The following is a 72089-nucleotide window of genomic DNA, read 5'->3' as shown; positions in this document are numbered from 1 at the left end:
GCCTGATCTACCGTCTGAGCCTACTACTTAAAATGTCTTATAGAAAACAAGGGTGATAGGGCACCATTAGGTTTAGAGGGACACTTTTTCTTTCATGAATGTTTTTGGTTGGAGGCCCTTTGAGGGTGATGACCATGGCAACTGAGACGGGTGTTAATGAATATGTGCTTCTGGAAGCTTTTTCTTTCCGCATGGCCAATTTCTGTGAGTGTTTGAGCAGACTGTGTTTTAGGGCCAACTGTGCGGCTATGGAGACCTTTTCCAACTCGCTGACGAGCACTGACAGATCTGCACTTGTTAGGTATGATCTACATACTGTACATTGTAGTGTTTTGGCAGAGCTGGGGGAATGTAGTTTTAGTCTAAGGCTAATTTATACTTCAGTAATTGACTGTGCCAATGTGCCATATGACTATGTACTCTCAACTGCATGAAAAACAAATTGCTTTCAACATTAACAACATTTTTCTGTTGAAAACATTAGTGTTGTGTGAACAGGTCAGCCGATGAGGTACAAATTAGCCTTTAGTCTTTTGAAAAAAATTGCATGTGAGTTTCATGGCAGGGAAACTAATACCCTGTCATTAGACATGCAGTTGCAGACAGGCTTGCCGTTTTCTCCACAACTAAATCTAACCATGCCGGCACCTGGCTGTTTATCGAGAATACCAGTAGGCCTACTCTCTTGTAGCCAGAGATCTCCGCTCACTGATACATCTGGTGCCATCTACTTTCAATGTATGTGCTGGAATGGCAGAGAAAACCAGAATGAACAACCCTACACCCGCTGCTTTGAAAACCGATCCTGATACCGTTCCATTATGAAGGACCGCCATAAAGTCTCTACCTTGGTTCTGCGATACTGTTATTTTTAAAATATCTGAACAATTTCCACCAATCTTTAGCTCATTCATTGAATTTATTTACCAGGAACAAGAGTCGGAAAACACATTATTATTTTGAACAACCATACACCACCCATTGGAGACCACTCATAACAGGCGTAGGATGTAAAATACATACAGTATCTATACAGTATTTATTTATTCATTTCTAACTTTCCCTTGGGGTTTAGCACCAGCTTGGTTCTCCACAGGGATGTGCTGTTTTCTCCAAGTTCCCATAGCTTTGCCCAGTAGTTCATCTCCGACATGCTGTGTCTTTGTGACTCAACACCCTGGTACTCTTTGGCCCGGCCCTGGGAAGATATCGCATGATTATTGTCTACATTAAAGTGCTCCTGCAGGGTTGTTCATTGTGGTGGCTGTCATGCTGTCGGATAGCTGGGCAGGCTGTGTGTGTGTGTGTGTGTGTGTGTGTGTGTGTGTGTGTGTGTGTGTGTGTGTGTGTGTGTGTGTGTGTGTGTGTGTGTGCGTGCGTGCGTGCGTGCGTGCGTGCGTGCGTGCGTGCGTGCGTGCGTGCGTGCGTGCGTGCGTGCGTGCGTGCGTGCGTGCGTGCGTGTGTGTTTGTCAATGAGAAGGAGAGGGAAAACATGTTCCTGGGTGTCCCAATTTATGCCCCAACGTATGACTGGGTCGTTGCCTAAAATAGCCAATCTACAAGCTCACAACATGTTGTGGATGCGACGTGAGCTTGTAGATTGGCTATTTTTGGCATGCGGCACCATCGTACGGTAGTCGTATAAACCATGCTTCACTGTGGGCATGTAGAACTGTCTCACCACCCCTTGGCCTTGGCTCCACAAGTTCCATGGTTCTCACTAACTTGTAATTGGATTATGAATAGATGTCATCGAGCAGCCAAACAGATTAGCCTGAGTCAACACAAGGCTTGGCCAAGTCACTGGTTCACATTCACATCGAAGATAAAGAGACAGACTGTACTCAAAATGTGTATATTTCCAAACAAACTTAATTTGTGTATTTCTGAAGGGGAAACTATAGGTTGAAATGTATGCTATTGGCAAAATATCTTTCAAACACACTCCCTTTAACCTATTAAAACCAGGAAAGCATCTGTCATAGATTTTAGCTACCGGTATAAATATAGCAACATACGTTTTTCAGAAAGGTCTTAAGATTAGAACAGTGGTTTAGAACAATGCATGCTTCTCAAAAATAGCAGATATACAAACTCACAGCGCGTCATTTTGTGACGCGCTGCGAGCTTGTACATCTGCTATTATTGAAAGAATTTTCAATATCTTGAAAGTGAAAAAAACATTTAAATGCTAATTTTCTCCCTGTCACAAAACATTTTCAGATGGGGGTCCACGGCCAAATATTTATCAATTTGGGGGTCCTTGGCACGAAAGAGTTAGAAGGCATTTGTAGAATCGGCCTCAGGGGTTCAACTGTTAGCAATGGGTTAACTGGAACAAACATCACAGTGACTCACACCCTTGTTTTGAAAACCACAATTTGATGTGTGGCAACTGATCTAATGGAAAACACTTGCAGAGTCATTGCTGAGACATTGAGCCTGGCAAAAACATTTTGTCTCGTCCTTATCTATTTTCAATTAGCTGCGTGTGATGATGAATGGAGTGCTGGGAGTTATGGATGGGTTAATTAGCATGGAGAGCTCATCTCATTAGACAGAGAATGGCATCAGAACTTGGTGTACAACGTACCATCAGAGCTCTGATGGTACATTCCTCTGTACGCCTGCTTCACTACATCATTGTGTTTGTTACTCTGTTCATTGTTCGCTGACCTGCATCGCTGTCACATGACCATAGTGTGTGTTTTTCAGCACACACTCATGCATGCACAGATCCACAGACACGTGTATGCAACGTCATACAAAGGGAAACCGAAATACTTGCACACATGTGCTGTTGTATGCACAAACACACAAGCATGTGCAACAACAATGAAAACGATAGATGTCTTTACCAATTTAATTTTATCTCAATATGTGGTTGTTGGTTTCTTATATTACATGTAATAGAATGAAATGCCAGATATAAAAGAAACGACCTTGCCAAAGTATTGTTTTACATTCTAATAATTTATAATCTAAGGGTGTACAAAATGTTGAATTTATGCACAGGTCAGCAGGCTTCTAGAAAGTGCAGGGGAGCAGAGTTGTTGAAATGACCCTCATAGATCAAGAAGAGGATGAAATATTGTTCAAATGCCAATGCCAAAATTAAAACTGTGCTGGAACAAGTCCTGCATTTTTCATCAAAAGCAGCTTTATGTTCTTTCTGTCTTTCCGTTTTTTCTTGTGTGTGGTATTTTCTTCCAAATGATACTTCCATGCCTGTCTGGCTTGATATCAGATTTAAAGATCCTGCAATCTGGACTGTAATTAAGCCGGATCTAATTGAGTCATGGAACAGGTGTGAATCCCTCGCCTTCTACGCTATCTGTCTACTCAACTCAGACAGGAAAAACAAGTCTTCACAATATCACATGCATTCTCACAGCGCCTCATTAAGCATGTGTTATTGGTGAATTTCTCAGTAATTGACTTATTATGGCAATTGGATATTACATTTCATTATTTCCTAATCAGAAGCCCCATGTGGGGGGTTTCTCCCATGTTGGTGAATGACAGATGATTTGACAAATCACCCCCCATCCCCTGGAAAGCTTAATGTGTTGTGCATATTCATAGCTTTTTTTTTTCTCCTCCAGATTTCCAATCAAAGTGGCTGGCAGGTCCCCGGCGTGAGCTGTGCCTCTCACTCCTCTATAAATGATTCATGCTGTTTAGCTCACAGTTGTTTGGGTGCATCTGGCTCAGGGAGGTATGGGGCCGGCCAAATGGAGGCGCCACATGGCAGCTCCAGATGTTCTGCTTTTGTGTATGCACAGCTCATCAAAAACAACAAGCGATGCCACCCCAGAGTCTCTGCCATCTGGGGGAGAGCAGACAACAGCTTCCAGTCCTCACTGGTGCATTATGGGAGAGCTCTTTTGAAAAGGCTGAGTGGCATCAGTTAGTGATATTAGTCTCGGGCACCTTCCACCACCATGTTCAACACTACAGTCAACATGTCACAGATGCAAAGGTACACATAAGGTCAATATTAGAATTGTAAAAGTGTTCCAGCCATTACCAAAATCTTTGTCAAAACTGACAGGTTTTTTTCTCACTGCATTGCATCAATATGGAAATGTGTAGAAAACCCACTGTCTTGCAGTATTTATTTTGGAGTGCCGCTTTTTTCCACTTAGGTGGTTTTTGATTTGTGTAGAAGAAAAAGAAAAAGGAGGGGGAAAAAAAGTCCGCTTTTGGTACAAAGTTTCGTGAATTCCAGTCAGGTCAGATTCTTCTGAATGAGCTGCACAGTGTTCTGTAGCCTACAAGGCTCTTTGTGGCCATCCCTCGGCATGCATCACATCTACCCCAAGATCCCCGCCACGCTCTCTGTAAAATCATTATTTAGTCCTTTTGTAAGCAAGCAGTGTCCCTGATCACAAATTAATCTTTCATATGTTTCCAAGATCTAGCCTTCTGTAATCCCATCTGTATGAGACACAACAAAGCACAGCAAAAGAGAGCTCCTATGAATTATTCATTCATTTCTCATGAAAGGCTTTCGTTATGTCTGTCATGTTTCACTCTTGCAGGGGAAAATCCATTGATCCTTGCCTTTTACTCTGACGAGAACAAACAAGCAACATCTCATGGCAGTGCATTATCTCACACCCCAACGAACAGATCTGAGAAAATGCACAGGGAAATCAGCGGGTGTACAATATGCATGTGTGCATAATGAGCACACACACATTATAAATGTTCACTCAAACGTACTGTACTGTATGCACACACCACATTAAACATATAGTACATGCTCTCGTCTAATAGCCGCGAGTGCAACCTCAGGGAAAAATGCATGAAACGGAACACGGTGAGGCACAGTGGATTAAGTTGCATGCTCCTCGCCCGTAATCATTTATCTCCAGCGGTATTGTAATCTAATGGGCACCCGTCTTCTTTTAGACAAGTCGCCCCCATAATTCAGCGCAACGGAATGGAGAAAACAGCATTGTTAACAAGAAAAGGCTTTAAATCACAAGCGCGGAGTACATTTCCAGTGAAATATTAATGTGGAAAGTGTGTTTGTGTACAGGGAACAAAGGCCAGAGTGTTGTACATCAATGGGCTGACAGTGCTGCAGGCTCCACAGACCAGGCTCTGCTTACTCCAACCAAAGGGAGCGTGTGTGTGTGTGTATGTATATGTGTGTGTGTGTGTGTGTGTGTGTGTGTGTGTGTGTGTGTGTGTGTGTGTGTGTGTGTGTGTGTGTGTGTGTGTGTGTGTGTGTGTGTGTGTGTGTGTGTGTGTGTGTGTGTGTGTGTGTGTGTGTGTGTGTGTGTGTGTGTGTGTGTGTGTGTGTGTGAGAGAGGGTGAGTGGTGGCTGGGGTGGTCATTTATAATGTATGGGCCTACTGGAGCGTGAGGTGTTGGGTCTGTTCGGGCCTCTGTGCATACCTCACTGTGTGTGGCTGGGTTTCACCTAGCTCTGAACACTTGCTTTATTTACTTTAAAAGCTTCCCTCTGGAGGAGCCTTGTTTGGAAACTTGGGGCCTGATGGCCAAGACAGATCCAATTCACTAATACTCCCACCCCCCCTTGCTTTCCCAATCATGAGCCTATCGCCTTACAGGATTGGGAGCAGGCACAACTCTCCCTTTGAAAGTCAGAGAGGCTTGTAAGGCCACATTAGTGTCTTGTTACCTGGAATGTAATGAGGTTAGTCAGGGGTTTGTCTGAAGGGGTGCACTGGTAATACTCTTGGCTCCAAGGTCAGTGGAATCTAACTGGATCCTATTATGAGCCACAAAGAGGCTTCATCTCCATTCACAATTATGAAAGGCCAGGCTAGAGCTAAACATGAGTTTGATCAATGAAAATTCAACAGCAGAAAGTATTACACACATAAAAATTGTTTCAATTGTTTACATGGGTATTTGCCGATATGGTTCTGCTCCTGTGATGCTCCTCAACAAATGTACATGAGTATTGTGTCTGGGTAGCGGCAAGTCGTGCAAGTACTGGGAGCTGATGGTAGGTGTTGCGCTCTACCTCAGCAATCCATCTCCCAGCGGTCTAGAGCGGTTTCGGCTGATACCGACAAAAAGCCTCTTCGACCTACTTACTTACTTAAGCATGACACAGACTTTGTCATGCTTAATCATAAGCATCAAGCTTAAAACATATCGAGGGTGGTTTACTCAACCAATCCCCAAAAGAATTTCCACTTTGACCCATAGGGTGCGCCACAAATGCGCAAAACGTAACCGTTTGATGCAAAAACAAGATTTTTGGGGGGATCAATCCTCTCAAAATGAAATAACAGGGCAACCAGACTATAGTAATAGTCCCACTTTATTATTCTAGATAAACTTATTTTGGCGCGCTACTCCTCCCAAAGTTTATTTTTCCCAATTTTGTGCCGTATGTCAAAATGACCGGCTTCACCGGGAATCGTGTGCATCCATTTTGCTAAGAGATTGGTTACATAGTTTAATTGATATTGATTTATTAGTGCATTAAATTTCCCCATCCACTTTAATGGGAAAAAGAAAAAACTCCCATTCAAGTATTTTTAGCGGCGCAGAGCGGATCCTGCTCTATAACTGACTTTGTCCGTGTTCACTGTCAACGTTCTGATTGGTCAGACCCGTCAACGTTCTGATTGGTCAGACCCGTCAACGTTCTGATTGGTCAGACCCGTCAACAAAGTGATTGGTCAAGCTTCACGTGACACATGGCTATAAACACATTATAAACACATATCGATGACATAATGTATCAAGGCGCCGCTACCTTCACACAGGGTGTGATTTTTTTCTCATAAACCGTAAGGGCTAGAGTTACAAGACTTGGAGGGGAGGTTTATGATTTAGTCCGAAATTCTTAAAACAATAATTACACCAGTCGGCCTCATGGTGGCGCTATAACAGCCCACTTTACATTTTGGCCTATAACTCTTGAACCGTAGGTCGTAAAATAAAAATCCTTTTTTTCCCTAGATTCCTTGGGTCATAACGCAACTCTCCATATTGACCACGCCCATTTGCGTCAGGACACATTTTCCGCCATTTTGAATTTTCTTCAAAACACACTTTTAGCTCCTCCTCCCACATACTTTGTCCAAATTTCAGAAAAATCGGTACACATGATCTCTGGACCCATGCGATGAACATCTCCAAGCGGAATTTTGATAGTCCGTAAATGGCTTCCAAAGTTAACGGAAGTTAGCGAAAGTTACAAAAAGGGCCACAAATCACGAACGAAACGTTCAGTCAATCACAAATTTGAATCAAATGTCAAGAGTGGTTTACTCAACAACTCCCCAAAAGCATTTCCACTTTGATCCATAGGCGGCGCCAAAGATGCTCAACATGTAACCTATGCTGGGGGGAATCAATCCTCTCAAAATGAAACGCAAGTGATCTCAGGAGTTACGTGACAATGTAATTGGCGCAGCCTCCGACGGTATTCCTTGAGTCCTGGCGGCAGCGACCCGCGACTTGCGTCGGCGCAACCACACTCTGCAATTGCCCTGAATTGCGACGCTTCTAGTTATTGTGCGCTTAAAGTTAAATATCTCCAAAACTACAAATGATTTCAAAGAAAAAATCTCAAGCATGCATGTCCACAGTAAGGTGGAATTTTTGAACTGTGAATGGAGTTTCTAGGTGAAAGTGTTTTTTTGAGGTCCCAAAATCGTCCATCGACCTCCATTATAAATCTCTGAACTTTTAAAGGAGTACTATTCTAAAACGATGAAACATTTCAAATATCCCTTTTCAGGCAAAAATGTCCATATTAGGATGAACATTTTAAAGTTTGAATGGGGTTTGTAGAAAATCCTCTCACTCTCTTGCTGGGAGTGGGTGGAGTTGGACCCTGTGGTTCTAATCATTTCATTTAGTGGTGGGCGGAGTCTGGTTTTAGCCTAATTTGTCACACCTGAGGTAGGTCTATATAGGCCCAGGTAGTGTCAGACCAAACATTTGTCACCAGGGGAAGAGGTGCTGCTGGCTAGTGCTCCTATGTTGTATGTCCACTTGATGCATTATAAGTAAGTTCTGTTTGTTTCCTGTTTATTAGTACATATATTCCTTTTGATTATTAGTATGTTTTCTCCCTGTTTATTAGTACATATGTTCCTTTTGATTATTTGTTTGCTTGTTTCCTGTTTATTAGTACATATGTTCCTTTTGATTATTTGTTTGCTTGTTTCCTGTTTATTAGTATATAATGTTCCTTTTGATTATTTGTTTATTTGACATTTATGCCTAGTTTTTATCACTTGTTAAGTTACCTTGCCTAAGTTTATTGTTGTGTACTTTGTTTGATTGGTTCCCCTTGTTTGTTCTATTATAGTTTAAAATCATCATCAATCATCACCATATCATCATCATCATCAGCATTTGTGTTGTACACAGAACTGGCAATAAACCCATTTTCAACTCTCAATCCTGGTCTGGTCCAACTGCTCTTGCCGGCATACTGGTGTCGGGGTATATAATTTAGCCAGGCAGTGAACTCTCTACCAAGACATTTTACATGGTCCTTCGAAGCGGATACTCTGCCACCAGATATGGGCCAGATTTGACAGCCACCACCAGTGTTGGAAGCCCAAGTACACCGTGCCATGCAGCCATGGCCCCTGCACCACCTCAGATGCAGCCATGGCCCCAGCCTTTCTCCAGGCGCCCCCTGCGCCTCCCCTCCAAGTGGTGCCACCAGAGAGTCCTCTCCGGCACCAGCTCCCCTCCAAGCGCCCCCCCTCCAAGTGGTGCCGCCAGAGTCCTCTCCGGCACCAGCTCCTCTCCAAGCGCCCCCCCTCCAAATGGTGCCGCCAGAGTCCTCTCCTGCACCAGCTCCTCTCCAAGCGCCCCCCCCTCCAAGTGGTGCCGCCAGAGTCCTCTCCGGCACCAGCTCCTCTCCAAGCGCCCCCCCTCCAAGTGGTGCTGCCAGAGTCCTCTCCGGCACCAGCTCCTCTCCAAGCGCACCCCGCGCCTTCCCTCCTAGTGGTGCCGCCAGAGCCCTCTCCGGCACCAGCTCCTCTCCAAGCGCACCCCGCGCCTTCCCTCCTAGTGGTTCCTCCAGAGCCAGAGTCCTCTCCGGCACCAGCTCCTCTCCAAGCGCACCCTGCGCCTTCCCTCCAAGTGGTGCCTCCAGAGCCAGAGTCCTCTCCGGCACCAGCTCCTCTCCAAGCGCACCCCGCGCCTTCCCTCCAAGTGGTGCCGCCAGAGCCCTCTCCGGCACCAGCTCCTCTCCAAGCGCACCCCGCGCCTTCCCTCCTAGTGGTGCCTCCAGAGCCAGAGTCCTCTCCGGCACCAGCTCCTCTCCAAGCCCCCGCCCAAGTGGTGCCGCCAGAGCCCTCTCCGGCACAGCTCCTCTCCAAGCGCACCCCGCTCTTCTTCCATTGGCGTCTCCAGGCCGAGCACACCTTGCACCACCTTCATCGCTGCAGCATGTCCAGGTGCACCCAGCATCACCTTCATTGCTGAAGCACGCCCAGGCGCACCCTGCACCCCCTCTGCTTCAGCCGTGGTCCCCAGCTCTCACCCAGGTGACGACTGGGCCACCTCCTCCGGTCCAGTCCTCTCCGGCACCAGCTCCCCCCTCTGCTCCAGTCCAGGAGTGTCCAGCGCCTTCCCCTGATCCTCATCCAGAGGGGTCCTGCCCCCGTTCCAGCCCCCCAGACCCTCTTCCAAGGTGGCTCCACCCCCTTGGTCGGCCCCAGACTTTCACCCCAAGTGGCGTTGCCATTCTCTCGAGTGGCTGGTTCACCAGACCCCTCCCACCCTTCCGCCCTGCCTGGGGTTGTCTGCCCTTATGGGGCGGCTGAAGACGTGGTGCCCTTCCTGTTTATAGCCAGCCCCGAACCGACACTAAGGACAATGGCATTTTCTTTTTATAATCAAATAGATGATATTTGATGGGGCGGCTGTAGAAAATCCTCTCACTCTCTTGCTGGGAGTGGGTGGAGTTGGACCCTGTGGTTCTAATCATTTCATTAGTGGTGGGCGGAGTCTGGTTTTAGCCTAATTTGTCACACCTGAGGTAGGTCTATATAGGCCCAGGTAGTGTCAGACCAAACATTTGTCACCAGGGGAAGAGGTGCTGCTGACTAGTGCTCCTATGTTGTATGTCCACTTGATGCATTATATGTAAGTTCTGTTTGTTTCCTGTTTATTAGTACATATATTCCTTTTGATTATTAGTATGTTTTCTCCCTGTTTATTAGTACATATGTTCCTTTTGATTATTTGTTTGCTTGTTTCCTGTTTATTAGTACATATGTTCCTTTTGATTATTTGTTTGCTTGTTTCCTGTTTATTAGTACATAATGTTCCTTTTGATTATTTGTTTATTTGACATTTATGCCTAGTTTTTATCACTTGTTAAGTTACCTTGCCTAAGTTTATTGTTGTGTACTTTGTTTGATTGGTTCCCCTTGTTTGTTCTATTATAGTTTAAAATCATCATCAATCATCGCCATATCATCATCATCAGCATTTGTGTTGTACACAGAACTGGCAATAAACCCATTTTCAACTCTCAATCCTGGTCTGGTCCAACTGCTCTTGCCGGCATACTGGTGTCGGGGTATATAATTTAGCCAGGCAGTGAACTCTCTACCAAGACATTTTACAGGGTTTCTATTCTATATATGACATTTTGAATCATTACAGTCAGTTCACCTTCTTTTGGGTCTTGAGTCGAAGCAATTACTCCCGCGGAGACATCAAATTTCTCTTTTGGGCCTTGAGTTCCAAGACTCAAGGCCCAAAAGAGAAATTTGATGTCTCCGCGGGAGTAATTGGTTCGACTCAAATCCTGGAAATGGCAAATCAGCATGTGTGGGATTTGAAGGTGCAAGAGTTAGGTAAAAGTTGGAAAAATGTCCAAGTTGGATTTGAACTGGGAACCTTCCGGTTGTAAGTCCTGTATCTTAACCACTGCACCACAGTGATTCTTACTGACTTTGTTCACTTGCGTGTTCTTCAAGAAAAGATTAGATAAAGGTGCAGGAGTCAGGTAAAAGTTCAAAAAATGTCCTTGTGGGAATTGAACCAGCAACCTTCTGGTTATAAGCCCTGTAACTCAATCACTGCACCACTGTAATTCATCCTGATTATGTTCACTTGCATGTTCTTCATTGAAAGGTTAGATGAAGGTGAAAAAGCCACGTAAAAGTTGGAAAATATTCCTTGTTGGTTTTGAACTCAGAACCTTCTGTGTGCAAGCTGTATCCTATCCACTGCTCCACCATGGTTCATAGTTTCTCTGGTCTCTTGCAGGCTGTTCACTGAAAGATTAGATACAGACCACAAGAGTCAGATAAAAGTTGGGAAGTGTGGAGGCCAAAATCCCCCCCCCAAAAACCTGTTAGGAGTACGTTTCAGGCAATTTAGAGTTGATTGGTAGTACTTTGTAGTGGAGTAATTTTTTTTCTCACCATTGTGTCACTACCGAAACGTTTTTGTGTCCCTACCGAAACGAAAGTTAAATCCGAAAAAATCACTAAGTGTAGAGGTCAAAATCGTTCCCCCAAAACTTTGTAGTGGAGTACATTTTTTTCTTCACCATTGTGTCACTACCGAAACGTTTTTGTGTCACTACCGAAACGAAAGTTAAATCCGAAAAAATCACTAAGTGTGGAGTTCAAAATCGTCCCCCCAAAAACCTGTTAGGAGTACGTTTCAGGCAATTTAGAGTTGATTGGTAGTACTTTGTAGTGGAGCAATTTTTTTTCACCATTGTGTCACTACCGAAACGTTTTTGTGTCGCTACCGAAACGAAAGTTAAATCGGAAAAAATCACTAAGTGTGGAGTTCAAAATCGTCCCCCCAAAAACCTGTTAGGAGTACGTTTCAGGCAATTTAGAGTTGATTGGTAGTACTTTGTAGTGGAGCAATTTTTTTTCACCATTGTGTCACTACCGAAACGTTTTTGTGTCACTACCGAAACGAAAGTTAAATCCGAAAAAATCACTGAGTGTGGAGGCCAAAATCGTCCCCCCAAAAACCTGTTAGGAGTACGTTTCAGGCAATTTAGAGTTGATTGGTAATTTCGAAACGAAAGTTAAATCAGAAAAAATCACTAAGTGTGGAGGCCAAAATCGTCCCCCCAAAAACCTGTAAGGAGTACGTTTCAGGCAATTTAGAGTTGATTGGTAGTACTTTGTAGTGACTTTTTTTTTTTCACCATTGTGTCACTACCGAAACGAAAGTTTGTCAATACCGAAACGAAAGTTAAATCCGAAAAAATCACTAAGTGTGGAGGCCAAAATTGTCCCCCCAAAAACCTGTTAGGAGTACGTTTCAGGCAATTTAGAGTTGATTGGTAGTACTTTGTAGTGACTTTTTTTGGTCCCTAACATTCATCGAGCTCTGGACTTAGTAAATGTATTTTTTCACCATTGTGTCACTACCGAAACGAAAGTTTGTCACTACCGAAACGAAAGTTAAAACCGAAAAAATCACTAAGTGTGGAGGCCAAAATCGTCCCCCCAAAAACCTGTTAGGAGTACGTTTCAGGCAATTTAGAGTTGATTGGTAATTTTCGTTTCGGTAACATTTATTTTACCGAAACGAAAGTTAAATCCGAAAAAATCACTAAGTGTGGAGGCCAAAATCGTCCCCCCAAAAACATGTTAGGAGTACGTTTCAGGCAATTTAGAGTTGATTGGTAGTACTTTTTAGTGACTTTTTTTTTTTCACCATTGTGTCACTACCGAAACGAAAGTTTGTCACTACCGAAACGAAAGTTAAATCCGAAAAAAGTGTGGAGGCCAAAATCCCCCCCAAAAAAACCTGTTAGGAGTACGTTTCAGGCAATTTAGAGTTGATTGGTAATTTTCGTTTCGGTAACATTTATTTTACCGAAACGAAAGTTAAATCCGAAAAAATCACTAAGTGTGGAGGCCAAAATCGTCCCCCCAAAAACATGTTAGGAGTACGTTTCAGGCAATTTAGAGTTGATTGGTAGTACTTTTTAGTGACTTTTTTTTTTTCACCATTGTGTCACTACCGAAACGAAAGTTTGTCACTACCGAAACGAAAGTTAAATCCGAAAAAATCATTAAGTGTGGAGGCCAAAATCGTCCCCCAAAAAACCTGTTAGGAGTACGTTTCAGGCAATTTAGAGTTGATTGGTAATTTTCGTTTCGGTAAAATGTATTTTACCGAAACGAAAGTTAAATCCAAAAAAATCACTAAGTGTGGAGGCCAAAATCGTCCCCACAAAAACCTGTTAGGAGTAAGTTTCAGGCAATTTAGAGTTGATTGGTAATTTTCGTTTCGGTAAAATTTATTTTACCGAAACGAAAGTTAAATCCGAAAAAATCACTAAGTGTGGAGGCCAAAATCGTCCCCCCAAAAACATGTTAGGAGTACGTTTCAGGCAATTCAGAGTTGATTGGTAGTACTTTTTAGTGACTTTTTTTTTCACCATTGTGTCACTACCGAAACGAAAGTTTGTCACTACCGAAACGAAAGTTAAATCCGAAAAAATCATTAAGTGTGGAGGCCAAAATCGTCCCCCCAAAAACCTGTTAGGAGTACGTTTCAGGCAATTTAGAGTTGATTGGTCATTTTCGTTTCGGTAAAATGTATTTTACCGAAACGAAAGTTAAATCCGAAAAAATCACTAAGTGTGAAGGCCAAAATAGTCCCCACCAAAACCTGTTAGGAGTACGTTTCAGGCAATTTAGAGTTGATTGGTAATTTTCGTTTCGGTAAAATTTATTTTACCGAAACGAAAGTTAAATCCGAAAAAATCACTAAGTGTGGAGGCCAAAATCGTCCCTCCAAAAACATGTTAGGAGTACGTTTCAGGCAATTTGGAGTTGATTGGTAGTACTTTGTAGTGACTTTTTTTTTTCCACCATTGTGTCACTACCGAAACGAAAGTTTGTCACTACCGAAACGAAAGTTAAATCCGAAAAAATCACTAAGTGTGGAGGCCAAAATCGTCCCCCCAAAAACCTGTTAGGAGTACGTTTCAGGCAATTTAGAGTTGATTGGTAATTTTCGTTTCGGTAAAATGTATTTTACCAAAACGAAAGTTCAATCCGAAAAAATCACTAAGTGTGGAGGCCAAAATCGTCCCCACCAAAACCTGTTAGGAGTACGTTTCAGGCAATTTAGAGTTGATTGGTAATTTTCGTTTCGGTAAAATTTATTTTACCGAAACGAAAGTTAAATCCGAAAAAATCACTATGTGGAGGCCAAAATCGTCCCTCCAAAAATATGTTAGGAGTACCTTTCAGGCAATTTAGAGTTGATTGGTAGTACTTTGTAGTGACTTTTTTTTTTTCACCATTGTGTCACTACCGAAACGAAAGTTTCTCACTACCGAAACGAAAGTTAAATCCGAAAAAATCACAAAGTGTGGAGGCCAAAATCGTCCCCCCAAAAACCTGTTAGGAGTACGTTTCAGGCAATTTAGAGTTGATTGGTAGTACTTTGTAGTGACTTTTTTTGGTCCCTAACATTCATCGAGCTCTGGACTTAGTAAATGTATTTTTTCACCATTGTGTCACTACCGAAACGAAAGTTTGTCACTACCGAAACGAAAGTTAAATCCGAAAAAATCACTAAGTGTGGAGGCCAAAATCGTCCCCCCAAAAACCTGTTAGGAGTACGTTTCAGGCAATTTAGAGTTGATTGGTAATTTTCGTTTCGGTAAAATTTATTTTACCGAAACGAAAGTTAAATCCGAAAAAATCACTAAGTGTGGAGGCCAAAATCGTCCCCACAAAAACCTGTTAGGAGTACGTTTCAGGCAATTTAGAGTTGATTGGTAATTTTCGTTTCGGTAAAATTTATTTTACCGAAACGAAAGTTAAATCCGAAAAAATCACTAAGTGTGGAGGCCAAAATCGTCCCCCCAAAAACATGTTAGGAGTACGTTTCAGGCAATTCAGAGTTGATTGGTAGTACTTTTTAGTGACTTTTTTTTTTCACCATTGTGTCACTACCGAAACGAAAGTTTGTCACTACCGAAACGAAAGTTAAATCCGAAAAAATCATTAAGTGTGGAGGCCAAAATCGTCCCCCCAAAAACCTGTTAGGAGTACGTTTCAGGCAATTTAGAGTTGATTGGTATGATTGGATTGGTATTTTACCGAAACGAAAGTTAAATCCGAAAAAATCACTAAGTGTGGAGGCCAAAATCGTCCACCAAAAAAACCTGTAAGGAGTACGTTTCAGGCAATTTAGAGTTGATTGGTAGTACTTTGTAGTGACTTTTTTTTTTTCACCATTGTGTCACTACCGAAACGAAAGTTTGTCACTACCGAAACGAAAGTTAAATCCGAAAAAATCACAAAGTGTGGAGGCCAAAATCGTCCCCCCAAAAACCTGTTAAGAGTACGTTTCAGGCAATTTAGAGTTGATTGGTAGTACTTTGTAGTGACTTTTTTTGGTCCCTAACATTCATCGAGCTCTGGACTTAGTAAATCTATTTTTTCACCATTGTGTCACTACCGAAACGAAAGTTTGTCACTACCGAAACGAAAGTTAAATCCGAAAAAATCACTAAGTGTGGAGGCCAAAATCGTCCCCCCAAAAACCTGTTAGGAGTACGTTTCAGGCAATTTAGAGTTGATTGGTAATTTTCGTTTCGGTAAAATTTATTTTACCGAAACGAAAGTTAAATCCGAAAAAATCACTAAGTGTGGAGGCCAAAATCGTCCCCACAAAAACCTGTTAGGAGTACGTTTCAGGCAATTTAGAGTTGATTGGTAATTTTCGTTTCGGTAAAATTTATTTTACCGAAACGAAAGTTAAATCCGAAAAAATCACTAAGTGTGGAGGCCAAAATCGTCCCCCAAAAAAACCTGTAAGGAGTACGTTTCAGGCAATTTAGAGTTGATTGGTAGTACTTTGTAGTGACTTCTTTTGGTCCCTAACATTCATCGAGCTCTGGACTTAGTAAATCTATTTTTCCACCATTGTGTCACTACCGAAACGAAAGTTTGTCACTACCGAAACGAAAGTTAAATCCGAAAAAATCACTAAGTGTGGAGGCCAAAATCGTCCCCCAAAAAACCTGTTAGGAGTACGTTTCAGGCAATTTAGAGTTGATTGGTAATTTTCGTTTCGGTAAAATGTATTTTACCGAAACGAAAGTTAAATCCGAAAAAATCACTAAGTGTGGAGGCCAAAATCGTCCCTCCAAAAACATGTTAGGAGTACGTTTCAGGCAATTTAGAGTTGATTGGTAGTACTTTGTAGTGACTTTTTTTTTCCACCATTGTGTCACTACCGAAACGAAAGTTTGTCACTACCGAAACGAAAGTTAAATCCGAAAAAATCACTAAGTGTGGAGGCCAAAATCGTCCCCCCAAAAACCTGTTAGGAGTACGTTTCAGGCAATTTAGAGTTGATTGGTAATTTTCGTTTCGGTAAAATGTATTTTACCGAAACGAAAGTTAAATCAGAAAAAATCACTAAGTGTGGAGGCCAAAATCGTCCCCCATAAAAACCTGTAAGGAGTACGTTTCAGGCAATTTAGAGTTGATTGGTAGTACTTTGTAGTGACTTTTTTTTTTTCACCATCGTGTCACTACCGAAACGAAAATTTGTCACTACCGAAACGAAAGTTAAATCCGAAAAAAATCACTAAGTGTGGAGGCCAAAATCGTCCCCCCAAAAACCTGTTAGGAGTACGTTTCAGGCAATTTAGAGTTGATTGGTAGTACTTTGTAGTGACTTTTTTTGGTCCCTAACATTCATCGAGCTCTGGACTTATTAAATTTATTTTTTCACCATTGTGTCACTACGGAAACGAAAGTTAAATCCGAAAAAATCACTAAGTGTGGAGGCCAAAATCGTCCCCCCAAAAACCTGTTAGGAGTACGTTTCAGGCAATTTAGAGTTGATTGGTAATTTTCGTTTCGGTAAAATGTATTTTACCGAAACAAAAGTTAAATCCGAAAAAATCACTAAGTGTGGAGGCCAAAATCGTCCCCCCAAAAACCTGTTAGGAGTACGTTTCAGGCAATTTAGAGTTGATTGGTAGTACTTTGTAGTGACTTTTTTTTGGTCCCTAACATTCATCGAGCTCTGGACTTAGCAAATTTATTTTTTCACCATTGTGTCACTACGGAAACGAAAGTTTGTCACTACCGAAACGAAAGTCAAATCCGAAAAAATCACTAATTGTGGAGGCCAAAATCGTCCCCCCAAAAACCTGTTAGGAGTATGTTTCAGGCAATTTAGAGTTGATTGGTAATTTTCGTTTCGGTAAAATTTATTTTACCGAAACGAAAGATAAATACGAAAAAAATCACAAATTGTGGAGGCCAAAATTGTCCCCCCAAAAACCTGTTAGGAGTACGTTTCAGGCAATTTAGAGTTGATTGGTAAATTTATTTTACCGAAACGAAAGTTAAATCCGAAAAAATCACTAAGTGTGGAGGCCAAAATCGTCCCCCCAAAAACCTGTTAGGAGTACGTTTCAGGCAATTTAGAGTTGATTGGTAATTTAACTTTCGTTTCGGTAGTGACAAACTTTCGTTTTGGTAGTGACACAATGGTGAAAAAATAAATGTATTTGTCTTGTTTGTTGTTCAAGTCAAAGCACCATGAAGGCTGTATTTTTTGGCCAACAGTTAGCTCAATGGGTTGAGACGCAATATTCATGATCCAGAGGCCATGAGTTCAAATCCCACTGGTCTCTTTACTGTGATGCTTCCCTTTGCAGACTAACTTCTAGAAAAACAAGTTAAAACCACCAGGAAACCTGTAACTCTCAGCCAACAGCTTAGCTCAACTGGTAGAGCGTCTGTCCAATAACATGACTTGACTTGAGTGGTTTTGATTCCCACTCGAGTCAAGTGTCCCCGGTAACTTGGGGCAACGGATAAATTGACTGATATCCTTAGTGATGCTTCCCTTTGCAGACTAACTTCTAGAAAAACAAGTTAAAACTACCAGGAAACCTTTAACTCTCAGCCAACAGCATAGCTCAACTGGTAGAGCGTCTGTCCAATAACATGACTTGACTTGACTTGAGTGGGTTCGATTCCCACTCGAGTCAAGTGTCCCCGGTAACTTGGGGCAACGGATAAATTGACTGGTATCCTTAGTGATGCTTCCCTTTGCAGACTAACTTCTAGAAAAACAAGTTAATTCTAGAAAAACAAGTTAAAACCACCAGGAAACCTGTAACTCTCAGCCAACAGCATAGCTCAACTTGTAGAGCGTCTGTCCAATAACATGACTTGACTTGACTGGGTTCGATTCCCACTCGAGTCAAGTGTCCCCAGTAACTTGGGGCAACGGATAAATTGACTGATATCCTTAGTGATGCTTCCCTTTGCAGACTAACTTCTAGAAAAACAAGTTAATTCTAAAAACAAAACAAAAAACAAGTTAAAACCACCAGGAAACATGTAACTCTCAGCCAACAGCATAGCTCAACTGGTATTGGCCAGATTCGGTTTCAGTTACTAAGGTGGTGACTGGATTTGAACCAGGACACTCCTACAAGGTATTTTACGGATATCAGTCAATTTATCCGCTGCCCCAATTTACCGGGAACTTGACGTTAGTGGGAATCGAACCCAGGACCGCTCGGTCCTGGGTTGAACTGGATTTGAACCAGCACACTCCTACAAGTTATTCTACGGATATCAGTCAATTTATCCGTTGCCCCAAGTTACCGGTGACACTTGACTCGAGTGGGAATCGAACCCAGTCAAGTCAAGTCAAGTCATGTTATTGGACAGACGCTCTACCAGTTGAGCTTTGCTGTTGGCTGAGAGTTACAGGTTTCCTAGTGGTTTTAACTTGTTTTGTTTTTTTTAGAATTAACTTGTTTTTCTAGAAGTTAGTCTGCAAAGGGAAGCATCACTAAGGATATCAGTCAATTTATCCGTTGCCCCAAGTTACCGGGGACACTTGACTCGAGTGGGAATTGAACCCAGTCAAGTCAAGTCAAGTCATGTTATTGGACAGACGCTCTACCAGTTGAGCTATGCTGTTGGCTGAGAGTTACAGGTTTCCTGGTGGTTTTAACTTGTTTTTCTAGAATTAACTTGTTTTTCTAGAAGTTAGTCTGCAAAGGGAAGCATCACTAAGGATATCAGTCAATTTATCCGTTGCCCCAAGTTACCGGGGACACTTGACTCGAGTGGGAATCGAACCCACTAAAGTCAAGTCAAGTCATGTTATTGGACAGACGCTCTACCAGTTGAGCTAAGCTGTTGGCTGAGAGTTACAGGTTTCCTGGTGGTTTTAACTTGTTTTTCTAGAAGTTAGTCTGCAAAGGGAAGCATCACTAAGGATACCAGTCAATTTATCCGTTGCCCCAAGTTACCAGGGACACTTGACTCGATTGGGAATCAAACCCACTCAAGTCAAGTCAAGTCATGTTATTGGACAGACGCTCTACCAGTTGAGCTATGCCGTTGGCTGAGAGTTACAAGTTTCCTGGTGGTTTTAACTTGTTTTTCTAGAAGTTAGTCTGCAAAGGGAAGCATCACTAAGGATATCAGTCAATTTATCCGTTGCCCCAAGTTACCGGGGACACTTGACTCGAGTGGGAATCGAACCCACTAAAGTCAAGTCAAGTCATGTTATTGGACAGACGCTCTACCAGTTGAGCTAAGCTGTTGGCTGAGAGTTACAGGTTTCCTGGTGGTTTTAACTTGTTTTTCTAGAAGTTAGTCTGCAAAGGGAAGCATCACTAAGGATATCAGTCAATTTATCCTTTGCCCCAAGTTACCGGGGACACTTGAATCGAGTGGGAATCTAACCCACTCAAGTCAAGTCAAGTCATGTTATTGGACAGACGCTCTACCAGTTGAGCTAAGCTGTTGGCTGAGAGTTACAGGTTTCCTGGTGGTTTTAACTTTTTTTTCTTGAAGTTAGTCTGCAAAGGGAAGCATCACTAAGGATATCAGTCAATTTATCCATTGCCCCAAGTTACCGGGGACACTTGACTCGAGTGGGAATCGAACCCACTCAAGTCAAGTCAAGTCATGTTATTGGACAGACGCTCTACCAGTTGAGCTAAGCTGTTGGCTGAGAGTTACAGGTTTCCTGGTGGTTTTAACTTGTTTTTCTAGAAGTTAGTCTGCAAAGGGAAGCATCACAGTAAAGACACCAATGGGATTTGAACTCATGGCCTCTGGATCATGAATACTGCGTCTCAACCCATTGAGCTAACTGTTGGCCAAGAAATACAGCCTTCCTGGTGCTTTGACTTGAACAACAAACAAGACAAATACATTTATTTTTTCACCATTGTGTCACTACCGAAACGAAAGTTAAATCCGAAAAAATCACTAAGCGTAGATGCCAAAATTGTCCCCCCAAAACTTTGTAGTGGAGTAATTTTTGTTTTCACCATTGTGTCACTACCGAAACGTTAAAAATACCGAAACGAAAATTACCAATCAACTCTAAATTGCCTGAAACGTACTCCTAACAGGTTTTTGGGGGGACGATTTTGGCCTCCACACTTAGTGATTTTTTCGGATTTAACTTTCGTTTCGGTAGTGACACAATGGTGAAAAAATACATTTTCTAAGTCCAGAACTCGATGACTGTTAGGGACCAAAAAAAGTCACTACAAAGTACTACCAATCAACTCTATATTGCCTAAAACGTACTCCTAACAGGTTTTTGGGGGGACGATTTTGGCCTGCACACTTAGTGATTTTTTCGGATTTAACTTTCGTTTCGGTAAAATAAATTTTACCGAAACGAAAATTACCAATCAACTCTAAATTGCCTGAAACGTACTCCTAACAGGTTTTTGGGGGGACGATTTTGGCCTCCACACTTAGTGATTTTTTCGGATTTAACTTTCGTTTCGGTAAAATAAATGTACCAATCAACTCTAAATTGCCTGAAACGTACTCCTAACAGGTTTTTGGGGGGACGATTTTGGCCTCCACACTTAGTGATTTTTTCGGATTTAACTTTCGTTTCGGTAAAATACATTTTACCGAAACGAAAATGACGAATCAACTCTAAATTGCCTGAAACGTACTCCTAACAGGTTTTTGGGGGGACGATTTTGGCCTCCACACTTAGTGATTTTTTCGGATTTAACTTTCGTTTCGGTAGTGACAAACTTTCGTGTCGGTAGTGACACAATGGTGAAAAAATAAATTTACTAAGTCCAGAGCTCGATGAATGTTAGGGACCAAAAAAAGTCACTACAAAGTACTACCAATCAACTCTAAATTGCCTGAAACGTACTCCTAACAGGTTTTTGGGGGGACGAATTTGGCCTCCACAATTAGTGATTTTTTCGGATTTAACTTTCGTTTCGGTAGTGACAAACTTTCGTTTCGGTAGTGACACATTGGTGAAAAAATAAATTTACTAAGTCCAGAGCTCGATGACCAGCTGTGGAATGGCCCCGCGAGCTATAGGACAAACTGCCTCCCGGGTTGCCAGATCATGTGCGCATATCCCCCCACGGATGCGTCGACCGGGTATAGACTAGTGTTAATTAATGCATATGCAATTTTTATAAGATAACATGAAATGCCTTTTTGAGAGTAGTTCTTTTCAATGTATACCCTATTTCCTTGTGAAAATAGCCGATCTGCAAGCTCACAACTTTTTGAATAGCAACGCTTTGTGAGCTTGTAGATCGGCTACTTTCACTAGTTTTGGTACAGAGGAGATATCACATTTCTCTACTGATAAATGCTTTGTGAACCACTGATCTTAGTTTTAGTGAAACAGGGGCTCGGTTCATGGCAGAAGGCAAGAGTCTATGATCTTCAACAGACACCGTCAGGCTGGATGAAGCCTTAGCTCAATCACTAGTGTGAGAGCCTGTGAGTCCGAAGGTTGAGGATTCGATTCATGTCTATGGCCATGGGTTGAGGTGTCCATGAGTAATGTTCTTACCCCTGGATTGATACCCACAATCCCTCAGCACTTTGCTCAGCTGTTGAGAATGCTCATTTCATTGTTAGTTGAATGGGCTGCTTTGTCTCAAGTTCAATCTATTCTGTTTCTACGTCTTATTGTGCTATTGTTGCATATCGCTTTTTGCCTATCATGCCTCGGACCCGTTTATCGCTGCTTGCAGCTATATTTTAATTTGTTTTTGTATAACATTTTTAAGGATCAGGTTGTTGTCGCTTTAGTTATATATATTTTTCCACTTCCCTGTTGTTCACTTACGTTATTTGTGTCAGAAAATTGCAGACCTCTTTTTTGTACTTATCCTTATAATTTGTTGTCTGTATAAAATCAATAAAGAGATTGTTTAAAAAAAAAAAAAAAAAAGAGAGATCATCACATTTGCCGATTCCAACGGACCTCAACGTACATGTAAACAACTCTCCTCCCCCTCCTACTCACCTGTACTGTGGAATGAATACACTCATAATTGTGGTATCACACAATGATGGCATGACTGGACTCTAGTTTAACTAGAGTCCAATAATGATTATTATTATTATAACTAGTAGTTATAATAATAATCGTTGTCGTTGTTGTTGTTGTTGTTGTTGTTGTTGTTGTTGTTATTGTGTTGTGTGATACTTGACTGTGTAGAGATAACAGAGAAGCTTGCTGGGTAAGAAGACTGCCGTTGCTGCCTACTCCCTGCCTGTCAGCACAAAGTGTGGATGAGCTTGTGCCCCATTCTCTCTGCTGTTAATCCTGCCTGTTCTGCTTTGTCAAAGCTGCTGTTTGAACAATGGAGCTGTCTTCTTGTCTGCTAATTTAGGAACAAACATTTGCCCGCGTAGCAAACAAGCTCTCCCAGGAAGTGCTATTAATAGGATAATTAAGCAGACGGTAATGAGCAGGATTACTGCTAATTATGACAAGATTTGTTTTGGCATTTGCCTGAGAGGCAGCCGAGTGTTAAAGTCTGCACAGGAGTTCATCACTACACAGAATGAGCAGGCACCTGAGTAAACAGACTGGGACTCACTGGGGGTATGGGTGTGTGTGTGTGTGTGTGTGTGTGTGTGTGTGTGTGTGTGTGTGTGTGTGTGTGTGTGTGTGTGTGTGTGTGTGTGTGTGTGTGTGTGTGTGTGTGTGTGTGTGTGTGTGTGTGTGTGTGTGTGTGTGTGTGTGTGTGTGTGTGTGCGTGTGCGTGTGTGTATTTGTATATGAGGCGGAGAGAGGCAGAGGGGAGATAACAGAAAATCTACAACAGGCCCAGAGGTGCTGCCATAGCAGAGCTATCACTTTGCAACAAGGTCAGTCCAACCTGACCTCTCCCACTGTTGGATGAGTCTACAGAAAGCAGCCATCTTGGGAGAGACATGGTCATATGAGGTTTGGTGCTGCAGTATGTTAGAAGAAAAATAAAACAGTACTCATTTATATTGCAACAAGGTCATTCAAACTGAAGCCGCAATTCAGCAGTTTGACATTGGATTAAAATGTTGGTCGAGTTAATTTCAGTTATTTGACAGTTAATTCTATTCCAGGGTGTTGTTGACATTCTCTCAGAGGACTAGAGAGTAAATTAGACAGTTTCCAAGGAATTATCAGGCAGATAACGGGCAAAAGTGTTTGAAAAGCTTTGGGTGACTTGGATTCATTCGTCAAAGGTGAAGCCTTAATTCACAAGATTCAATCAAAAAGAGACAACAAACAAGCGCGGTTGAGGTGAGGGCGAATCTTAATGCGATTGGAGCTAAAGCCCAGACAGTGAGCCGCCTCCATTAAAGCATGCCACAGGGCCCAGCAGCTCTAGATAAGACAGCTGAGTCTGGGATTTAGAGCTTTGGCTTATCGTCATCTTCACACCACTGTCTCACCCAGCGCATGGACCGTGGCCTCAAATCCTCTCGGACTGAGAAACAAATTTGTGTCCTTGGGTTGTAAGAAGGAGGCCAGGGTGTGAACAGGTGGGTTAATGGGGCTCGGCCCCAACACTCCGTCATCTAGGACCCTTGTCTCTCAGCCTCCCCCCAAATATTGACACCGGCTTTGGCACGTCGAAGACTTTTCATTTACTGGCAGAAGCTGGGATGAGATTATGGCGCGAGCTGTGCAAAGTACTGTTTCAGAAATAAAATTGCTTTTATTCCACCCAACATGTGTTCAGTGAGATTAAGGCGTAATCTTACGATGTTTAATAAGAGCCCGTTTGTGGCCTGCTGGCTGAGACTGAAAAGTGGAGCATGCCTGCTCTACTGCAAATCCTGTTTATTGAATTATAAAGAACCTTAAAGGTTGAGGAATGTGACTCAATGTACGCTGTAGCATATTTTGTGGTATAGTCATGTCAAAGCAGAAGATCAAGGAGCGTACAAAGTGTTCAAAGAAGTTTTCATAAAATTGTCTTTGACTGCATTAGCAAGAGAATATGAATATACAATATTTTCAGTGAAAGAATAATTTCAATTCTGACAATCAATTAATTAGAAAATAGGAAAATGACTAACAAACAGTCTATCACCCAATGCAGAGTTACTATCACGTAGCCTACTATCTAGGTGCATAACCTGCATAACAGATACTACATGTCATGATTCATATCTCAATATCTGTGAATTTGATTAAGGTTCACCAGAAAGTGATATAATGACAGAACAGAACATTGCTCCACTGCTACAATTCCAACCCTGCTTTAGTCTCAGACATAAGGCCATATTGGAAATCCCTAACCTCAATTTATGTAATCCAAAGCCCTTGCATGAACTTCAGCTTGAGCTGTGGCTTTCAAGAGGTATTTGGAAGTTAAAGTCTCAGATCAGATTTGGACAGATTAGAATTAGGAGTTGGAAGTCTGGGAGGGGTGGATATGAGGATTTGCAGTGTTCCACGAGACAGCCTTGTCAGTGATAAGTTATACTGAGCTATGGGTAAGAGGATTGCCTGGACTAATCCGAATCAAAAGACATACCATGTGAATTACATCCCGAAACAGGTTCGCTTACACAGATTAGGAGCCTGCATGTAAATCCTGTCATACTCTACTTGGCGCAGGAAGGATGAGTCTGAAAGAACAAACAACATCTGCTTTGTGCCCTCGCCTGCAAACAGTGGCACAGGGTTGGTTACCCAAACTGTCGTTTGTCGTGATTACAGCCGCTTTTCTCCTGTTCTTCAGATGATTAGATATCCATTGATGAGGCAATCTGGGCCAGGCAGGCACACTAATTATTCACAACACATCTAAGAAAGTGCTTATACTAATGGCTGTGAATAACCCATTCCTTGTGAGCTGACACCCATAGACACCGCCTGCCTGCTCCCTCCCACCCTCTTCCAAAAGCCTCCCTCCCACCCAGAATCTCTCCCTCCCACCAGCACTAAACTAAGCTCTAGTTCAATGAAGCATTTATTCCTCTTCCTGTTTGACATGAGTGATTCTATCAAGGCATCTGGCAGCAAGTGCTGTAATACAAGGCTTTCTGTTGAGACGTCAAAGAATGTTACACTCTCACCGTGGTGAGAAAAAAAATTGCTTACATTTTTCTCTCTGCGTTTTTTTTTTCTTTTCTGAACAAACAAGACTTGTATCCCTGGCCCAGAAATGCTTCAAAGAGCACATGTCTGCTGGGACTGGCTCAGAAATTTAGAGCAGTGTTGGCTGCTTAGCTTTGCATTTCAGCCAGAGCTCGCTCATAAGAGGGCTGGAGAAATCTGGGCAGATCTGTAAACCAAGGGGATTGGAGTGTGAGGTTCAACCACCCTCCTCACTGCAACAGCTATGGGCGACTGTGGGCAGAGGCACGTTGCCGCAATAAAAACTGCAATCTATCCGCCACTGCCCATTGGTCGGCTATTTCATAGACTCTGAATCGTGGGTGCTCATTGATGTGGGTAATCAGACACAGTGAACCCAGAAGTCAGTGCGTTACTCAGATCCGCAAGTGTATTCTACTGATAAAAACTGATGAATAATAACTTCACTGATAAATAGAATTTTAAGCCCCCACAAATCTGTTGGTCCTCCATGTGTAAAAGGCAGGTATGCCATGGTAATTACCCTACACATCAAGCCATTGTGTAGAATACAGCAAGAAAAAAGGTATTTGGTCTCGGATTGAATGGATGTAAATGCTTCAGGGCACGGCACAAATGGAAAGCATGGAGAGGAAAGCGCCAGAGCCCCAAATAAGAAAAACCATCAAGCAGTGGTGCACAAACTGTCTGCAGCGCTATGAAGCATGCCGAATAGAGGTTTCTCTCGCTGCAGTATAACGGCTCATAAAGCCGCAAATGGTATTTCCGCTCCATTCAGTCTCGGGGCCAGGTTCCAAGCAGCTCCTCAATGACGGAATTGAACCCATTAGCAATCGATTAAAGAACCAGCAGGCAGTCACCACTCCGCCTGCGGGGAGGGAACGGGGTGGGGACGTCTGGTGAGGGAAAGGGTGGGGGCCTGTTGGCCAGCCAGACTCCTGGGGATTGAGGTCCAAATCTTTGTTTATGTAGAAGTAGTGGTGAGCACTTTAACCTCAGATCCCACCCCTGTGGAGCAGATTAAGACAGTCAGCTGGTGAGTAGGGGGGGGCATACCAACCCTTGACTGACACATCAGTCAAGGGTTGGTATGCCCCACTGCACTCTGCACAGCCTGATATAAGACAGGACCCACAGGACACACCCGCAACCACCCCAAGAGGTCATGGGTTACCAATATGATAGGCATATTCATAAGTCCTATCGAGTGGTCTAGCCATGGGTGTTTACCCAGGCCCATGCGATATGAATGATGAACAATTTGACCTTTGGAAACGGATTAGAATTTCAATCAAGTGACCACCGACTGATCCATAAAACTATATAACAAGTATGTTATGTCATTGTCTCAGGCGCAAAAGAATGTATACATCGCACTGCCAAGATAATTACAAATCCTTGTGGCATAGAGTGAACATATCCGTATTGAGATTTGGTTAAGTCAATAATCACTTTATTTATCTGATCCCACTTTCCTTATTCCTATATTATATATGCACTGCACATGGCAGCCTGTCAGCTTCTACTCTTGGCGCCGACCTTTATCTACGCGAGCCTCATAACTGACATTTTCAATTACACTGCAAACAACTTATCAATATGCATGGATTTCCCAGCCAATATCAAGGCAAACAGAGTCGTTTGGAGAGCCGAGTCTGTCAGGGGAGAGAAATAGGGCAGACATGTCAAGGTCAGGATTTTGTTAATGAGGGACGGGCCGCTGAATAATTGAATGGGCTGAGCGGTATCGACTGCTCAAGCAGAAGCGTTTAAAGCGCTGGCGATCGTTAAGGAAAATCCTCCCAGCACTTTATGTTCCATGGCAGTAATTTATGCACGGGCATCCAAGCGGGTGCCCTATGGTTCACAGCGCCGAATGCACAAAGCAATGAGTGGATTAGTCGAGCACACTTTAGAAACAGCAGCCAAGCGTGCAAGTCATTCCTGTGGATGAAGTGATGGCTCTGGCAGTGCAATTATTCAGCTGTGCATTTTAAACACACAGACAAATGGTAAAGAGAAATTCCTTAAAAATCTACCCGGTGTAGCTGCCAAGAACACAGAAAAGCACTGAGGAACATGCACATGGTGTTGTAATAAGCTGAAGCTGTTTGAAATGTTAACAATTATTGTACACTTGAATAATGTAATGGTTGCAGCGTTAGTAGAAGCAGGTCTGCCAGAGGGAGGTGAGTGCATGTGCACTCTGTAAATGAGTTCCAAGAGAAAACTAATCTGATGGCCCAGTCCTGCTAAACTGATGACATCAGCTGGTGTGTCAGATTCCCTGGCAAACGCAATTGTTGCCAACTATCCACTGCGGTGTGATATTTGGCTATAGAAAAGGAGATACTGAGGATAGTCAGATGAAATCACCAGCTGTAAGTGCATGTAAATAAGCTCAGTAATACTACTGTAGCCCACCCACCACACCCCCTGCTCTTGTTTTTAGCACAATCTCAGCCATTTATAATCTGCACCGAGGGCTGCTCAAGCTGTTATTGCAACAACATACTAGACCAATTCTCAGCCCTAAAGCATCCACCTGTCTCCCTCTCTCTGCAGGGTGGGAACTTTGTGTGTGTGTGTGTGTGTGTGTGTGTGTGTGTGTGTGTGTGTGTGTGTGTGTGTGTGTGTGTGTGTGTGTGTGTGTGTGTGTGTGTGTGTGTGTGTGTGTGTGTGTGTGTGTGTGTGTGTGTGCGCGTGCATGCAGGCGTGCGTGCATACGTACGTGCGTGTATGCAGAGGGGGACGGGGGTTGGGGTGGGGGGTTTGCTGCTTCTAATCCTGCTTCTAATCCCTCTATGTAATTACTGCTCCCTGCAACAGCCAGACCATCTCTCTGTAAATCAGATTAGCTGACCTAAATCGCTCTCGTTCCCCTCCACCCCATCAAACAATTTCTTATCTCCACCCAGAAAGCTAAACAACACTGAGACACCACTCCTCCAGCCTCCAGCCTTCCCCAGAAGACATGGCCTGTTTATTTGATCAACGCCGGAAAGCAAACAGTTTCTCCATGATACACAAACAGGCTGGCCCGGGCCGGGCTGGGCCAGGCTGGGCTGGGCCTGCTGGGTGGCCACAGAGCATGGGCTGAGGACATGCAGATAACCACCCCTGTCACGTTCACCATGTCCATTAAAAGGGGGGAGGGTGGTTGGAGGCAGAGACACAGTGTGAATAATGATATTGCTCAATGCACAGTAAATAAAGGTCACCCAGCATCATAGAGATGTATTACGCCTCTCCGTGCTCCCTCCTTCCCATCCAATTTAGTTCTCAGGTCATACATTTACAACTCGGGAGAGAGGAGGAGGAGGAGTTATAGAGAGGAAACGCTGCTCTTCACCGGGAATAGAGACAGGCTAAAGTAAAGAGGGGGAACAAATGAGGTCTGTGATCCTGCCTCCCCCTCCCCCTCCAGCCCCAATCAGGCTGAACCGCTGCTCTCAGTGCGACAGCCAGGCCTTTGTTGCCATCTGAATGGAGGTTAAATATCCCTCGAAATCAGAGCTCTTTGGCTTTCTGGATGCATAGTCAGAGCCCTGGTGCCTTTCACATGCTAATGCTCGTGTTTTTTTTATTTCCTTTGTAACCATGGTTAGACAGCGGTATCACGCTGAAGGGCGATGAATAAAGCTGGTGAATTTGGGTTTTTCTCAGCTTATATTGCTCCCGCTTTCTCTCTGCTCTTTCTCCCATCCCTCCCTCCCTCCTTCTTTCCCCTCTCTCCCTCTTTCCTCTCTCCCTTTTATCGCCATCTCTTCGAGCCAGGCCACATTCCATCCCCCCTCCTGCAGGGTTTTTAAGAAAGCACAGATGGTCTCTGCTGACCCGCTATTCATCATTGTGTCAAAAGCTTTGTCAGAGTGATGCTTCTCAACAACAAGCCGAACATTTTGTATTTGTTTCTATTGACGTGGCCCGTTAATTCCGCAGACGTCTCATTAGGCTTAAACCAGCAATTAATTTCTTTTGTTCTCATTAAAGGGCTAATTCTACACATGAAAACCGTGCTGACAATGAGTGCCGCTCAGAAACGCCGATTGGAGCCAGACAGTGCCGCTCTCGCCACAGCCGCTAGAGCGTGAAGCAGACAGGTAGAGAGGGAGAAAATTGAAGAGCAGGAGGAGGGGGGGGGGGGGGGGGGGGGGACAAGGAGATAGGAGGTGGGGGGAGGAGGGGTTGAGTGAGGGGAGAGAGGAGGGGAGCCATGACAAAAGCCTCTGTTAATTTGTAGATGCCCTTAACACTAGGCATGGATGGCAACTCATTAACTGCTCGCACATGTTTTTTTTTTCCAGTCGGGGGATCAAGTGGCCCTCAGGAGTAAAGGTTGCAATCATCTGTTGGTGGCAGCAGCCAGTACTCAGCACTGAATAACAACGAAAATAAAAATGATAGCAGAATAAATCAAAATACAAATGGGAGCATGGGGGTGGGGTGGAAAAAATAAAGGAAAGGAAAGCGCTGTCTGGGAACCAAGGCAGTAATTTTTCTATTGGAAGCGCGTTCACAAAAACTATCTTGTGCCTGCACTCCATTATGGCAGTGCAAGCTGTCATTACGGCTGAGGATATACGGGAGCCTCGTAATATCCAGAGATTGGTAGTTTGTTAGACAGGACTGTACAATTTGCTGCAGCCTTGAAGCATCCTTGAGCCTCTCTTGACGATTTACCGAGGGAATTGCCGGAGCGTTGCCTTTTGTCTGCTGGAGACACAGGGGCAATTATCCAGCCTCCTGTAATGTTTCCCTGACTTTAATCTCCTGGCTGAGAGCGGAAAGCAGAATGGGCTAAGGTTTCAGAGTGCCTCTGGGTTCTATTAACACACAACTGCTGTTCCTGCTCAGGCCAGGCAGCCGAGAGAAGGCTGCAATCTGACAGGCAGGCCTCTCCTGGGCCTTTAGGGGAGAAAACATGATTATGTCATAATATATTTTCGAAAAGAGATCCATTTGAAAGATTGCTCCTCTGTCTTTTCAATCTAACATGGCTCTGCTTTTGTCAGGCACAGAGGGAGTACTGTGAATGACAGATGCTTCAATGAACCAAGTAGGACTGGAAAGGCAGTTTTTTTTGTGTCTTAGCCAGAAAACATACAAAATGCTGGAGACGGGAAGTAGGTACAAAAAAGAAAATCCTATTTCATGTGCAATTTGCAGTGCCCTGTATGTTTCTACAGTAGGTTTCCTTACATTTTGTTCTTACAGAAGCATACCCAAACATATAGATCACTCATGAAAAGTAAAATGGCTTTTGGATACGAAAACACTAGTAATGAACATACTACCCATGACATTAATGGTCCAAACAATATATTTTAGATCAAAGGTATGAGTGCTTCTTTGCTCGAGGTCCTTTGGGCATCACTGTTCCAAGCGCATATATTTCAGTTTCAAGGATGGCACTTTGGTTTTCAGTGTATTTGCACAGCTCTCCAGGATAGACATCACACACCCACTCCATCCACCTCTGGGTTCAAGAGCACCCCTAAAAAAAGCCAAGCGCCGACGAGGATGGGCAATTTTGTGATCAAAGTGCACCCCTCTTAGTGTGCACTTTCCACCATACTCCAGTGACGACCACTGGAGACTACAACATCATCAAAAGAAAAAGAAAACATCTAATTGAGAAGAAAGAGAAGGGTCCAGTGTTCCCTTAAAATTAAAGCAAGAGAGACACTGAGCCAACTAGGGTTAATTGAGTAATAATGATCTCTCAGGTGTTCAGTCATATTGTCCCACTTAGCAATATCTGGTAACACAGAAGAAGAAAGTAACCTGTGAAGATTCTTGGCCCAGATCCACTTAAGGAAGCGTATTTATAGTAAAATAGTAAAAATATAAATACATCAGTCAGAGTAAACACAGGCAGAGGAAGGGGCCAAGGGGAGATTCCAGCTCCAACCACTTGAGCACAATACCACCATTTCCTTTCGTAATTAGTCGTGTAGCTTTTACACCTCCAGCTGTGCCTAAATCAAAGAACTTGTGTGGAAATATAATTAACATGTTAGCATAATGCATATAATAAGAGTTCTTGTAGTTGTCTTGATCTTGACATCAAAGAGCACGCTGCTTCTTGCTCAGGACGTAAGTATCACAATAATCTAATTACTGTTGATATTGAATTACTGGAGTCTTCTGTAGATATTTGGAATGGACACAAAGGAAGGTCCTGACAGTGAGTTGACTTTCTAAATTTATCTATGGAAAACAGGCAATACCGTAAAGGCATACACAGGAAGCATGGTGAAACAACATCCTGATAATGTGCGGGACAGATCTGGAGGAATGGCGCTTTGTCAGCCTTCGAGCACCCCTCTCATCTCCCCATTTGTGGAGAGACAAACCTGCCTGCCGCAGACAGTTCCTTGACCTCAATATCTAAAATGGCAGCCACTCTATTACCGTACCTGTGTCCTCTGACTAAGCTCAGAGACTCGACAAGGGTGAACTGCGACATCAAGCTCTAATGTAAAAGGTCTTGTGGACATCAGTAGTCTGAGCACAATACCAACAGCAGCAACAGCAATGAAGGCCGAGTCAGAAGCTGCAATCCAGCCTAATCCAAATGAATCCAGGACTCCCAGGTTTGTTCATCCTGGTTGGAGGGTGATGACTGCTTTGCCGGGGTGCTTATCTGCCGGCGGTGGTCGGCGGGTGTACAGGCCCCCGTGTTATCGGGGCTCAGCTTGCTTGGGGATTGGAGGGCCCGTGGAAAGTAAACATAGAACCTGTCCTCTGCTTATCTCTCCCAGGAGAGAGAGAGAGAGAGAGAGAGAGAGAGAGAGAGCGTGTGTGCATGCGAGAGAAAGAGAAAGGGAGAGGAAAAACTCGTTTCCATGGCAACCTCCTCCCTTAACCCGCACCACCCCACTCCTCCCCTCCCCTCCGGAGGAGAGCCCTGGTGGTCTTTGTGTAATGCGATTCCACTAGAATGCACTGTGGATTAGAGCAGCACTGCCTTCAGGCCCTAGGCAGGGCAACAGTAAAGACATTATTACCCAGATCAAACGCTGTAATCACTCGGCACTGGGGGCTTTCACATCCATTGCAGATAAAACCCAGCACTGGCAATGCTCAGGTGATTAGGGGATTATTATTCTGCATTTCAGCATGGTGCCAGTCCCTTTGCTGTGAAAAAAAAGAAGAAAAAAAGGCCCTGATTCTCCATTTGATGGATGGGGGAGTGAAACACAGTATACCAGCCAAAATGAACCAGCCAGACTTCTGGTGGACTGAGATCAATGCCTGGCAGCTAAAACTAAGAAAGCCTATTCAGTCAGGGGGGTGGATGTGCTCACCCCTACATTTTGGCATTATGGAACCCCTGATCCTCTGTAATGTCTTTTGAGTCTTGCTCAAGCAGTCTAAGCAGAATTAGAGGACGGGTTAGGTTCTTATGTTCAGAGCTGCTGTAAAACACTTAGGCCACTCTAGCATCTTATGCTGGCGCTGTGGCCACCCCTAAATAGAGCCAGGGCAGCGCCAGGCTTTTCACATGAGAACCTGCTGAAAGCTCTCCACTGAGAGGTGGATGAGCGGAAGGCGAGACAATGACCCCTCAGTGTTCAGCGACAGACCCCGAGAGCCACAACCTTTCATCTCCAGATATTCCAGTGTTTGATTAAGTGAAGAGGAAAAAAATTCAGGCTCGAGCAAGGAGCTCGGCCTTACAAACGGTCTCAGGAAGTGCACACTTCAGGGATGTGGGAAAAGAAAGACTATAGCCTGTAACAAATGAGCCCGTGAGAGCGGAGCACCGTGGTTGGCTCCACGCTGAAAGCATCCGGCCTTGCTTTTATAATCCAACAACAACATCTCTGAAGTGGTGGCCCGGGCCGTGTGAGGGGCTCGCAGCTTCAGGGACAGAGTCCTAAGAGCCTCAGACTTTGGAGTGGAGGGACAGGGCCATTCATCTCAACCCACCCAAAAGCACTCAACTGCCAAAAGACCACTCAAGAGGGCTGGAGAGCAAAGGGTTTGCGTCACGCACCTGAAGTGGCACAGCATACAGCCCCGGCGTATTGTATCACTGTTCAACTTCAATATGACCACACAACATACAGACAGAATAAAAGCAGTAACAGAATCAACCACAAGTGCACAGGGCTGCCGCCCACTGATCCAAGTTCATACGTCAAATATTAATGGGATGCTCCGTAATTTCATAGGAAAAGCCATTGCTAGCTGTGTCCCCATACTACTCCAAGCATAAAGAAGCACTTCCTCCTGAATTCCTTCCTGGGTCCTCACAGGGAAGTCATCAACTCCTATCTGGACGTATTTGCATCCATTTACCGTTGTAGTTCCATTTAATGTACATCTGTACGGAGAGCATGAGGAGTGCGAGGCAGAGCCCTCCCCGGTTGCCGTTTTCAGAAGAGCAAAGTAAGGATGAACACATTAATGCAGTTGACAACCCTCCCCCCCTCACACAAACATGGCTTGCCCTTACAGTCATTACAGGCACACAGCTAAAACCCCACAGCTTTGTTTCCACATGTCCCATCCCTCACTCTGAGAAGAGAACACGCCAAATTTAATCTGTCAGTCTACAGCCAAAATGTCAGCCTTTCCAAGCCACATGGTGCAGCAGTACACCTGTGCTGCACCACAGAAATTCAGTCAAAAAGAGGGTTTCTTTTTTAATATAAAAACAGTTTATTGAAATATCAACAACTGTACAATCCTTGGTGACGATGACATGTGTTTTGCTACATGGTCTGAAGTGTGTTGGAGCAGAGTCCATTTCAGTCTATGACAGCAGAGAACAGTGATCGGATATCAATGTAAGTACGGAAGAAAATTAGAGCATACCCAAACACATAGAATGTGGTCATGACTTTGACTGCCACCAGTGTGAGTAACCGTGAAAAAGCCTTTGCATATCAGTCACAGATAGTCAAAAGAGAAGGGCAATGATTAACTCTTACAGATCGATGGCTAACGGTGAACACTTTTGTTGCGGAGCATACACATATTCATAATCCTTAAGAGCCAACAGTGATAGAAACCGAGGCGCCATCTGCTTGTCCACCAAGTCCAAACCCACCCCCCTCCAGATGAGCTGCCATTTGATCCATCTTTGCTGTCATTAAAAGCAGCCAATGTTCTGGGATAAACCCTGCATTTCAGAGACGAATTAAAAAGGTCATATTTTAGGGGAGGGAAAGAGGCTCTGGCGGCTGTGATTCCTCTCCCTTCCCTCGTACTCCCATGTAGTCAGAGGAAATGGACATCTCGCAGAATGCTCCACTGCTAAAATCCCAAACGGAGAAATTGTGTTCTAGCAAATTGTGAAGGAGGAGAAAAAGCCATTTTCAGGGAGAGAAGGGGGGGAAATTGCCTCCGAATTAGATTTCCGAAAAGGTCATCCTGGACAACGAACATGAAAAAAGGCAGAGGGGGAAAAAAACTGAAATAGAATATCCTCTTACAAAGTCCTAATCTAATTTCCATTCCCCAGTGGGGACAGAAAATCAAGGAGAACAAGAAAGAACCATCACAAGCGTAACTGGACACCAAAATATAAATCTATAAAAGGCCTTTTATTACTCCATTATGTACACTTTACACAGGACCTCCAGGGAGAAGCTCCAGAGTGAAGCGCCGCTTCTACTTGCGTCACGGAACCTTCATCTCCACGTAAAAAAAAAAAAAAGGAAATATCCGACAAAACAGGAAAAAAAAAACAGCAAGACAATATTTTCTTCTCTGAGTGTGTGGAAAACCACACTCACTGTACAAGTGTCATACAGTTGTATGAATGACGGTTGAGGGCGGAACCGGAGGAACGCGGCACCCATAGACACAACGGTACCGACATGCGGTACAGTCTGGCGCAGCCCATTCCAGTTCAGCCCCAAACTGCGAAAATCCAGCCGGGTGGGTAACATCCATGCTGTCGTTGTGTGAGGAAGGGTAGATGAAGCTCCGTCGTGTTCCTGAGCATCGAGCATGCTCCCGAGTTCAACGACCAGTGAGTCCTAATAGATCACTTCATACACGGTGGCCTTCTTGTCACCGGAGCCCGTCACAATATACTTGTCATCCGCGGAGATGTCACAGCTCAGGACGGACGAGGATTCCTTGGACTGTTTTAAAAAAAGAGAGAGACAAACATATGTTATGTAAGGCTGGCTGGGGACAGAGTGCAGAAAAGGAAAGGCACAGTTACAGGCTACGGTATATATACAGCACATCTTTTTATGGTAAAGGGCAACATTACGGTCACATGACCTTCCTCAGGAATGGCTAGGGAAGAGACTGTAGTTTTTATGAGAAAAAGAAAAACGACAGTTCAGTCCTGGTGGCAGGCAGCGTGATGAACTACATTTGAGGTTAAGTGGCGCAGAACAGCTGACTACAGGGCTAGATGAGATTCTAATGACATCAAATTCTGGCCCAGTGCCCCTCAGGAAAAAAAGAGAGTTCTTTGTCAGGTCAATATTTCAGGTTCGGTTTTCACTGATAGGAGAGCCCTGTCAGACAGCGGTCGCCGTGTCCTTCCTCTCAGAGAGACTAGCTGTGCATACGTTTGGACCGGCTGCAGACGAAGCGTATTGATCTGCATACCTGGAATATGCTGGCGCCATAAGGAGTCCTCCAAGCATTCAACAGATTGTCCTTCCCAGTGCTTACGAACCATTTACCTGCGGAGCAAAAGAGCAATAGAATCAGTCTACCTTGAATGAGGCAGCAATGGAAATAGAAAAAAGGCCCTTCAAATAATGACCTTGCCAAGACACACAAAGCAAGCACTCAGGTTATAAAAAGGGCACTGCAGTATTACCGTCAAATCAGCTATAAAAGGGCTATGGTACCCTCGCTGTATAGTAAAGTCAGCGATTTGTGTGTATTTGTGTGCGTGTGTATATGTGTGTGTGAAATCATACCGCAGTAGGCGAACTTGAGGGAGAGGACACAGCTTTCGTGCAAGTGGAGCTGATATTTGTCAGGCTTAGTGTGGTGGAGCACCTCCACGTTGCTGCTCTCCATGCCCACAGCCAACCACTCACCAGTCGGGCAGTAGCCCAGAGAGAAGATCTGTGAAAGGGTAACACGTAAGTGACTGCATGACTTGAATCCAGTTCAAACTGGCATCGACAGTTGAGTATGCATAGGGCATTTTTGTTTTCAATTAATTAATTTGTTCAATCATACATTTAGGTTCATTCTATGGTAGCGGGTTGTACCTGTGAGGTGAAGTCATGCTGCTGCAGCTGTCGACCCTCTCTCAGATCCCAGGAGCGGACGGTGTTGTCAAGACCGCCCGTCCACAGTTTGGTGCCGTCGTGGGAGATATCAATGCAGCTCGCGCCATCCGTATGGCCCTGGAATTGCCTGCAATACAGATTATAAGAAAGAGCTGTAAACATTCCTGAAGCGAACATCCCTGGTTCTGTCAGGACAACTCATGAAGGATAAGATATTTTTATTGAATATAAAATGAGAAATATATTTATTATGGTTTGGCAATGAATTGGATCTGCTTTTAGGTACTCTGATAGTGATAAATCTCCCAACCACAGGGGCTCCGAATCCCCCGTAAATAAACAGCAGATCGAAAATGACAGTTGGTAGCTGGGGTGGTGGAGGGTGAGCAGCAATTCTTTAGCAAGACAGCAGTGGTGAGAGCAGCAGCATCAGCATCAGCATGAGCAGCAGCAAAAGCAAGCAGGAATGAGTAGTGCAAACCTCCAGTTAAATAGAGCGGTCTGAGAATGAGTGTGTGATTGGATGAGTGGATGTGAACGTGGAGCTGAGGCAAAGCTGAGTTCCCTGACAGAACTTGCTCTGCGCATGTCTGTGCCAAGCGTGACGCTCATAAAATTGGTGGACTTAATCGAACCGCTGAGGCAATTCTTGCTGTGGGGCCAAAAGTCACAAAGTGTGCCCAGGGCGCTGCTATCTCACCTAACAAGAGTCTGGTTGTGGAGGTCCCATACGGCAATGTTTCCGTCACTGCAGCACGAGAAGCAGACCTTGGCGTCGGGGCTGATGGCCAGGGCGTAGCAGGCTGGGGCAGAGGAGGTGAGCTCGGCCTTGATGCGGGGCGTCTGCGAGGCCAGGTCCCAGATGGTCAGTGTGCTGGCCTCACCTCCCACAATCAATGTGCGGCCATCGGGTAGCAGCTTACATGAACGAATGTAGTTATCCCTGTTCTGTTGTGCGCACACACACAAACACACACAAATGCAGGACAGAGCAAATCAATACACAAGTACAGAGCAACAGGAGGTTTACAAACTAGATAGGAACTAGTCAGTTAATAGGGATGTGGTGGGAAGGTTGGAGGCGGCAGAGACAGTGTTCTGCCACTGTAATGAACCAATCAATAGCAAGCGATGAGTGAGAGGGGTGGGTGTGTGGTGGAGGTCCTCACCAGGCAGTCCAGCTGGGACACAGGGCTCTTGCTTCCTGGTTGGCTGATGTCCCAGATCTTCACACAGCCCTTGCCACCCGTGTACACATGGCGCGTGGGGTTGCTGATGGTGACAGCGCACACCACCTCGCCGTGGCTCAGTGTGTTGATCTGCCGGGCATGGCGGGGAATGCCGGGCCCGATCAGCGCATCGGGAGGAAAGGGCACGGGCTGCATCTGACCGTCTGCACTCACGTGGAAGGAGTAGGCTCTGGAACGTTTAGTAGAGCTTGCATTGGCATTTTTGATCATCATTACTACTAATAGATAGACTTGCAGAGGAGTGCAGTAGGAGAAAAAGAATGCAGTAGGAGAGTGTCCTTCTGAGTTTACTCACGGCTTGCCACCAGAAATGGACGTCAGGCTGGTTGGGAGACCCGGAGCTCTCATATGGGTGTGAGGGTCAAACCCCTGAAGGTGAGGAGACAGAAGCTGTTGAACAACTGAAAATTGTTGGTGAATTCTGATCACAAAGTTGTACTTCTAGTAAAGCTACTATAACCACAGATGTGATCATTACATTACCATTACCATTGGAGAGCGTCCATAGGCTGCAGCAGCTGCAGCACTCATCTGAGGGGAGATGTGCAGGCCAGCATACACACCAGGACTGGTCAGGCCTCCATTCATCTCATGGTGGCCCATCATGGCAAACGGAGTAGGGTATGAGCCTGCGATGGACAGAGGGGTACGCAGAGCTGGGGCTGCTGCAGAAAAAGTGGGACAGAAAGTAGGTTTATATCAGAATGGAACACAGGAGGAAAGGAGCAAATGCTTCATGAGACCAATGGAAGGAAAGTGGAACTAACCCAGAGCCTCCATGCCTGGTGGCTTGCCCAGGATGGGCCTTAGCCCGGGAGTGGAGCTGGTGCCAGGGGTCGGGGCATCGTTGCGGGGCGTGGGGGTGTTGGACTTGAGGCCTGGTGTGGAGGATTTGTCATTCTGTTGAGGGAAGAGAGAGAGAATGCGGGCATGTTCACAATCTCTGAGAGCAGACAGTGCGCAGACTGACAATGTGAGAGCAAACTGAACCTAATCCAATCTAATTCTGACAACCCCTATAGTCCTGCCAAGCTATAAACTGCTATTTATTCCAAAACCTATTACAACCACAATGACGATGGGGGTCGTTTTTATCCCTTCACTGCTATGGCTTTAATCTTTCCCTGAGTGAGGGGAGGGGGGTGTGGTGGGGGCGGCGGGAGGATAAAAATCCTGAAATAGTTGAATACATTGAGCTATTACAGAGAAGACCTGACTGATCCCTATGCAGGACAACATTATCCCTGACATTTAGTCATGCACTTAAAGCACCGACAACCACTCGTAATCCACTGCATAGACGGCCTAGATTTATTTGCACATATCCCTCCCTCTCTCTCACTGTCCCAGTGTCTCTCTCTCTCAGTGTCTTACGTGACTGAGCTCCTTGGCCTTGGAGGACGGAGTGCTGCCAGACGAGGCGACAGATGCAGGGCTGTTGGGCGTGTCCTTCTTAGGAGGGCGGGGCTTGTCGATGCCATTTTCAGGTGGGGAGTGTGCAGGGCTCGCCCGTGGGGTGGCGGGGTCCTGGATGAAACACAAAAACACGATTGTTGTTTTTACGGTGAACAAAAATAGGTGTAAGAGCAAAGTGCAGTAGAATATATAAAACAATATAGTCTAATAATAATGAATTAATGGTAAACCAATACATTTTCTGAGACTTATGTAACTTGAAACTCCCTATAGGTAAAAGTCAATGTATCTTCATGTATTCCTTTTGCACCAGCAAATTTAGCAAAACCACGCCCCGTTGCTGTCATTTTAACATCACTTGACAGCAAGGCAGGCATGCCAACAGCTAGTTGAGCGAGTGCCCGCACAGAGCAGATGGCCTCGTGCGTTGTCTGAGTTGGTGGTGAGTTGGTGGTGGATGGAATAGGTTATCACCGGTTTCCAATTTGCACATAGTAATTGACAATGACATGTGTGTAGGCTAGCTAATGTTAGCAGGATAGCTAGCTAGTTACATAATAATGTAAACAGACTGGCTGTAGCCAATGAAAGTGATGGGGATACATTTTGCTGGTGCTGTATGCATGCTCACCTCATTTGACACGTCCACAACCAGGTCATCACTTTTCTCTCCATCACTGTCCTGTAAGGCAAGCAGGAAAATAAATAAATAAAATGAGCTAATCAACCAGGATCCTAAATCTTCATAATCAAATGTTGGTTGTTGTTGGGGGAGTGCACAGTGACGTACATATCTGCTCATGCTGTCCTTCTCCTCCACTTTGCGTTTCTTAGAGTCGAGACTATAGTCGGACGAGCTGCGGTGTTTCTCACTGGCCGTGCGCAGGCTGTCTGACGGGGATATGGAGTTATTCTGCAAATAAAAAAGGAATAAAGTATAAACAAACACAGGCTTCATTGCCAGGTCTTCATTCACAGACAGTAAAAGCAGAGCAGTGCTCATTCACTAATGCACATTCACAGAGACCACTGCCAATCCAAGCACTAAAATAAATGTCTCATTCACAACCACTGTGGATGCGACAGACTCTTAAAAAAGGCAGCTGGAAGGCCAGTTCCACATAGTACCATGACACCAGCCAAAGCCCCGTCTCTCACACACACAAGCCTGTCCCTGGCCACGGTGACAGAAAGGGCCGTTATCTGCACTAAAGGGGGGGCTTGTTTTCCAAGCCGGGCTCCCTCCTCCTCCACATAACCGGACAACAAACAGGCTCACAGGGACATGAGCAGTGTGTTGAGGCCTGAACAGAGGCCCTTTTCTCTGGAGTCAGCCAGGCTGAGCGTGAGAGAGGAGGGAGGGAGAGACACAGACAGACAGACAGAAAGAGAGACGAGGGGGGGAGTGAGTGAGTGAGTGTGTGTGTGTGTGTGTGTGTGTGTGTGTGTGTGTGTGTGTGTGTGTGTGTGTGTGTGTGTGTGTGTGTGTGTGTGTGTGTGTGTGTGTGTGTGTGTGTGTGTGTGTGTGTGTGTGTGTGTGTGTGTGTGTGTGTGTGTGTGTGTGTGTGTGTGTGTGTGTGTGCGTGCGCGTGTGTGGTGGGCATTGATTGCCGCGGTGCCTGGGCACCATGTCAGTTCCACTCGGCTTTTAACGGCAGGCTTTGAGCGCTGAGATAAAGAAAGGGGGGGGGGGGGTGAGATCTATATCCTGCCAGTGGGCACAACAGCGTGGGACTGACTGGTGCTTCAGCTTCTTTACGGAGCCTTGCCCACACAGGCTGGGACAGCTCACTCCAAAAAACGCCAATAGAACGGGGAGGAACTAGGCAGGTGTCCAGCGGGCCTTCACAGGAGCTCGCGATTGGCCTGCAAATGGCTTGCAAACCGCCAAGCTTTCCACGATTCCCTCCCTGTCCCTTCTACTGAGGGCCGAGGGGAGCGACATGGGCTAAGTCAGCGGCAGCCCCGGAGAGGAGAACAAAAGGCCGATGGACTAGCAGTCTGGGCAAAGGGCCACCGTCTGCATAATGGCTGACCTTTAAAGAGATGCTTAGCGTGACTCATTAACCAAAGTCACCACTCTGCTATCAGATGACCTAGGACAAGAGCACAGCAACAAAACAGGGCCTGCTAATCGCCCCAGGAGTTCCATTCCTTCAGACATGACTGCACCCATTCAGACAGCCTGGGCCGGCAGAAATACAATCTCACAGGCCCATCACAAGCCATCAGACATTGCAGACATTCAAATAAAATGCTCTAGCAGTTCCGGGCCAGGCAGGGTGAAGGAAAAGGGTATATAAAAAAAGAAGAAAAAAATCGCAATTTGTGTTTATAAATATTCATCAAGAAGAGGGCAGAGGGAGAGAGAGAAAGAGACAGGGAGGAAGAAAGAGATACACAGACAGAGAGAGAGAGAGAGAGAGAGATTGGTAATGGACTGGTAAACAGGGAGTTGAAGGATCAAAGAAATCCTTTAAGAGGGGTCCAAGTCTTCCTTTAATTGTGATGAAATTACAGTGCTAATTTCTCCGGCACGATACGCGTCACCCCCCGCACCCCCAACCCATCTGGATTAAAATGCACAGGGGCTTATTAATACAGATCATTACTCATCCCTCATTACAGATGCGACAACACACACACACACACACACACACACACACACACACACACACACAGTGTATCATGTCCTCGTTCAAAGCAAAGTTATGGACACTCACCGTGCTCTCTTCAGTCACAGGAATCATGATGGTTGAGTTCAAGGGAGATGACGAAGAGATCCAACAAAGAGAAAAGAGTCAGTCACAGTGAAATCCTTATCCATCTGTAACACCCTACAAATGTAACCAAGTGGACCAATTTGGTTACATTTGTACACTCTCAGGGTTAAATTAACATAAGGGACTTTACTGTGCAGTTAGTGTATTGCAACAGATGCTGGTGGCTGAAGTTAGAGATTTGGCTGGAAGGCACAAAGGTCCTCTTATCAGTGTGATGAGGACCTGTTGAATAGCTTGTGCTGTCGTGGACTGAGAATGTACCAGCTCATTACCCAGACAGAATGTGAGCAGACAGGATGCACTCCTCACCTTCCTAGGGGCCCCAAGGAAGTCACACACTACACTAAATTAGTCCTTTCGCCATTTTTATGCCCTTTTAGCTACAGTGCTAACGTTAGAAACATGCCACCATACCACTTCCTCCAGGGTAAACTGATAAAGCTGCTGATGTCTCTTTAAGATACATTACAGAAATACGACGGTAGGTATATGTACTCACCTCTGTGTTCAAGATCGTGGTGGTTCTTCTCATCCTTGACAGGGAGGTGGGCCTGGCTTCCCAGGGCCCCCAGCGCCAGCAGGCCCGAACCGGAGCCCGTCACGGGTGGGATGCCGGGGGGTTGCAGGCCCGAGGGATGCGGGGGCAGCTGGACGGGAGGCCCGTGGGCCGCGTGCGAGAGGTGCTGTGCCTGGAGTTGCTGCTGCTGCACACAGATAGGGTGAGAGACAGATGGCAAGTGGGTCGGAGGGAAAAGGCAAAGACACACCACACACTGAACATGATTGCTGCTCAGTTGCTTTTGCGCAGGCTGGGTCAGATATTAGTACAATCACACACGCCTATTACTGTTAGGATCAGGGATCAATCCTTTTTTTCAACAAAGAGGGCAGGGTCACGTAAGCACCTCCCCCCACCAGACCTGTGCTGAGGAAAGCAGAAGTTGTGACTAATGTTTGACTCTCAACAAATCTGATACATGAGATGTGGGTGTGAGGGGGAGGGGGGGGAAGATGGCTACAGTGCACAGCAGAGTTAGTCCACGCTGGGGCGCGACACACAATGAAGGCAATATTCGTTGCAGCGAATTAATGATGACACAAGTTAAGGTCTCAGCCAGCCATGCAACTAAAATCCAGATGAATCAGAGTTCTATTCATCATTCCATTCAGTGTAAACTAGCACATTTCACAGAGCAGCAACACAGCCCCTCCTCACTAAGTCCTCTTTCTAAGCTGTCACGACTCTGGGTCACCCCTCTTACGGAAGGAGAGAGTCCCCCAGCAATGGAGCAATATGTCAGTCTGTAGTCTAAACTACCTGCTTTTTTAAACACTTCAAAACACAGCCTGCCTTTATTTACTCCTCTCACATTCACATCGCGGGATTAACAACGCATGAGTCATCCACACGCCCAAACTTTGAGATCGACCGAACAGCAAGTGCAGCAGCTGTCTCACTGTGTGTGTGTGTGTGTGTGTGTGTGTGTGTGTGTGTGTGTGTGTGTGTGTGTGTGTGTGTGTGTGTGTGTGTGTGTGTGTGTACGTGTGTACGTGTCTGGAAGCCTCCAGCAGCAAAGACCAGGGGTCCCATGCTGGCACTCAGTCAAGCCTCCAATATTGCCATCAATATTTGAAAGGCACAGGGAAATGGAAGGGAGTTAAAAGGCACTCAGAATGGACATAAGCAGTTTAAAGCATGGTTAAATAATACTTAGCCAAGTCACCAATAAAGACTTTGACAATTTATTACCAGTCTACAAGCCCAGCTGAATAATTCAGGTGCTGCAATGGCATGCACCGCCCCTCTTTCTTTTACAAAGCTCAATCAGTGACCATCATACTATAAATGCACAAAATCTCTGTCTGTGTGTCTGTAGTTCACTTATCACGTAAACGTCTCGGACCGACTTCAAACTCTGCGCACGTGTGACCAACAACCGAGAGAATGCGGTGCTCGGCCCTGAGTCGGTCGGATAGGCAGTTATCCAGACACGCTGATCAGACCGCTACGCCCATATATAGGCATATATTAAAATCCGGTTGTCCAGAAACTCTGATCCGACCGCTATGCCCATATAAAGGCATAGCGATATATGGGCCCGACCAACCTCAAACTCGGTGTGCCCATCACAGAGGACCCGAGGGACTGATGAGTTAAATCGGAAGTCGGCCGGATCAGTCGATCTCCAGAAACCACAAATCCCCATATATGGAGTACCCTTATGTTATGACATCATGTCTCTCATCACAGAGAAACAGACAAAGATCCCCATATGGGCATGAAAGGGAGGGACACAGACAGACAGACGGGTACAACGGGTTCTCTGACAACGGGTATTGCATAACCACATGGGGGGGGGCATTCCCAACTTGCATTGTTCCCGACTTGCATCGTTCCCGAGCAGACTGGTGCCTGTTATGGTAATTTACAGAATATTAGGTACATCTTAATGGCTTGGGATGTGGTCAAGGTACAGTACACTATGATGTGCCCATCACATGGTATGAACAGCCTGGACACTCATTTGTTTAAGCACGAGTGCAGCTATTATGAGGGTACATATTACTTCAATATGTCCATAAAAATCATATCTGGAGGGGTGTTTTAATTGCTTATGTCCTTACTTATTATCTACACAGCAGGTGGTGAGGAATGGCTTGCAAAATGGCAGTTACAGGTCACTGGGGATGTGGACTTGCAACCTTGCCCCCTACTCCACAGAAGGGCTGTCAATCCAATTAGAAAATGTGCATGGGAGACAGGAAAGGAGAAAGGGAGAGGGAGAGAGAGAGAGCAGGTGAGATAGAAAGAGAGAGTGTGTGTGTGTGTGTGTGTGTGTGTGTGTGTGTGTGTGTGTGTGTGTGTGTGTGTGTGTGTGTGTGTGTGTGTGTGTGTGTGTGTGTGTGTGTGTGTGTGTGTGTGTGTGTGTGTGTGGGAAAGAGTTATGATATTATGTCCATGAGGGAAATTAAGGAGCCAGTTCATTGGCAGGGGAGAGTCATCCTTGCTCATTGTGCTTAATGAGGCACTGATGGCTAATATGCATGGCTGATCAGCCAGAGCCCTCATTAGAGGGCCATAAATGAAGACAATAATAAATAAAGAACGGAGGCTGCCCTATTCACTCTAATTTAATATTCCTAGATAAAGACCAACTATTTTTGCTCCCGTTTTCCCCTTGCAGTGAATATATGTACCTACAGAGCCAGTTTGAAGCTCAAAAATGTAAGCGCACAAGCAAAACGGGCCCAATTCCATTCTCTTAAGCATAGCAAATAAACAACACAATCAACATACTTGTGGCACTGGCAACTAGGCAGGACTAATGTCATGCAACATGCACAAGCCCCTCAAGCTCCTTGTCTGTGGGCAAACACACCAATTCCATAAACTTCAGCATGGCACACACAGACATCTCAGGATGCCACTGACCATGAGAGCTGGGTAGGCAGCTTGCTGCTGCTGAGGGAGGAAGGAGGACAGAGGCTGGTCAGGGATGAACACTATTATTAACTTGGTGTAAAAGTCCTACGTATGTTTGGTGTATCCTCTGTTTTATATCATCTGTCCTGGAGGCAGCATCCAGGAGGGTGAGGAAATGTGCTTAGCTGAACTTTGCTTTTTTAAAGGGGAGTTTTTTTTAATCAAGCAGAGTTTGCTACCAGTCAGCAGGTTCATCTCGGACACCAGCAGCTTGTCCTAGATGCATCCTATTAATGGCCTTCAGGCCCATCAATAACACATGCGGCTGGCTCCTGGTTGCTGCCCCTGTCTGTCTGCTTGCCTGGCACGCGCTCTTTCACCCCACCTTGCCTTACAATATGCATGAGGCTCTTGGCGTGCCTGCACTGCTGCTTCTCTCAATGAATAACTAATAAGAGAGGTATTCGTAAACATTGCTACATTTCCACCCTCACAGACATGTACGTGCAAGATGACCTGTGCATGAGTGAGAGGAGGCCCAGTGGCTTTGCCCTGGTGAAATGCCACATTGAAGCAATGTTATGTAAATCATGTATGGATTACTACAATATTTCAACATTTTCTAAAACTTCTGCAAGCATGTGAGTGTCCAGATAGCAAGAGCTTAAGTGAGCATGGAGCCTAATCCAAAGCTAGAGCAATGATAGTACAGAAATAATCATAATGATCGTACAATCAAACCTTATAATTAGCCACAGCTCAAATTGCTTTCCTTAACACTACTATGTCTAGTCTTTTAGGAGTAATAATGGATGTGCTTCAGTCCACCAAACAAACAAAAAAGACAAAAAACAAAACAAATAGCTCTCCATCACCTGGAGACACCTACTCAGAGAAATTCCAGGGAGCAATTATCCTGGAATGAAAGGTCACCAAGGGGGCATTAATTGAATTCCGATATGTGCCTCCAGTCATCCAGCCAGCCATCCGGGCAGGGCCTCTTGTGCATGTTAAAGACCCTGACTCCACTAATAAGATCACTGATAGTGTGAGCTCTTGGATTGGGAGGTGAAACCAATCAGTTGTGTGGTAGGAGGACAGGCCTGCTGCTGTTGATCAATGAGGAGCAGATGGTCAGGCCAGAGTCGTGATGAAAACCATACATTATAGCGCTGCGTTGCTGCGGCCAGCAGACTGCGGACCCGGGCTGTGATGGCTGACTGCTGTGCTTTGTGTGTTGCGCTGTCTCGGTCTAGCTTAGCAGTGCTGGCACTTGTGTTGTGCTCAGCCCCTCAGACTTTTAATTCCCACAGCTATCCAGGTCAGCAGTGAGGGATGAGCCTCCTCGTTAAAACCTTAGCCAATTAAAGCAATACAGGCTGGCGAGGCAGGATCTCAAGAGCTCCCAGGCTCACATTTATAAACACACAACAAGGCAGTGAAGACACCACTGAGACCCAGTATGGAACAACAGGCCGACTCTCTGGCCGACCCACTCATTGTGTATACGGCTCAGATTCATTACTCAGAAACAAAATATTCGATTGGAACAGAACAATATTAAAGAAATTAGATAAAAGAATCAATGGCAGAGGCAAATCTGCACTTTATTGCTTCACTGGGTTCGACTTACGTTGACCGCACTCGGTACTCTAAACAGTTTGTTCTACTTGGCGCAACGAGGCGGTATGGGAGATTAGGATAGAAGAGGAATATTTATGAGCCAGTGATTGTACATACGTGCAGGTTTGCCTCTAGCCCCAAGGTCAAATAAAGGAATAAAAGAAGGAATACACACGGTGAGAGGCAGATTGGGAAGTCCACGTACCCCGATGATGGCATTCAGCTCAGTCATAGTCACCTGCTTTGCCCGCTCCACTGCCTGAGCCACCTGCTGTTGGTGCTGGGGAAAAAAGGGCATGCTTAATACGACGTGCCAGCATTGACCAACCATAGTTTCACACATTGTTAACCATACATTTACTATTCACAGCTTTGATGCCATTATATATAAGAGGCATGAGTCACACACAATTATTTTGAAGTGTCTAACCTTCCATGTTTTTAAAAGCTGTAACTTTAGAGCATAATGTGTGGCTCCTGAATAAAGACCATAACGGCCAATTGCTCTTTTGTACTTACAGTGTTTACAAGGTACAGTAGGCACATAAAAGAAACTCACCTCTTGTGACAGGAAAGGCATAATTTGAGCTAAAATGGCGTTGAGACGTTTGGCGATCTCCGTCTGGAAAAACAAGAGAGTAGCAGACCGTAAATGAGTATGAAACAGTGGCTTCACATAGTCCCTAGCCCCCCCCCCCCCCCCCTCCCTTTAATGTTTACACCGATTAAGTCAATTACTGCGGCAATCAGAACTGCTTGACTCAACATCCTCTAAACAGCATGATATTGACATTTGAAATATTTAAAACATTAGGAGAGCCCAGGGGGATGGAGCACAGCTGTGCTGAGAGTGCACTCCACGCTAAACGGATATGAGCAGGCGGAGTGCGGCTGACTTAAGAGCATCCTCTCGCTTCTCTTCTACTCTGCCCTCTTCCCCTCTATCTAGCACTCTGCTGTCCTGCAGTTAACCTCAGAGATCAACCGCGCCCAGGAAGTAAGCCCTACTGACCACACTTCCCCGTTTATTTACATATGACTCCGGTGCAGACTAATTACACTATGGCTGCCCTATATGGCTCTGATGGTTGAGTAAAGTGTAGAGACCATAATGACCTTTAGTACAACACGTTCACCTCAAAAATCTATGATCAATACCATTAGAACACAACAGCTGGCCACTGAATATTGAGAATGTGGTTTTTCCACAGGCTGGTCTTCCTGAGAGCAATGTGGAGGTTGTTTCTCACTGCAGTCGACTGCTCCTCGACCCCCTCCCCCAGCCCACCCATCCATCCATCCACTCAGCCCGGCCTCCATTCTTTTGCCTGTCTACCCACTACCATGGCAACAGCTGCAGCCCTATCTGGCTAGGATCATTATGCAAATGGCACCTCTGCCTGACCGTAACAGGGTTTAAAATCATATTACGTGCTTGGAGGCAGGTCATTAAATTGAATTTTCAGCCTGTCGATCAGATGAACAGGCCAAATGAATGGTGGATAAAAGGAGCAGTGGGAGAAGGAGGTGTAAAGGAGGGGTGCATGCATGATCCGCCAACCCTCCCCCACCCCTGTAAAACACTGCATGGCGAGGCTCTCCTCTGCCTCCCTTGTCCAGGGAGGGCAGAGCAGACAACAGCAGATTCTGAGGTAGGTGGGGATTTCTGCACTGGGAGAGCAGAGAAAATACCAATGCCAAAGCTACATCATCTATGGAATTTATGAGCTGCAGTTCAACCCAGGGCCACTGCAGAACACAAACATATCAGAGGGATTTTCTCCGATTTTTCATTCGGAGCAACACACACAATGTACTTTGCAGGCTGCCAGCTTTATTTATTACGTATAGCACAAATGCCAGGCTGTTTTGGCAGCAGGACATATTACCTCCGAACACCGCCAGGGAGATTGGAGAGTAATGTTGGGCCGGGCAAGGCCTGCTGACCCAACCTACAATAGCATAGATACTCTGCCCAGCAGGCCAGTGGCATAAACGCTAAGCTCAATTTCTAATTTCAGATGCACAACGGGCAGTAATCTGAATTACACATATGGTCATGTAATAACGTACAATATGCATAAAGCTAGCCCTTTCATTACATACCACACAACCTGATTTAAGAGAACTATAGCGCACCTAAAACAGACATATAAAGCTGAAGAGCTAGACCTCCATACAACCTGGCTGTAATCTACCATATATCTAATAAACACTGATTAAAGAGGTCGGGATATATATAGGTTGCATGGGCATTAGCATTACAGCTATAAAATAAGTGCTTTAGAAAGCTGCTGCGCTTGAATAATCTTTGTTTGTTGAGATGAGCCATGTCAATAGCAGTTGAACATTTGACAGGATTTGTGGAAAGGCTCCGAGCGCATAGTCCATTCCTCTGAAGCTTAGTGTCATGGTGACAGCTGGCTGAGAGGTCAGGAGGTGGACAACCCTAGCGCGACCAAAACAATCGCCTGCTTCTACACCCTCTCACAGTACAAGATGCAAATACATGGAAATAACTAACGACTCAGTGGGCAAACACTGTCAAAATAGATACAGTGCAGAGGCACGTTTTTAGCTCTGTCGGCAGATGGGGGGGGGGGGGGAAAGAAGCACAGAAAGGGGCTGTTGTCGCTTTAAGCAGATGACAGCCTAGCCCTCGAGGGGCCAGCTTTGCGCTCGACTACACAATTACAGGTACTCGGACCTGTCTAGCACCACTTTAAGAGCACTCTCAGGCCAGCCTGTCAGCAGCACGCAGAAAGCTATTTGTCTGTTGCTATCAGCAATGGGAGAATGGAGTGAGACACTGATGAGCATTAAATACACAGCCACAACAACTGGTGGTGTTGGTCACGTGATCTGTGCATAAACATCACTTGACCCAGTCAGTTGGAGAGGGCCTCCAATTTCTACAAGATGACAAGGATTCTCTCTCCCAGTCATGAGAAAATTGTGGCTGTTCTTCCAATACTATCTCATCTAAGGTGAGGCCTGACGGAAGTTTCCGCCAGCCAGATTGTGATGTTGCGCTGGACCTCCAAGCCTTGTTTAAAGTGTGGTGAGTTGAGGCCAAATTGTTAATTGACATCTGAATTTACCTGTATCGATCTGTACCGACTGAGGCCAGGGGCCTCGCCTCTAAATAGGCTGCATGGATCGTTACAGCGATTTACCCTCACTATAATCAACAGGAGGAAGAGGCTCTCAAGTAAATGAATACAACAACCTTCAACGGTTAAACCAGTGCGACAGTGACAACTAAAACAAGCACAATCGTCATGTAATGAAAATGTAATATTCTAAAATACAATTTTAATGTAATAGTATAAATAATATCATGTAATTCTAACTGTGCAGCCCTGACTGCCCTCAACAATTACACAGCTCCACTCCAGCAGGCAGAAACAGATGACTGATGGCTGGAAGGGAGGGCTAGCGACGCTTCCCCAGCCGCTCGTCATCACTACGCTTCTCTTTTGGAAGAACACTGTTAACTCACTCCGTGGGCTGACCAAGTTTGTTTTGGCCTCCCCATATGCCAGATAGTTAGCTCCTTCGCAAATAATTCCTTAAGGCCCCTGAATATAAATCATTCATCTCTCAACACTGCTCCCTGCCCTCCTGTTAACCCCCCCCCCCCACACACACACACACACACACACACACACACACACACACACACACACACACACACGCATTACTTGTATGTATGTGGCCTCAAGTGAGCTCTGTGACTATGTTGGAACAGGTAAAGCCCTGAAACTGTTGGAGGCTTTTTAATGGACACCCAGGCCTCCGACCCCCTCCACCCCAGGGCAGCTCCCGGAAACAAGTGGCAGACATGGAAATTACAGGCTGACAGCACAGGCCAGAAATTAGCTGTATTTTTCTATATAGTGCTGTGCCTGACGGGACAGGATCAGACAGCACTACCACATCGGCCCATCTGTGATGTGCTGCTGTGTACTCTGAAATCCGCATTATGTCTCTGCACAGTAATGAAAAAGGCACCGTTAGGGGGAATGGATTTCCTCACTACAAAATAAATCCCCTGGCAGGAAAATAATATGCCTATGTGCATCCAATAATCCGGCCCAACCCTGCCTGTTAACCACTCCCTATGCCCCCCCCCCCCCCAAACCCCACCCTGCGCACTCTATGCTGGGGGTGGGAGGGGGTAGTAGCATTGTGGGGAGCAATAGGGTCGGGGGCCCACACTGTTTGCTTACAAACACGCTGTTCAGCAGGTTAGGGCCCTGCCGATGAATTATTCAACGTCTTCCATCAGCTCTGTTGAGGCTCCTGATAAAAGTCAGGCGCTAAAATGGATCAGTCGATTAACCTGTTTACACAAAGCAGGGCTTGCCGCCCTTCCCCCCAGCGCTACTCTTCAACTGGCCCTCCCCCCACCCTTCCTCTCCTCTCCTGGTTGGAGATAAGTGCCTGACAGAAGCTATCAGAGAGGCCCCAGGCCTGACAGACATGTGGCAGTGTGACACCCAGCCCAGAGACACTGATGGATCACCCCACCACTCCAATCCACCACGTCCCCAGTGCTGTCATTAACCAGCCCAACCCACTACTGGGGGATGCAGAGGAGGGACAGCCTTTACTGGTTTCAAAACAGCCTGGGAATCTAAGGATTTCCCATTCATGTGTTCCTTACCTCTCCAAGCATGTCAATGCAATTGATCCTCCTAGTGATCAGTGGTGGGGTGACTTAATGGTGAGAAGTGCACGATCAGTCAAGGCCCCAGTACACAGTATATTAAAAAAAAAAAAAGCCTGAGGAAAGGACTTTTGCCTGCCCTGCCCGGAATTAATGTCTGCCATAAAAGAAAAATGTGCCGACCTATCAGCAGTCCTCTCTCTTTTATCATTAAGTCAAAGGCTGGCCTTGCCAAAGTCTGCCTTTAATCTTATCAAAGCGGTTTAACAAATCTTGCCTTTTACACAAATTCCAAAGGGAAGGCAACAGCGGTGGAATACAGTACATGCTAGTGTGAGCATGTGTGTTGCCTCCTTCACACCCTGTGCAGTGACCCCTTCTGTTTACAGCCTACTATCATCAAAGTACATTTCAGCTCTCAGCCCCATGAGTGGCTCCTGTCACACCGTGTCTGCCCCCACACACACACACACACACACACACACACACACACACACACACACACACACACACACACACACACACACACACACACACACACACACACACACACACACACACACACACACACACACACACACACACACACACACACACACACACACACACGCAGACAGACAGACAGTTGAGGCAGTGAACTGAGAAAAAATAAATTGGGCTCAGACAGGATCCCAGTGGTACCTACCTGTTTGTGCATCTCTATGTTCAGCCCATAGGACATCTCGTAATACTAGAAGGGAAAAAAAGAACCTTTTGTTTAGTTAATCATCTTGATGACTCCAAATCAATCAGTCGCTCTCACATGCAAGTGCTTTTCTGTGTAATTACTATTAGCATTGATAAAAACAGCCTTTCATTTGCAACTTGTTGCATAATTATAATAACCTTAATGTAACTTGCTTGCTGGCAATATGGTTACACATAATCAATCTGATTAAATCAATTACAATCCATTAAAGTGTGCTGTCAATTATGTCCCCATTCACACGATTAAAGCGCAAGTTGCTTTAAGCCCAAATTTCATCAGGCAAAACATTGTCAGGAACAGTACAGTGTTCAAAGTCTACTCCGACGTCTTGCAGTGTGGGCACAGGGAAGAAAGGGTTAGATTTATTGATTGACGCCTTAAGCCCCCCACTCCCCCCAGATTGCTGAGATGTCTTGTTTACTCAGCTTAACGCCCGTTGCTCAACGCTCCTGATATTCTCAAGCCAGGTCAGTCTGTCTGGCTGAAATGTAATCCACGGAGCCCACGAGTGGTGGTCAGGGCCGAAATGGCTTTCCAGTCAGCGTCTATTTGATGAGGCCAATGCATTATTCAGTCCATTAGCTTCTTCGAAAATTACCCTCAAACAAGAGAGCCATTCTGTCTGAGATCAGAGCCCTCGCAGCCCTCAACGTAACATGACACCCGAGGGCCCACAGCGCTGGCTGTGGGATACTTCCTACATGTTTACCTAACCTCCTCCCTGTCAGCCTGACATGTTTTTTCCTGTGAAAAGAATGTTTAACTTAAGTCTCAGTGTATTGGTTTAAGTCATCCCCTGCGTGTTTACCTAGGATAAGGAGAATACACTGGCCATAGAAGACACACTGATTGCATCATGTCTGAGACCAAATTTCTGTTCCATGGGCACACCTTGGGTAATCACTAATATTAAAACATATAGGTTAAGAATGCTACCGTACCAAAGAACAGGGGGCTGATATTTTGTAAAGAATAACCGCTTGCTCCGCGTCCTCCATCTTGTGTGCAGTGGTACATTTTCCCACACACTGCTCTGGCCCTCCTCCGTCAGCGCTCACCTAATTTATGGCCGTGCATATGTCTGAGCACTGTGTCTCCTAGGAGAATAATCAGATCAGCACACACAGAGGGCAACGCTGTAGTCATTGACCCTTGGAGATCAGGGGCGCTCCAGAATGGAGCCTCAGCCCACTGCTGCCTCCCTGCTTGCCTGTCTGTCAGAAAAAGGGTTCTTCTGCAGCAACAGCCAGATACACAGAGCCCCCCATCCACGCCCAATCCCCTGGAGGGACTTTCAAACAGGCCCATACCTGACACTCACCTACCCAAACCTCCACACACATACACAGGTAAACAACACAATGGCCCTGTCTCACTCCACCTCTAAACTAGATCTCTTACAAGCCTCACAATTTGGAAACATAATTGCTTCCTATTGTAACATAATCTTACCATGACATAGTGGCGCTGCATCTCCGTCTTCTCATTGGCCAGCTTGTCATACTCCACCTTAAGACTAAAATAGAAGACAAGGTGTCAATTTCCAGGCGTCTTCTGCCCTTCCAATAAATCACTCACTCTTAACCACTTGACTACAGTGTGCTGAGAATGAAAACCGTAGTCTGGTTTTTGCTTTGTTTCCTCCCCCATGTGGAAGTTGACAGCAAATATTTGCCCATAAATCTTCTATAATTGTAGTATCAGCTTAAAATAAAAAACTGCTATTGGTTTCACGTTAAATTATTACCTGTGATACTGGGCTTGCAGGAACTGAAATTCATCTTTGATTCTGTCACAAGACTCTGCTACAGTGAATTTGAAGCCAGGCTGGCCTGGCTGATGGGGAGCCTGAAAGAAGGTTGTATACACTCACATCAGTCCATCAATACAAGAAAGACCACCCCTCCCAATCTGCAGAACGGTGCCTCATGCTCTTGAGGGGACCTCAATTTGTAAATTTGATACACTTTTTTATCATCCCTCTAGGGGAAAACTTACATTTAGACATTACACTATTTTTTAGGCAAACCTCCCCATTGAAGTAAATGAGCCATTACCAGAGCAATAGAGGCAGGAAACTATACTCAAATATTGTTCCAAAAATAATAGTATACATGGCTGAGTATGTAAACAAACATGTCTAAATAAATACTGATAAGCCTCCATGTTACCATAGGCATTATAGCAATAATTGCAACATTATTTCGGGGTGAACAGCAAATGTGTGGTAATTAGGGATGGGACGACATGAAAATTAGCCTACATGTCACGATGATTGTGGCAAAAATAATTGCGATTAAAGATATTATCGGATAATCGAAATATGCTTAAAACTTAAAATGCCACTTTTGTTAACAACCTCCAGCATCCCTATTCTGGGGGGAACACAAAATAGCCGATCAACAAGCTCACAACACATTGCAAGGCGTTGTGAGCTTGTAGATCTGCTATTTTTGGAAGTTGTACTGAATTTGCAGGTCAACAAAAGCTAAGTCATCCTAGTGTATGATGAAGGACAATTTCATGATAACTTAAAATCTGCAATACGATTATTGTGAGTGTTTTTTAATCACGATAATAACGATTATCGTCCCATCCCTGGCAATATAACAAATACAAAAGGCAAACAGAGTTGTAGCAGTTGAAGGTTATACGAAAATGATAGACTGAGGCTTCAACATAGTGGCGTGCCACCACCACCTCTGCAATCTTGTCAAGAGATAAATATAAAGCTGTTATAATTCAGATGAGACAAGGTCTTACCGGATGCCGGCCTTGCGGATACATTTTGAAATGTATCCCTTTGTTTATCTATCCAATGCGCTGCTGGTCCTTCGGCAAAATGGTTGAAATGTGTGTTATTATGGTATCACCGCTTCAACACGCTGAGATCCGTGGTCGTGTGAACTCGTCAAATGTCTCTGGTGCAAAAAAGATCCTTGAAGCGGTTAGATCTATTGGAATAACAAAACAAAAAAGGCTTTTAAGACACACAGTAAGCCTAAGTTACTGTGTTTACATGATCACAGCTAAAGTAGAGGAAAATAATACTACCGATCGGTCGGGGGGGAAACAACAACGCAAAAAAAAGCAGCAGCAGTCAACAGCTTCTTTTCTTTGATGACCTTATTCAGTCAGTCAACACAGAACGACGTCCTCCACAAAAGTGATGCGATCGCAAACTACTGAATTCAATGGCGTTGAAATCATCTCCTGAAAATGTTATACGTCGCTTATGGCGAGAAATATCTTCATTGGCACAATATTTGGTGTGAAAACCCTCTACTTAGCTCTTGATCGCTTTTACAACGCAGGGTTCCCTATCATTCATACTGTTTGGTGGAGCCGCGTCCGCTGTTGTTACAATTCTGAATCAAAACCATTATAGACACATACGTACCCGATCGTAAATCCGGAACGTTTGGGGAACCTTTTTTAAAGAAGGCGGGTAAGAGTAGAGCTACAAATCATGCGTTGAAATGTGTTTAATCCTTCTCGATGTAACGTTACGCACAGCGGTGCATCCTCTCCAGGAGCACCCAGTCTGATCAGTCGAGATGTAGGTCTACTACTCGGAGGAGAAATGTGTGGTGCGGTCCGGGGTCTTCTCGATTAAACTTTCTTCTCAACCACGAACATCCAATGAATGTGGCCAAGTATAATCCCAAAATATGTTTTCCAAAATCTTTCTTCCGATTCGAAGAGGTTTGATTTTTTTTCTCTCCTTCGATCTTCTTTAAAAGCGTAACATGGTACTCCACAATCTCACATTTCCCGTGCTTGTCCAACGGCTCTACCCCGTGTGCCACACACAGGCAGGCAGTCAGTGTTGCCAGGTAATGTGAGAGAAACAAGCAACCAGGTCTAGGAAAACAAGCCCTAAAAGAAGCAACTTGGCCACATGAGCACGTTAAACCCATACATTGGCTATTTGAAAATAGCCGATCTACAAGCTCACAACGCGTTGCGATGTGACGCGCGGTGAGCTTGTAGATCTTCTAGTTTCTACAGGAAAATCTTGAAAAGAGTGACAAATGTGGAATATTTTTCAAACATAAACAACACAAATCTTGTTAACAATATTATATAATATTATATATTATATATATATAATAATAATATTATTATTACTACTACTACTACACTTTAGAAACAAGCCCAACAAACCGCAACCCGCAACTAACCAATATTTACAAGCAACTTCACAGAAAAACAAGCCCAAAAGTCGCTTATAATAAGCAAACATGGCAACACTGGCAGGCAGTAGGGCTGAACCGCCGTTGCACAGCGCCCTATCTGTCCAATCGGATCAGTCCAATCGGATTACTCTGCTCCATCTGCCTATCGGAGGACGACGGCCCCACGTGGGGTTCAGTGATACATGACATCATCTCATGGATTTACAAGGCATCATCCCTCTGATGTGCAACAACAGCACTAATGCGCCGACAACGATTTTTAAAAACCAAAAAGAGCCCACAGTCTCTATATCCGCAGTGTATTAAAACATTGTCTTTTTTTACCCGATAGTTGATATTATACTACGACTGGTGTGATGGGCAGGGGGTTAAACAACCATCCCTAAAATGTTGCATACTGTGGTTTTAGCATAGCTACTACTGTGGGACACTTTATTTATCTGCACCACATTCATTGCGATGAAATGTCAACTGGTATTTCGCTTTAAAATGTTTTAAGCAGCCGCAAAAAAACAACAGGAAGATTCGTGTTAACAGACCCCAAGGACACAATAACGTCCGATCGATCGACGACACCAGACCAAATTGCCTAGGCAACCCGACATAAATTCTTGTTTGCTTAAATTGCACCTGATTTTTCTTTTTCTTTTCTTTATACAGAACACATGTGTCACTACCTATCGACATTGGGACGATAGTGGTGTACTGTAGGGACCGAGATTATTGCTTTTGTCTGATATAGACTGATATGAACATCAGCCATGTCTGAGCAGTACGAGAGCACAACCTATCGCTTGTTTTGAAGGTTCACTCTTTCCCACGTGGGACTTCTCTGTGGCTTTAAGGGTTTCTCAGCCAATGGCAGCGCGGTACACTTACTCGCTGGCTCGCGATTGGCCAGGACGTGTCAAGCCTGTCATTCAAGGAGCGGTGGTTGTCAATCAATACCACGCGGGGTCAAGCTGCTGACAAATGCCTGTGCTCCTCGGTCCTCTGCCTGTGAATAGTGCCTGGAATGGCTGCTTAATTAGCTTCGAATGGCTTTTCTCTCCAGTTCAAACAATCTGTTACCACCACGTGGTAATGAGAGCCTACATTAAACAAAGGAAGAAAGGAAGCATGCAAACAGTTGTAACATCACAACCTGTAGTTTTCCTTTACATATAGGCCTATATAACGAGCTAGACAATGGAATCTTGTTTGCCATTATTATAAAGGCAATCAGCCTGTAATAACTTTAAACATGGGTGAACAGCAAAACCAAGGTCTGGCCTGATAGATATAGTGCCATTACATTTGAAGGTCTGGTGAGATTATTTATATTTTGAAATTAATATTCAAATTGAGTAAACGCCATAATGTAGTTTTGTATTGTTTAGTTTTTTCACTTTACACTAAGGTAGGCTTTTTTTTTTACTATCTCTTCTGTCTGTATTTGTTTTTGTTGTATATAAGGCTATCTACATCAGTTATGGTATCATTTTGTAGGCCTACATGTGAGATACAATGTCTGTGACATGAAGAAGAAAATGGCTGTATGAGTTTAAATTTGACATCTGAGTCCTTTCCATGTGTCATGACCCAGTCTATGGTCATGACTCATGTGCATACCGAGCTTCCGAGAAGAGGCAAGCTGACATGTTAAGTCTTTATGCTGTTCGACAGGTAATGATCATTATACACTAGGTTGATTAATTTCCTCTTTGTTCCCTGCTGACTTCTCGAAATACTCAAAAAACAACAGAATAAATCAGGAGGCTGTTTTTTTATGATTTCTTTATTTCTTATTTATCAGGCGCAATCACAGCCGCTCATGATTGCCCAACAAGTCTAGTTAGTTGCCATTCTTGTCAGCCACCACAAGGATGTGGGATAAGCATGTTATTTCCCAAAGCATAGAGGCAGTCTGTGAGAAAACTGAGGCACACACAAGAGCCAGCGGGCTAATCTCACACAGGCACCACCCCCATGCTTTTCAATAGAGAGTGCTTGGATTAAAGGCAACAAAAGGCTGGGCCCAGCCCCGGGAGGGGAGGTGGTGGTGGTGGGGGTGCCTCCACCCACTGAGACCTCCTCACTGTTTATTTACACGGAAACCCCAGCCTCAGTGAAACTCCCACCCTCAGGCATTACACACTGGCCTATTTGCAGAGGTGGTGCTAATTCTTCACAGAACAGGGATTGTCCTTCTCGCTCCCTGCCACTTTGAACTGAGTATAGCGGCTCACTTTCCACACGGCTCAGATGTAGGTGGCTGGTAAACAAATGGTTTGGCTACTTCTGGAGAACAATACAGACTTAGGGGTCATGGTGTCCTTCTCAATTATGCACAACATCCAACCAAGGTAGCTATAGTGATTGCACACTGCATGCATTTGTGTGAAATAAATGGTCTCATTCCACTGTTGAATGCAGTTCTGCAGTACAAGAACAAGGCAGAGATCAATGATATGGTGGAACTATTTATCATGGGCTATATTGGTTATATTCGAACAGATTACACAGTATTGGCGCATTAATATGACTTGCAGTTAATAAATGACTTGGGAGTCTCTTTTCTCTCACATTCAGACTCAGTTTCCCGTTCAAGGAGCAGAAAATTATGGCACCATGCATTTCCGCAAAAGGCCTGGTTTGTAATTGCAATGGTTCACACTTGAGGTTATTGGCGTGCCTTTTGTATGGAGATGTGCACATTGCTACACTCACACATAAATACACATATTACAGGCATGCATGTGTCCTTCGACACCACACACACACACGCACACGCACACAGACATTCCTTCGAACAAAGGGCCTAGTGTGTGGTGGCAAGATGAATTGCCTGTACTGTATCAGAGTGTAATCAATGCAAACGGGATGAAAGGCCTCATCAAAAGGGACGAATGCAGACATGAACAGTGACACAAAACAAAATGATGAGGCCTTTGGCAGGAACCTCTGGGCAGTATTCAGCCTAACAGAGAGGACATGGAGCCAATTGCCACTCTGAATTAGATTTTCTATCTGCAGTCACTCACCGTTAACTGTATATGCAAGCAGTGCTACACACAATGGCAAACAAAATAGCCGGAGCTACAACGCATTGCTCAAAGAACTTCATGGCAGTTAAAATGCTATGCATTTGCAATGTAGCCAAATGAGCCAAACTAAAATGAGATCTTTGAATGAGCCCAACATTAGGTGTTTGTTGCAGCTTAAAAAAAATATTTTCCTCATATGGAGATATTCCATCTGTAATTTTCATTTACAAGGGAATTGTCTTTACGATCAATAATTGATGTAATTCAGCTAGTTACAATAAAGCAATAAAATGATGCCTGTAGACCCCGGTTAATCACTATAGTTGATCGATTAATTGACGAAGTGCCTTGTGGAGCGGCAGTGGCTCAAGGGTAGAGTGGCCGGATGGCAACCGGAAGGTTCCCAGTACGAACCCGGGCTCCCCCAGAGTTAGTGTCGAAGTGTCCTTGAGCAAGGCGCTGAACCCCTAATTGCTCCCGATAAGCAGGCTCGTGCCTTGCATGGTTTCCTCCGCCATCGGTGTATGAATGTGTGTGTGATTGGGTGAATGTAATGCACAATCTATGTAAAGTGCTTTGGATAAAAGCGCTATATACATTTACCATTTTTACCATTGTGTGTGTTATGATTTACAAAGATGTGATACGTGTGTAATGCTAGCTCCAGTTCTCAGTGTTGAAATCAGACACATTTAAAATTATTCAGAGCAAGCATATAGCTGTGTCATTTAAAGATGAAAACCTCTTGGTACTAAATGAAACCAAAGCCAAGTGCTGTGGGTACATCTGTGATAACATCATTGTCAGGAAACTGGTTTATTAAACGAACACCACATGGTTGGTAACATCAAGCTTGGCCACATGATGGTGAAAATATCTATCAGTGTAACTGTAAAACTGAGTTGAGCTTTTATTGGCTGGCTGTCTGTGCATATAGCAAGAGACCAAGAGAGCCTCATCTTTCAATGAATCACTCATTGTATAAAACCCACTTGATTATAATTCAGATCAAAGGCCACATGGTGCTGCTGTGCACGTTCACAGGCCAGGCCTATACAAGGAAGGTACACAATACACTGATATACCATGTGCCCAGGACACAGAAAGCAGTGTTTCGTGTTTGTTCCCTGTGTTTCATCAGTGACAGGTCCTAGTGCTGAACCAGCAGGACTCTTACAACAGCTGATACCCCAACACTTCCTGCTCTACAGCGTCATCCTCATACACAAAGCTGCTATCTCCATGTGTGATTGTTGCATGTCCACCATTCACACCAGAGCTGGAGGGTGGCCAGTTGTCTTCTTATCCCCTCCATTTCAGCGACCCACTTCCGGAGGGCTGGGGGCAGCACATGGTAACCCTTCACACACCCTTTGCACTGGTGTAATCAGCAGTCACAAGTGCCACATCGAAAAACTTGGCTCGGAGGTTGCATGGCTGCATCACTCTTGCATCGGCCATGTGATGATGACAAACCATGCCAATTATAGCTATTTTGTTCTTCTTTTGTTATTAAAGTATTTATTTCAATTGTAGATATTTAAAGGCTAAAGCCTACTTTAGAGGCACACAGCTGGCCCAAGTTGCATCCTCCTGGATGTGTTCCATTAGTGAGGACACAAATAGCATGAAAACACTAACCATTCAACTAATCAGTGATCAAGTGCTACTAATTGATTGAGGGGAACTTGCGTTCCTCATCAAAGATTTTGTCACTCTAATCTAGTTTGCTAAATGGCTGATGTGATTAAAAGTTCTTTGGGACGAAATTCAGTTATGGTTCATGATTACATTCACATGATATGGGAATGGCTTCACATGACTGTCTGGCAGAAAGTACGTTGTCAAGGGAACAGCATGTAGACGAAATGCGACTGAGGACAAAATAGCTGAACAGTTAAGTTGGGCTGCTTTTAATTCTGATAATGGAATGAAGGGAGAAATAAACTGAGTACAGTTGAGTAGCTTTGTATAATTCTAGTGGTGGAATTTGGTGTCATCCTGACTTTATCACAAAATACCATTATCATTGGTACATCTGTAATATAATGAACACCAATCACAGACATTGGACCGGGTCCCATATCCCAGGAAGCAGAAACGTGTGGATTAGAGGTCTCACACATGTCTGTCCACGTATACCACATTTCACCACTGCCATTCTGAGGAGCATTTCATATTCCCTGGCACACAGTAATATAGCCTTCCTCCTCCATGCCAAATTGACTCCACACAAGTGCTTCTATACCTGCTGACTGACACATGCTCGGTGAAAATGATTCCTCAGCCAGCAGCCCGGCGTTGCTGCTTGCTCAGGAGGGGTACTTGATTCCATTATTAAGTTGAAAAGAAGAGATGGAGAAGGGAGGGAGGGGGTGAGAGAGCTTGGCCGGGAATGGGGGAAATAATAGAGAGCAGAGGAAGTTATCAGGGCCACAGAGAGAAAGCCAGCCTTTCTGACAGGAGATCAGAGAGTTCCTCCAGCTGGAACCCACTGCTCATGAGCCGAGCCCAGCACAGCCGACTGGGATGATGAGCTCTGCTGGACAGGGCAGGTCAGAATACTACCACCTATACACATCAATCCCATAACCACTGCCCAGGCACCATGCTATTCTGCAGAAAGAGTATCTGCTAAATAGGTAGGGAGTCTGCAGCAGTGTATAGTATGTCTTTCAACAGATCAATTGCTTTTAAGTTGTTTCACCCAAGTAAAGGGCAATCAGTGTAATTCTTTCCCCATGAATTATATACGAAAGGACACTAAGGGTTAAAGAATTATGGAAGCAGCGCCCCTGAGAGGGAGCAAGACCACATCAACAAATTAATGCCTCTCCTATGAGAGGCTAATCCTCTTATTTTTTTATTTCAAATGAGGATGGAAATTGACTTCCTTATTAAATCTAATTATTAGCCGGTGCCCTCCAAAAGTCTTCTAAAACCGCCTAGAGCGACCGAGCATTAGCATAAACACTACCACTGGCAAGCTTAAAACAAATGGTATATTTAGCCTGTGTTAATGGGATTAAAGTGTGCTGGATTCGGCCGTGGTTCTGCTAACAGCGAGCATCACATCTTCATTATGGTTGCCCTGACTTCTCCATTTCCAGCCCTTTTGTTTGCATTTCATTCCACTCCACTGCCTCCCTCCTCTCCGCTCAGTTATTCAACAGATTGTGTTCAATCTCGATCCAAAAAAGAAAAAGGAAAAAAAGAAAAGAAAACCCAGACAATCATAAATAATAAAGGATTACACCAATCTCCACAAAAAGCTGGTGGCTCGCCAGCGGCAATGCGCACACAGAGAAATAATTGTTGGCCATCTGTGCAGCAGATTGGTAAGAGAAAGGGTAAACAAAGAGCACAGTGTACCTGCTACAGCTACACCCCCACTCCCATCTCCCCCGTCCTCTCTCCTCCTCTCCGCTCCCTCCAGCCAGGGAACATGAAAGGCTCTGATGACGTTCGCTCCTGCAGAATCCACTGGCTCGCTTCGAGAGATTTTTCGATTAGGGGAAGGTTTCAAAACCACAGGCTGACAAGCCATGCCTGTCAGGAAATCTAACAAGGCTCGGGGTTATCTCTCTATCACCATCCAAACAGTGTTGAAACGCCACACGCTGTCAGCCCAACCGAGCTAGGGATGGAGGGATAATTGACTATAGGGCCTAGGCAAATGATCACATTTACATGCGACATACACAAGTCTCCAGAAAGGAAAGTGATGTCATGAAAGCTTACCCTCTGCAGGCTCATAAATCACTCCTTCTCGTGAGCCAAGATTGAATGTACTGGCACCATGTTAATCATGCACTGCCAGATCTACCATGGGGGATGCATAAACCCGGGCCCGACCATCAGGAATCCTTATTAGGAAAATTGATCTTGTTGTTAAAGATTGTGCTGGGGTCAATCAATGTATTTTGATGCGAGCTGTAAAGTTAATTGTGATACGCTTTAGATTTATGGGTCAGAGAATAAATCAATGCGTGGGATGGATTTCACACGGGCTCGTGTCGTCTATTCAACGCCGTGATGGATTCTGAGTCATTGTCTCGTGATTAAGACTCATTTGATATCTACCATCACATCACCCGCTTGGATAATGACCTCCAAATGTTGGATTTCTCAGTGTGAAATACGGATCATTTCAGCCGCTGATGTTTCCACCTAATAAAGTGAAAGTGAAAAACAGGCAGCTGTGTTTTTTTTCCTTATACATTTTTATTGTTTATAAAGCTGCCTGTGGCACAGTCTCCAAGGGGACTGAAAAATGACCCCCACCCTTCCCATCCATTCCCACTGGAGGTAATTCATTACGAAATGTGTGTGTGTGTGTGTGTGTGTGTGTGTGTGTGTGTGTGTGTGTGTGTGTGTGTGTGTGTGTGTGTGTGTGTGTGTGTGTGTGTGTGTGTGTGTGTGTGTGGGGGGTGGTATATATATAGATATCTATATATATATATTGATATAGATATAGACACACACACACACACACACACACACACACACACACACACACACACACACACACACACACACACACACACACACACATACACACAAAAGATCAAGACGGATAGAGGGGTGTTATGGAGCAGGGAAGAGGAGAGAGGAGTGGATAGGAGTGAGTGGTAATGAGCTGTGTTTATGTGCTAGCCTTGTTTGGCCTGTTGACAGTGGCTAATGAAGTTGAGTACAGTTAGCAGGAGAATCTGCTGGCACTAATTAAAGCTGCTCTCGTTAGCGGCCTCAGCAAGGGGAGGAACTGCAGCAAGAGTAGGAGGAGTGAAGGCAGGTGCAACCGTTGCAGTTGCACACACTCGCGTGCACACTCACACACACACACACACACACACACGCGCGCGCATGTGCACACGCATGCACACTGAGCTATATGTGGAGATGGGGTTTGGGTATAACTGTTTGATATACAGAAAACTCCTGAGCTTGCATTTAAGTTTTATACTCTGATATACAGTATATCTTGTTCCAAATGAGGCAGTTTTATATATAAAAAAGACTATAATTCATATATCTTCATATATCTACCACTGGAATGAGAAAAGAACAGATATGAGACTTGGATTGAATGTGAATCGCAAAGAAAAACAGTCTGACGATATTAAGCTAAACAGTAGTCTGAGGGAATATCTTGCACCTCACTGAGCCCCACAGTGTGGATTGGCTGCTGCGGAAGCCACAGCCCAGACATCTGGAAATGTTGCAGTCACCATTGAGCTGTTAGAGAAGTGGGAGAGAGCTCAATTGACTGTCACAGAGGCTGAGTGGAGCTCAGTGTGTGCCATGCAAACCGCAGCTCCATCGCAGCCTGTAATCCAGCTCAACCACCAAAGCCACCGCTGCTGGCTGCCTGCACAGACCAAGCCTCACTGTTTGTTTATGCAGCACGTAGACCCGGCCATTAGAAGTGGGAAGCCTGTCAAAAATAAAAAGAGACTTTTCATGTTTGAGGGCTGCAATTGTGGCTATTGTGTGATGTTTTTCCCCCACGCTGACCCCTTGCTCTGAGGTCGGGAAGCCGCTTAACCCTGGACTATGGAGCCGGCCGATTGGCCTGGCCAAATGCAGTATTTTTAAATGTGGTGGCGTAAGGGCTGCCTCCGGCAGAGGTACTGTGGTTGCGTTCTATGTCTATGGCTGTGTAACCGAGGCAGCTTACACATCATTATAATGGCTCCTCGGGTGAAGGAGCCAAAGATCCTTTGTAAATGTGCACATCATCCCCCTCATTACGTCCTAGTTACCTATCCTCATGTTCATCCCCAGACCCCTGTACAAAGCTCCGCTAACCATGCAACAAGCCCGGCAGAGGCTATGAATCGCTGTGCTGATTGACGATGGAGAAATAAAGGCATAATCTACATTCCCGTGCTGAAATGCTTAACCACTAAAGCCCTATACTTCATCGTATGACAAATAGCAAAAACAACCAATCTACAAGCTCACAAAGAGTCACATGACATTGTGTTGTGAGAATGTATATATTCTATTTTTGCTATTTCATTGTTTTTTTGTTTTTGTTTTTTTATTATTATTATTAAATATTTTTATAAATGTGCCCAAAATAAGGAGGTCAGGGTTAATGTGGTTAAATCAGCTGCATAAAGAACACCCATCTACACTCCACCAAAACATCCATTCAACCCTACGACTCACGACCAAACGATATGAGCTGCATTGATGTGTATAATGTGTGGCTATTCCTATCTCTCAGCCTTGTGACTATACTAAAGTGACACAGGGAGAGAATGTGGAAATTTGCTACGCAGTTAACTTGCGACAGCCACCAATTAGGTTTACGATCCGGGCGCCTTTGGGCCACTGTCGCCAGGCCTCAGTCTCCCTCTGATGTCATTACACAAATCTGCTGTTGCAGTCCGAAGGAGCAGACGAGGCTCTAGGACAGAGCAGGGAGAAAGAAAAAGGGGAAGTTTGCTCCACTCCTCGCCTCTGATAGCAGCAGATAAGGTATCCTTGGGGCCTCTTATCTCATCTCTGGATTCTGTGTAAAAGCAAGGGTTTAGTCTGGCAGATTACATCAGCAGAGGCTGCCGAGGACAGGGGCGAGCTACCTAGGGACCACCCTGACTCCTCCTGCTGTGACAAATACGTCCCCTCCGCCCTCTTTGCTCTGACAAAGGAGGACCCATAGCTACTGGGGCCGAGGGAAGCGATTTGCTTTCTCTCTCTGCCATCTAAATCTAGTCGCTAAAAGAAAGTGGAATTAAAGCTGTCCGCTTCCATTTAGCCCCCCCCCCCCCCCCCCCACACACACACACACACACACACACACACACACACACACACACACACACACACACACACACACACACACACACACACACACACACACACACACACACACACACACACACACACACACACACACGAACAGCGGTTGTTTTCATTGTCAGCTGCAGACGTGCAAAGTGATACTGAAGGCAGAGGACGGAACCCAGTCAAGATCAAAGTCAGTGCTCTGTGTGCGTATGTGTGTATATGAGAGAGAGAGAGAGAGAGAGAGAGAGAGAGAGAGAGAGAGCATGTGTGTGTGTGTGTGTGTGTGTGTGTGTGTGTGTGTGTGTGTGTGTGTGTGTGTGTGTGTGTGTGTGTGTGTGTGTGTGTGTGTGTGTGGAGAGACCACAGCAGTCCCTGTCAGTTGTCTGTACCTCCGGGCAGCTGATGTGTGACAGCGGCCTGTGTGGTGCACAGGGACACAGAATGCAACATGGGTCTAAAAGGGTCATTTTAGGACACATAAACACTCCCTCCCTGTGCTTCTGAACTTCCCTCTATCCCTCTGCTGTGTGTACAGCACGTTCCATCCAAACAGACAGATAGACAGACAGGCAGGCCACGTCTGGTGAGTGACCAATTGAAGGCCACCCCTCCTCCCTTCTTTTCCCCCAGTTGCTCCATCTTTATTCCTCCCTCTCTCCCTCTCTCTGTCATCCCACCCAGAGAGGGGAAGTGGTGAGGTTACAGCGGTTGGCCAGACTCGGCCAGCTGTGTGACCACAGACCTCTGAGAGAGAGAGAGAGAGAGGGAATGAGAGAGCGAGCGAGTGTGTGTTTGTTGGGGGGGGGGGTGGAGTGTGTGGGAGGGAAGGAAGGATCCACAGGCCTTATTACAGACCCAGCACCACACTGGGCCTCACAAACAGCTACTTCATAGCTAACGTAGCGTCTGTCCAGCGTCTCCCTAGCAGTGCACACTGCAGGATTTGTGCTATTTTTAAAAACAAGGCACTAAGGCAGACTCTAGGAGAATGCACGCATTTGTGTAATCCCAATCAAAAGTGACATCAAACACATGCAACGGCCTCATCTTATGTCTCCAGCTTCATTATGCAGTGCTTTCATTCCCAGATGGTGCAGAAAGAGGCTGTGTAATTGACAGATTAAATATGAGAGGCCATTGAAACGACTAGCTCAACAAGGTGCTAGATGGTGTTAAATATAATCCTCACAGCTCGGGAGGGTTTTTTTTTAGACCATAAATATGTGACAGTATATCATAGGCTTTTAGAAAACAGGCTGCTGCCAACTCCTCTCAGCTAACTGCATGGTCAGCCACAGCACAGGGCAGCAGAGTCTCAAAGTGATGATGTCACTGTTTTGCATTGGTTCCCCGGAGCAGCTGTGATTTATGAGCTAATCTGAGGCTATCTCCCCCATCCTCCAGGTCTCTGTCTTTGTCCCCTGGGGAGCTGCTAATGGGACAGTGGGATGAAGCCACCATGCAATAGAATGTCTTCTCGCCTCAAAATACGTTGACATCCATCTCCATGATCAGATACCACAAAAAGTGATAGGACAATGTTTACTTGTTTTGCAGCGCACGCACGTACACGTACACGTACACACACACACACACACACACACACACACACACACAGTACACCTGCTAGCACAAAGCTGCTTGCCTTGCGCACCCACATGAACCCACAGAAACAAGCACTATTTCACAGTCACACGCACACACACGCACACGCGCACACACACACACACACACACACACACACACACACACACACACACACACACACACACACACACACACACACACACACACACACACACACACACACACACACACACACACACACACACACACACACACACACACACACATGCAGGAGAACAGCCCTGCAAGAAATAGAGCATAAATCAAGTATTGCATATATAACCTTGGCTATTTGCAATTCTGTCATGTAGCCCAAGAAAGATAATTGAGGCAACCTCACAGTATGCAAATAGAATGATAATCAGGCAGCACTATATTCTGTGGGAGCTACAGACACATACACACACACACACACACAGGAAGAAAAAAAACATTACATTGTTAGCAATTTCTAATAGAGGACACCTATTGACCCATTTTCTCTTGGAAAGCAATTTGTCCCTCCAAAATAAAACTAATAGGTGGCAAGATGAATGGATTAGAGGCGGCTAGGCCGGGTGCACTGTGCCACGAGGCACTAAATCACCAGATTATTAGTTTTATGAGCCAAGCCCATGAGAGAATAATTGCTAATGTTCCCAGAGTAACCAAGGGAAATAAAGGTAATGGAGCAATTTATAAATTCTGATTGGTATACATAGAGAACTTCCAGCCCATCCCCTCTGTTATTTTACTGCTCTCGATAAAATACGCCCCGAGCCGCGCAAACACCAGGGCCAGCTATCAAAATCAATACAATCACAGCGGCACGAGTGCTGCTCCTTCGTTATTTTTAGTGCAATGCAGCCTGGCTGGCCATTATAAATCAAAGTAATGTGAAAGGGGAAGGTTAAAAAAAACAACAACAAAAAGCAAAGAGCATAAACATCAAACCCCATAATGATTTTCTTTACTTCATTTAGCCTGTCTGGGACACACACACACACACACACACACACACACACACACACACACACACACACACACACACACACACACACACACACACACACACACACACACGGCTTACTCATACTATGCACAAGTGAGGGGCTATGGCCTTATTACAACGACAACAATGAGAGGCTCTGAGCTAGTTTGAAAATATGCAGCACAACGTGACTGCCCCAGAACTGTTTAGTCCAGGGTTCAGTAACTGACGCACACATGCACACACACACACACACACACACACACACACACACACACACACACACACACACACACACACACACACACACACACACACACACACACACACACACACACACACACACACACACACACACACACACACACACACACACACACACACACACACACACACACAGGGTGGAGTGGCAAATTCAGCAGGTGTCTTATTTAATCTGCCCACACAGAAAAATGAATAACTGTCCTTCACTCATTCTGCTCTCTGAACCACATGACTTTCCATCACATGGAGTCAAATCCCTAATTTCCACCTCTTCACAGCTCTGTGAAGTTTAAATTGCAAGTTGTGACGGGTCTAAATGTAGTCTGAAATGTTCTGCAGATGTAGGCCTTGTCTTATGTGGTTCATGAAAGCAAAGATTTATCTGGTTAGAGGCTTCATTGCGCTAAAGCCACAGTCTCTCTCCCCTCGTTCAAATCCAGGTGGGTGGTCTCATCAGTGTTTCCTCACATGCATTTTTTTTTTTACACCGGATGAATGGCACTTCACCTAAACCGATCGATTTCCGTTGCGCCGTCTGATAGAACTCACTCACTCAGCTACAAACCTATTAAACACCGGGAGCCAAGCCAGTGTGCTGCTCAAACTAGAAATGTGATTTGATGGGAAGTCATCGATAGGGTCAGAGTCTGATGAAACCCGATCCAGCGCTGTATTGAATTACACGCCGAGCTCAAGGTGAGAGAAGGTAAAAGTGATTACTTCTGGAGAACAATATGGCACGATGGAGATGAGGTTACAGTATCAGATCGTTTCCCAGCCCTGGGCAACTTGTCTATTGACGCATATGTGATAGATTTGCTCTGCCGGAGTGTTTGCAGCTGAGAACGGATGCCCTGCCACATGCAAATGTAGCAGAGCACATAGCTTTATATGCATACACCCATACATAAAATGCACACACACACACACACACACACACACACACACACACACACACACACACACACACACACACACACACACACACACACACACACACACTTGTGCGCTCTCACACACACACACACACACACACACACACACACACACACACACACACACACACACACACACACACACACACACACACACACACACACACACACACACACACACACACACACACACACACACACACACACACACACACACACACAGATGTGCACCCATGCGCATACTTGACCTTTATCCTGTGATGGTGACAGCTCACAAAGCCCTCTTGTAACTGCAAATCTCTCCACATACTTTCAAACCCACTTCCTGTTTTGTGTTGTGGTTGTAGCTACATTGCATGCGCTCTTGTTCTCAGTTCCATGACTCACAAGTGTGAAGAAACAGCAGTTGTGAGCTGTAACCTGTCCAACCTGTGTCTGTTCATACTTGTTGGGTAAAAAGATAAGTGGCCTTTTGTGTATTCAGCATTCATTCCTAAGTAGGTGATTCACTGGAGAGAATTCAATGTTGTCTTCTGGCCAGTGTGTGCAGAACTTATCAAACGCAGACTCCCATGGTGCGGCGTAGTCACTGAAACGTCTGGGTGGTGTTTATTTTGTTAGCTGTAAAGATATCTGCTCTTTGTCATTCCATCTGTACTGTATAGTCCCACGGAGAGGGTGTTCTGGGGTCAGCGCGTCGGTTCATCAACACCTCACACTTCCTGTTATGAAATAGCATGACATCCGTCACAGACACACAGCGTAAAGCCGAGCTAGCATAACAGAGGAAGAGGAAGCTGTGTGGGATGGGAGCTCATCTCAAGGTGTGAAGACTCAATCCTGGCCTATTTTTTCCAACTCTTTTATGCTGTCAGTAAAGTATTTCATCCAGGCCGCATTGTGTGATGTAAAATGGAGGTAATTTTAAAGTGATTCCAGATCAACCTCAAATGTCATTTTAATTCCACACCAGGCTTTCAACAGCCACTGAGAGCCGGCCGCAAGCTGAGAGATGGAAATTGATTTTCCAATGGATTGACCTGCACTCCATCGTCATGTTGATCCAGAGAGTGACAGAGAGAGAGAGAGAGAGAGAGAGAGAGCGCGAGAGAGAGAGAGAGAAGCTGTAATCACACATTCCGCGATCCCACAGTTTCTATACGACGCGGTTAGGTTTTATCCAAATGCAACAAGGCCTGTAATAAATCTTGTCTTCCTCCCATCAGCTTGCCAGCAGCTGGGAGCCGTCAAGGGAAGCCACCCCAAGCAAAATGTTATTCCAGCTTGTTAGTGTTTGAAGTCACAGCAAGCTGGGCTGCAGAAGCTGCTGCCTGTGGTTTATGGTTTGTGGGGTTGCTGAAGATATGGAGTCTCACTTTCCAAGTCAGGATGTCTCACCGCCATCGAAGCCACAACTGTAGCGGTGAGATAACGCCGGCTCGTCAAGAAGAAAAGGCTTCACAGCAGACATGTGGTCTTGACTCAGTGAGTGACAACACTGCTGTGCGAGTGTCTGTATGAGTGTGTGTACTGTACATGTGTGTGTATGTGTGTTTAGGTGGCTGTGAGTCAGCGCATGCATGCACAAATGCACGTTACCCTCAATTTATGTATTTCCACTTCCTCTTACTGATATAGTGCTTCACTGCAAACCCTTGCTGAAGTGAAGTGTTCTGTACATACAATATATATATATATATATACATACATATATATATTTATTATATATATTTATTATTTTATTGTTTTTAATAAAATAATA

At 44.9% G+C, this 72089-nt stretch overlaps 1 protein-coding gene across 1 annotated transcript; it reads right to left on the bottom strand.

The window, feature by feature from the left end:
• Positions 1-34023: 34023 nt before the first annotated feature.
• tle3a (TLE family member 3, transcriptional corepressor a) lies at positions 34024-56298 on the bottom strand. Its single transcript, XM_084060369.1, is given in 21 exon segments — positions 34024-35468; positions 35950-36026; positions 36270-36420; positions 36570-36717; positions 37291-37538; positions 37760-38009; positions 38136-38209; positions 38330-38502; positions 38608-38740; positions 39215-39367; positions 39888-39938; positions 40047-40169; positions 42449-42523; positions 42525-42743; positions 47262-47366; positions 47646-47708; positions 52444-52488; positions 53959-54022; positions 54254-54354; positions 55270-55460; positions 55907-56298. Coding segments are annotated over 20 exon segments (2385 nt in total). The 5' UTR covers positions 55294-55460; positions 55907-56298; the 3' UTR covers positions 34024-35360.
• Between the last annotated feature and the right edge of the window lie 15791 nt (positions 56299-72089).

Source organism: Gymnoscopelus microlampas (genome assembly GCF_963454915.1).
Source record: "Gymnoscopelus microlampas genome assembly, chromosome: 6".
NCBI lineage: Eukaryota > Metazoa > Chordata > Actinopteri > Myctophiformes > Myctophidae > Gymnoscopelus > Gymnoscopelus microlampas.
Note: the sequence above shows the minus strand (reverse complement) of the source record. Positions and strands in the feature narration are given on the sequence as shown.